Below are 72,089 nucleotides of genomic sequence, written 5' to 3'. Positions count from 1 at the left end.
GTTCTAAATTGTCGGGTACCGGTGTATGCCGCTGATGAATTGCCGTCTTTTCATGTTTCACTGTGAGCACTGTTCCCATCGATTTGGGCAATCACTGAAATGCCACAACCACCATGGCTGTGGCATTACAGTGAGTGGCAGACAATCCCTGCATGATTGGTGCTCTAAATAGCGCCAGACATGCAGGACACGCTTTTGGTGCACGAACAGTTATCGAACATAACCTCGAACAGCCGAATTTTTTGCAAATCGTTCGGGTTCGTCGAACAACTCGAACACCGCCCAAAACAGCTCGAATTTGAGATTGGCGAACAGTTCTAGTCGAACACCGCTCATCTCTATTCCTTCCTTCTCCCTCTTGCAGGCCTGGGCCTCTGTTACTAGGCCCACCTCCGGAGCAGAGCTCATGCAGAGCCCCTGCTCCCTGCCACTTCTGCTCAGACTTCTCTGCACTGAACTAAGATGGTGCCCACCTTTTATACTCCCTTCTCAATGCACGCAGGAACTGCTTCCTTCCTGCTCCTGCACTACAGGGTTCCCCTTCCTCAGTGTTCCCTCCCCCCACTCCAGCCAGGGACAGGGACTGTCGTGCCCATCTCAGGGGCATATTGGTCGCCCTGCCCCACGGCAATGTGGTGTAATGCATGCAGGTGTCGGGTCCTGATCCACACTACATCCTTACCTGAGAGTGAGATATCACACCTCTGGGTGAGGTGCAATACCTCTGTAGCAACCGAGCCCTCAGGGTGCTACAGTTCCATTTATCTTCAGCCTAGGTGACGTATTGCGATACAGGGCCGTGATTTTGGCTATAAAAGGGTCCCCTAGACCCCTACCCCAAGCTTTTTAAGAGAATCATATATGGCGTGCCAGGAGACTCTATGGAATGCTTTCTCAGCATCCAACGAGAGTATCTAATTACAAATTTTTAACTGCATCTAGCCCAGGAAATACTTTGTGCCTAGTAGCAGTGTCTGCTAGTCAGCGGATTATCCCGGCTGTTAAGCAAGCTACACCACCTGTAGTTTGGACACTTAATTTTTTCAAAGGAAATGCTTCGGGACCACGGGATACTCAGTGAAGAGCATCAGGAGGCACCCCAAGGCATAGGGGCTGGGACTGGCAGTAGGATGCCTTGCGGTGGACAGCCGAGCTCGATCCTTATAAAAGCTTTTTAACTGCAGCAGCTTTAGTGGACGCTACTGGAGCTGGAATTACGCGGCTGCTGGCATGAGACTTGCCCTCCAATAGATCCTTGTAAATGGATTTAAAGTGTATTCATTCAAATTAGAGAGACAATTTAAATTAAAAAGCTTAGAGCTGCCTCCACCACAGGGGGGCTCGCTCGACCCACCAGCGGACAGGCACCAGTATTGGGAGAGGGGGGCTGGCCGTCAGGGTTCACCGCGGCTCTGGCACAAACCCGGCGACGCGGAGGTGGCACAGGCAGGAGCGGACTGAACGTGTCGGCTTCTCACTTTTTGGATTTTAGAAGGGCATGACATGCCTTTATCTGTGTCTCCCCCTCCTTTTACTCCTCCACCTCTTTTCTTTTCGCATGACTATATGTACTTGTCACTTTTCCATGTGTTAGTTGTGTCTTCTGAGCAGTTTGTCAGCTTTTGGACACCTTTGAAGGTGTTTTCTATGTGTTTCTATGTGTTTTTGTTTGCCTGCCATTGGTTTTAACGGTGTTCGAAGGTGTTCGACGAACAGTTCGACGAACAGTTTGGCGAACACACGGGTGTTCGACGAACCGAACCGAACTCGAACACTACGGGGGTGGCTCAACACTTCTTGGGACTCCCGGAGCCGGACCCTTTTTGGTGGATGCTGGTGGTTGTAGTCTCCGTGGTGGCGACCCGGTTCCGTGGCTCAGGGCGGTCAAACCAGTGGTGGAACTATTTATGTGGTTTTGATGTTTAAATGTCCGACTACGCCACCCGTGGATTGCGGTCATAGTGAACCACTGCTGCAGGGCAAACCGCTGAGGCTGGTGTTGTGGGTGGAGCAGAGCGTAATATAACTCCCCACGGGAGGAGTATAGCCTCAGGGCAGTGTATGCGGAGGATGGAGGTGATGGTGCAGGGCAGCAGCAGTAACGACACGGAGTCAGTGATGCAGTCCAGGGCCTTTACTCACAGTTCTTATTATCCAGACCACTTCTGCAGGTAATGGCTGCCCACGTCGTACTGTGCTCACCAGGTGAGGGACTCAGACAACTCCCAGATAACTTTGGAGCGCTTCACAGGACCCCCTTTGTGTGTCCTTTGTCTGGCCTTTCTTACCAACGCTTCTGTCCGGCTGCCTCGTGCCTCCTCTTGGTAAACTTGGCGCCAGTTTCCCTGACCCTATGTGGTGCCTTCCTAGCGGGTGTAGCGATGGGCTGCACCACATAAAATGTCACAGCCTCCGGTTTCTAGCTGAGGGTCGTTTCCCGCCTCCACTAGTTTCAGGGACCGGTCTCCACCTTTGGCCTGACCCCTCCACGCAGGTGGATTCGGGCGTGCGGTGGCAACTCGCCCGTCCGCACCCCTGGGATCCCTTCATTCCTCGTTCCTGGAGCCTTCTCCGATCCTCTTCCTTCTCCCTTTTCCAGGCCTGGGCCTCTGTTACTAGGCCCACCTCCGGAGCAGAGCTCATGCAGAGCCCCTGCTCCCTGTCACTTCTGCTCAGACTTTTCTGCACTGAACTAAGATGGTGCCCACCTTTTATACTCCCTTCTCAATGCACCCAGTAACTGCTTCTTCCCTGCTCCTGCACTACAGGGTTCCTTTTCCTCGGTGTTCCCTCCCCCCACTCCAGCTAGGGACAGGGACTGTTGTGCCCATCTCAGGGGCATATTGGTCGCCCTGCCCCACGGCAATGTGGTGTAATGCATGCAGGTGTCGGGGTCCTGATCCACACTCCATCCTTACCTGAGAGTGAGATATCACACCTCTGGGTGAGGTGCAATACCTCTGCAGCAACCGAGCCCTCGGTGTGCTACAGTTCCATTTATCTTCAGCCTAGGTGACGTATTGCGATACAGGGCCGTGATTTTGGCTATAAAAGGGTCCCCTAGACCCCTACCCCAAGCTTTTTAAGAGAATAATATATGGCGTGCCAGGAGACTCTATGGAATGCTTTCTCAGCATCCAACGAGAGTATCTAATTACAAATTTTTAACTGCATCTAGCCCAGGAAATACTTTGTGCCTAGTAGTAGTGTCTGCTAGTCAGCGGATTATCCCGGCTGTTAAGCAAGCTACAACACCTGTAGTTTGGACACTTAATTTTTTCAAAGTAAATGCTTCAGGACCCCGGGATACTCAGTGAAGAGCATCAGGAGGCACCCCAAGGCATAGGGGCTGGGACTGGCGGTAGGACGCCTTGCGGTGGACCACCGAGCTCGATCATTATAAAACCTTTTTAACTGCAGCAGCTTTAGTGGACGCTACTGGAGCTGGAATTACGCGGCTGCTGGCATGAGACTTGCCCTCCAATAGATCCTTGTAAAAGGATTTAAAGTGTATTCATTCAAATTAGAGAGACAATTTAAATTAAAAAGCTTAGAACTGCCTCCACCACAGGGGGGCTCGCTCGACCCACCAGCGGACAGGCACCAGTATTGGAAGAGGGGGTCTGGCCGTCAGGGTCCTCCGCGGCTCTGGCACAAACCCGGCGACACGGAGGTGGCACGGGCAGGAATGGACTGGCCGTGTCGGCTTCACACTTCTTTGCTTTTAGAAGGGCATGGCATGCCTATATCTGTGTCTCCCCCTCCTTTTACTCCTCCACCTCTTTTCTTTTCGCATGACTATATGTACTTGGCACTTTTCCATGTGTTAGTTGTGTCTTCTGAGCAGTTTGTCAGGTTTTGGACACCTTTGAAGGTGTTTTCTATGTGTTTCTATGCGTTTTTGTTAGCCTGCCATTGGTTTTAACTGTGTTCGAAGGTGTTCGACCAACAGTTCGACGAACAGTCCGGCGGACACACGGGTGTTCGACGAACCGAACCGAACTCGAACACTATGGGGGTGGCTCAACACTAAATAGGATAACTCATCCTCGGGTGAACTTTGTTCATTTTCTCTGTCTTCTCTCCCTCTCTTTGGCACCAATAACAGACACAAAAATATTCTTAATATTCCTTTTTTGCAATGTTGGAGTGGGATCTCTTGAGGAATTGCATACCACCTCTCCTTTTTTCTCCTGTTTTCTGACTCTGCTAATAGAATATATTTTTGACACTCACTTTTGGGTACATCATCCATTATTATACTACCTGGCAATATACCAGGATTGTGAGATTCGTCTGATATCCGCAGCTATTGGATTTTTCTCTTTACTCCTGGTACATATATGTTGCAACATATGATGGATGTTAAAGGATGAATACATCCTTGCTCCTGTCCTATATAATTGCTATACTCTGTCGACTTTGGCTGTATGCAGTGAGGGCTCTCTGTCCCTCACCCCATGCGGCCAATGTGTGACAGCGTTGGCTATTTATACCCAAAAAGTGCATGATACTGTCTCAATATGCTCTATGTCACGTGAGTGGTCCTTCATGTACATTCTTGGAATTTGTGTCCATACATTTTGTACTTTTTCTCATCTACTATGTGCTATGAACAGACGTCCTTGTGACCGCCCACTGGGAGTCATGGTTACATAGTTTGCGTCCCTCTCTATGCTATGAGTAGTATTAGCAGATGTTGCGCCTCCCACGTTATTTCCGGCCATGTGACTTCCGGTTCAGGCCGGCCGGGCCGAGACACGCTTCCACCGGTAAGCATGATCACTCATTACAAGGATATATAATGGACTAAACGTTCACGGAAACTATTCCTCTGACAAAGCCGTGTGGGCCACGGCAATACGCGTGGGGCTTTTCTGTGTCCCCCGCTGACGTTATTCAGGCCCCTTCCCCTCCTATGTGAGTTGGTGTTTTAGGTAACAATCTATTGCCCTGTTAGGGCGTCTGCTGCACACACCCCTTTGGGTGATTTATCATTATCTTTAGATCTTCCAGTCTAATACTGAGCATTGTGCTGTACCTATTGGTTCGGGTTATTTTCCATTTGCTGACCACATTAGCTTCATGGTCTCATATTACCTTTTATTATGAACGTTATTTGATTGGGGTCAGCATTTATTGGGACATACGTCTCTGTTTACTCATATTGATGTTGCCTCCTATCTTTGTGCATGTTGTGTTTTACAAGTTATTTACTTGTTAATATATATTCCATTCTCCACGCACACAATTGGGGATTTCCAGATGATGTATTATCTTATTATCTGACTGTTATTCTCTATTATATTTGAACAAATTTTGGGGTGTCAACAAATTGCTTGCCTATTGACATTGTTATTCGGGGGGACAGTGTACATGCCATTTTTTGGCTTTTTTAAAATGATTTTATCATGTGTTGTCTAATAAACTTTTTTTCTATTTTCTCTATTGGAGGTGTGCTCGTCGCTACGTAGTATCTTTTTTCTATATATTATCATAGCCAAGATAATTGTCTATAAAATGATGGTAGTCTCACGTTCAAAGCAATAGTAGAAGGTGAGATATGGAGCCTGAAAGTCAAAAGTTCAAAACATTGTTACCCTTTTGCTCATCGGTGTATATCGCTGTTATACAGAGCGCTGTACATAAGGGAAAAAATTGCGCTGCTCACATAACGCACCACTAAATCTCTTGTTTTGCACATACAGATGTGCACTAGAGCACCTTGTGTGTTATTCACATGACTTTTCACATAAAAATCAAATAGTGGGTTTTGTGATATGTCACGTGATACATTTGGAGATGGGGGTCCCACGCCTTCTAAACTGCCCATGGCTCTGGCTACCCTTAATCTTCCCCTGTATGTATGTATACTCTCTCTATATATAATATACATATACATTATACTATGTATGTATCTATTTTTCCCTGTGTTTTCATATGATCAGTACCACTGTGATAACCTCTTCCAGCTATGATTTGTCTACAAAGTATGCATGAAAATCTTTTACAAGGTCTGCAAAAGTGGTACAATTGCATGGTTAAAGGTTCACTGGTAGTAATATTGGTCTAGGACTTTGTATAAAGGTTTTTTATTCATTTATTTTGTCTGCTGTGTTGCTCACTATAACCATTTGGATTATGGTCAGCCTCCATAATTTTAAACTACAGGTTTTGGGCCCACTCGGATGTGTCTACCCCCATCTTCTCCAATGCCAAATCCCAACCTACTCCTCGTTGGTTCTTTGCAATATATCAGCATGATGAAACCAAATATTCCTGTGCCTTACTATTATTTCAGCTCTAAATAGTATGATGAAATCTATGTAATAATTGTGTTTTATTCCCTTTAGGTGTGTGTACATATTTCTGCTTACTTCCCCTTTTGCTCTCAGTTTGCATGGCTCATTTTATAAAGTCTTAGTATTAAATCTTCCTTGAACATTGTTGGTCACCTGGGAGGTGTTTGTGAATCTCTGCACTGTATTCTGCTTGAGATATATGTCTAACCAAGTAAGTAACCATAAGAATAAATACAATGAACTGTTCACCAGGGAACAAAGCTGTGAAGCTTTCTTTTTTATAATGCTATAGGGGACAAAAACCCTTTGGCATCTTTACAATTATTAGATTATATGTCAAATAGAGGAAATCTAAAACATTCGTAAATGTCTCTTATGAATTTGTGCATATCCATTGCAAAGCACATAATTGCTCTGCAAAAATAGCGAAGTGGCTCTAGCTTCTGGTTTATAGTAGGGGGTTCAGGTAAGGAACCCACCCTCTATGAACCTTTTCTTACACCATAATAACATTTGGCAACCATGGCTGTGACGCGCCCCCAGGGCAGTGGGGCACACGGTGCCCGGGCCTATGGATGCTGGGGGGGGGATATGTTACAGTGGCTGGCCCGGTCCGTGGCCCAGGGTGGTGAACAAAAAGGGGATAGTTTATATGGGATTTGTAGTTTGATCGTGACGCCACCTGTGGTTTCTGGTAATTTGTACCAGCACTGCTGCAGACCTCTGAGGCAGTTGATAGGCAGCTAGGATGGAACAGCTCCCCACAAGTGGAGCGGGCCTGAGGGCAGTGTACAGTTTGACGGTGGGTGGTGTTTGTAGTGCAGTCGGGATGGCGCAGCAGGATTAATTGACAGAGACAGGGGATTCACTTCAATATCTTTACTGGTGCGGATGTCAGGTACGGTCCTAGATACTCGGTAGGAAGGGTGCACTTCAGGACTTCTCCCCAGTGAGCGGGTATAAGGCCTCCTGGTCCATGTCTCCCTCTCTCTAAGCTCCTGGCCAGCCTGCAACTGGGCCTAGCTTCTGTGTCATGTTGCTCTCTTCACCTGTCGCTTGGTAGTAGGACCTTCCGCTGGCAACCACTATCCCTGGGCGCCGGGGCCTTCATGGTTCCTGGTCCTGTAATGGGTTTAGCTTCAGGTCGCCCAGGGACTTGTAGTCCTCCTGGTATGCCAGTGATCCCTACTGGGCATAAAGGGACCCTGTAGGCACGGACCCGGTGTCCGGTTTGCATACTCGAGGGTGAGACTATGCTGCTCCTCTGCCCCCCTCAACTCCTCTCTCCTCTCCTGTTTTCCTTCGGCCACACTCGGGGCCCTCAATACAGCAGCAGATGTGCTGCGTCTTCGCTGCTCTCAGTGTCAGCACGCTCTCCTCAGACTAACTCCTGACTGACTGTTTGGCTGCACCCTCCATAAATATATCCCTAATGGGCTCCCTCTGGTGGTATGAGGTGGAAGGGTGGAGGTGTTTGTTTGTAGCGAGGGCCTCTTGTGGAGAAGTCCGTCCATGCACCCTTTTGAGTCCTGTGGTACCTGTGAACAGCAGGGTGCCACAGCTTCATTTTATTAGCCACTGGACTAGGTCTTGCGTATCGATTCAGGCCAACTGTATTCCAGACACAAACATAGTAGACCTTAATTCCATGGTTGTAAGAAGTTATGGTAAGTCACAGTCCGGCTCAGTTGTGGCAAATAAATCCAACCTGGTCTGATTAATCACAATAGTCCCAATGAGTAGTGTTGAGCATTCCGATACTGAAATATCGGGTATCGACCGATATTCGCGGTATCAGAGTTCCGATACCGAGTTCCGATACTTTTAGAATATCGAATACCGGAATCGAAAGTTCCCATAATGCCTGCGCTCTGCAGTGTCTCTGAAGGATGACAAGCTGGATGGCAGTGCTCAGCTTACTGTACTTGTCACTTAGTGTTAAAGGATTTATTATAAAAAAATAATAGTGTTTTCATGCACCGTCTCTTAAAAAAAGCAGGCCGGCAATTCAGCATCGGTACCCGACAATTTAGAATAGAAAGAATAGAGCATCACACATAGATTAGATACATAGAAACATGTCAGTCACATACATAAGAAGTACAGTGATAGTGTTGATTACTGTACTTGTCATTTAGTGTTAAAATAAAGGATTTATTAAAAAAAAAATTGGTGTAGGGTTCTCCTTAATTTTAGTCTCTAGCGGAGGTTAAGCAGACGGCTGGGGCAGATGTTTGAAGCCTGGGAAGGGGTTAATACCCACGGAGCTTCCCATGCTACTAATATCAGCCCCCAGCTGAATACCTAGCCTTTACTAGCTATTAAAATAGGTATTCAGCTGGGGGCTGATATTAGTAGCCTGGGAAGCTCTGTGGGTATTACCACCTTCCCAGGCTTCAAACATCTGCCCCAGCAGTCAGCTTAACCTCCGCTAGAGACTAAAATTACGGGGAACCCCACGCCAATTTTTTTTTTAATAAATCCTTTATTTTAACACTAAATGACAAGCACAGTAAGCAACAATGTCACTGTACTTCTTATATATGTGACTGACATGTTTCTATCTATCTAATCTATGTGTGATGCTCTATTCTTTCTCTGTTCTAAATTGTCGGGTACCGGTGTATGCCGCTGCTGAATTGCCGGCTTTTCATGTAATTCATTCTACATTATTCTTAGCTGTTTTCCTTCATGTAGAATTAACCTACAAAGAAAGAAAGGGTTTATTTTCATTCCGATATTTGTGTCCCATTGACTTGCATTGGTTTCCGGTATTGGAATCGGCGATATCCGATATTTTTGGGGTATCGGTCCGATCCAATCCGATCCGATATTTCCCGATATCGGAAGGTATCGCTCAACACTACCAATGAGGAAATACAATGCTAGACAGTTTGCTAACAATTAAACAGCAAAACAACCCACAAAAAAATAAATGCTTGTCCCAGGATATGAAGAGATTCCAGCCATATAGATTAGTAATATATTTTTATTAAATAAATCCATAAAATAGCATACTGAGTAAAATGACAAGGGAAATAAACCTCCAAACAGAGACACAATATCCTACAAAATCCAATATAAAGATCCATAAGAATAAAGGAGCCAATTGAATTAATTACTTAAGTGCAAGTGCTTTAAATTAAACATAATTATCTCACCCAGATGGCTAGTTGTGTAATGGTCTCATATGCAACATTGCTTTCAGGTAGCATAGCCTCTATATAACAGTATATAGAGGGTATATTACCTAAAATAATGTGCCACCAGAAAGGTCCCAGGCTCTGTGTCTCACCACACCAATGTTTCTTCCAGGGGCAAGTCTAAAGCAAAGGGACCAGGAAGTAGATATATAACCCATCTACCAATGCGAGAATGCCACCTCATATTATTGTATACAGTAATTAGCTATGTGTTGGTATTGTCAGCACATGACAAGTTCGTTCCGTCCTTTATTGCCAATGGGACTTCCTGTTAAGTGCGAGCTGGACCACATGCTGGCACTCTTTCAGTAACAACAAGAAGTCAGAGGGACAAAATAGTAGGGCATGGGCACTGCGGCTACATATACTATAATCCGATGGAAAGAACCAGTGGGAATAATGCTCTATATCTCCATTCTGGCTATGCATCAAGCAGCAAGTACATATGAAATTCATATGCACAATTATATATATTTTAATAAATAAAAAATAAATCATGCAGCAAATACATCAAGACTAGTGATGAGCGAGCACTAAAATGCCCGGTTGCTATGTAAGTCTATTTCTGCATAGGGACTAAAAATTGCCCAAATAGATGGGAACAGTGCTCAAATGACATGGGAACAGCATGGGGAAGATCCCTAGAAGCATTTCTGACTCCCAGATCACTGCTGTGAACAACGTTGTCAGAGGTATTACGCCACTTTTACGGACTCACAATAAAACATACAAAACAAAACCAAAATGGATTTTCCTGGGAAATATGTTAAGGAACATCCTTTCCAGGGTAATGACTTGTATATAAGGCAAAATAAATAACCAAAAACAAAAATGCTCTCCACACCTTGGGCCATGATCACACGTAGCGTTTTTGATGCGTTTTTGCACTTTAGCATTGCTTTCAATGGTAAAAAAACATTTACCAGTTAATGTCATTTTAACATTTTACTACCTTATCTGGCCATGTGGTGTGTGACACATCATCAGACACATCCTGTTTCATTTATGATGGAGGAACTCTGAAAGTCGCAAAGACTATTTTTATAGGGCCATCAGACAGCCCTTACTATTCTTAAAGGGCCAGCAGTCGGCTGTGCTTTTTTGTTTCCATTAACGAGTGGGTCTCCTATACTGTTATTGCGCATGCAGTGACTGCAACGGCTGCCCAAAATTTGGAGTAACATCAATGCCCCTTGCAAGAGACGTAAAGGTTGGAGGGCCTCCTGAAAACAATGTTCCTATTATTAAGAAGTGTGTCTCCCATGCTGTTTGCCTATGCAATGAAGCATTGTCTGTCAAAAATTTGGAGGAACTGCAATGCCCCTTGCAAGAGACATAGAGGTCGCAGGGCCTTCTGCAAAAAATGCTCCCATAATTAGGAACTGTGTCTCCCATACTGTTTGCCTATGCAGTGAAGCAACAGGAACTCCAATGCCCCTTGCCAGAGACGTAGATATGTTGATATGGTACATATGGTGGTGATATGGTGGTGGAGGATGAGGATGCAGAGAAGGAGGAGGATAAGAGCAAATAGACAAAATCCGGAAGCGTATACCCATGTCTGTGTGTGAAGACAGAGGTGCATGGGAATAGAATTAGACCTCCCAAAAAAAAGACACTGTATTTGAGTTTATGTTCCTCTGCTATCATTCGGTGGTGTTGAGAAGTCTGGCCCAATCCAGTTCTTGTTCATTTTTATAACAGTCAGCCTGTCAGCATTTTCAGTTGACAGGCGGATGCGCCTATCAGTTATAATTCCAGCAGCGGCACTAAAAACCCGCTCTGACAAAACGCTAGCGGCAGGGCAGGCCAGGACCTCCAAGGCGTAGAGAGCCAGTTCATGCCACGTGTCCAGCTTGGATACCCAATAATTATAAGGCACAGAGGAATCATGGAGGACGTTGGTACGGTCAACAAGGTACTTCCTCACCATCTTCTGAAATGTTTCCTTCCTTGGGAGAATAACCTGCGCCTCAGGGCCTGTACGATGGGAGGGTCTGAGAAAACTGTCCCAGAACCTTGACAGTGTTCCCCTGCCTCTGCTGGATTGCATTTGTGTCTCTCTTGCCTGTACTCCTTGGTTGTCCAATGAATGTGTGACCTCTGCCGCCAGCGTTTTCAGATGGGAATTTTTTAAATAATTCCACAACAAGGGCCTTCCTGTACTGCCCCATTTTATTAGGCCTGTCCTGCAAGGGAATAAGAGACAGAAAGTTCTCCTTGTAGCGTGGGTCTAGAAGTGTCACCAACCAGTAATGACTGTCACCCAAAATTTGGACAATGCAAGGGTCAAGGGAAAGGCAGCCTAACATAAACTCAGCCATGTGTGCCAGACTGCAAAGAGGCAAGACTTCCATGTCCTCACCAAGAGGACGACTGACCATGCTCTCCTCCTCATTCTCTTCCTCACCTCCCTGTCCTCAGGCCATCCATGCTGAACAGACGGTATGACAGTTGTGCAGGTAGTATCGCCTATAGCGCAGGAAACTAGCTCCTGTTCTTCCTCCTCCTCCTCCTCTTCCTCATTGTCACCCAATCCACATTGGGATGAGATGAGGCTGGGCTGTGTGTAATCACCCTTTATGGTTCCTTGCTCCATTTCATCGTACTCCGCCTGCAATGCATCCTCTTTAATTGTGAGCAGAGAGCATTTCAGAAGACAGAGAAGCGAGATAGTGATGCTAATTATTAGTCATCGCCGCTCACCATCTTGGTGGAGTCCTCAAAGTTTTGGAGGATGGTACAAATGTCTGACATCCATGTCCTCTCCTTAGGTTTTATGTGTGGAGTCTGACCTGAATAGCAACAGCCTTGTTCATGCTGATAGTCAACAACTGCACTCTTCTGCTCAAAAATCCTTCCCAACATCTGCAATGTAGAGTTCCAATGCATGGGGACATCGCAGATCAAGTTTAGCTCTGGGGGTCAGCTTAATAGGACAGTTATATGCACAATGAGGAGGCAAATCCTGACATCTCCTCTCAGAAATAACGTCCTCAAAACCAGACAGAAAAGCAGATAATATTTCCATAGCAAGAGATATATCTAAACAGTTTTTATGGTAGTAATCTCCCAATTGAATAATCTCCCCGGCTTGCCAATCCACCAACGGATTGTGTTTCACCAGCCAGGGAAAACCCAAAACAATTCTGTTGGCAAGACTCTCCAGGACATAGCAAGGGATTATTTCACAATGAACCAACACCACCCTCAGTTTTACATTATGTACAATCTGAGTAAATGCTTTCTTTGCAAGAGGCACCCAGTCGATGGCGAAGATGGGAATAGGCTTAGCAAAAGCACAACAAGCAATACCATGAGTTTTCACAAAGTCAGCATCAACCATGCTGACTCCGGCTCCACTGTCAACAAACACAGAAATTTTCTCGGTTTTGCTTTCTAGCACCACCTCTACTGTCAGGACAAACCGGGAACTTCAGGTTGGTGACAAATGCACTCCTTGCTTATCCAACTCCAGAATACCAAGAGTTAATCGAGTCTCCTTTTGTTTAGGCATTGAAGGACATATCCCAATAAAATGTCTCTTTTTCCCACAAAAAAAATATGCCTTTTTCCTTGCGAACCTCCGGGGAAATGTATGATACAGAGGCAACCCCTAACTGCAACAGTTCCTCTACCTCCCCCAGTACTGGTTCACCGCCAGACTGCTCCCCAGCAGAGGTACATAACCCTGACAAGAAGGCCCTGGAGAAGGTGGTCTCACCTTTCTATCCTGAAGGCTTCTATCAAGATGTATGGCCAACGACATGGCAGCTTCCAAGGACTGAGTGGTTTCATATACTGCCAAAGCATCTTTCAACCTTTCAGTAAGACCCCCACACTGACATGCAGCACGTCTTTCAAGACCGCACCATGTCAATTTCTCTTGCAGTATTTCCGCAAGAGAAATCTGATCAGTGTAATGTATTGAATGAGGTGAATCCACATGGTTCAATGAACACATGCAGATTCACCTGCATTCAATAGAACGCAGCGCTTTAGCCACAGCATAAAGTATACTGCATCCAAAGCACTGTTTGTCCGGATTGTGTGCATATACCCTAACCCTTGGATTACCGTCGGACCAGGGGTGAGTATTTTCATTGCATCCAAAATGCTGCATTCTAATGCTGCACTTGTTTTGTCAGTACATGCAGATCCACTGCATGGAATGACATTTCAATCAGTCAAAATCTTCAGCAGAGAGTTGCATCTCCGCTACAGAAATTGACATGCTGCGAGTGAGTTTACACAGCGTCAAAAACAAGCACAGTGGTCATGGGATTTCTTATAGATGAAATAAAATGAAGAATTAATTAAAAGAAATGGCATGGGATCACGCGTCATTTTCGTAACCAGCAAAGTGAAAGCCGACCGCTGGGGGCTGATATTAGTAGCCAGGGAGGGGGCCATTAGCAAAAAATGTTCCCTGGCTATTAATAACTGCTCACAGCTGTTTTCTCAGCCTTTACTGGCTATATTACAATGGGACCCCAGAAAAAAATTGACATAGGGTCCCCCTATAAAATCTAACAAGCAAAGGCTAAACAGACAGCGGTGAACTGATATTAATAGCCAGGGAAGGGGCCATGGATCCTGGACCCCTCTGAGGCTAATAACCTCACCCTCAGCGGACCCAGAAAAGGCGCATCCATAAGATGCACCAAATCTAACGCTTAGCCTCCGCTCTTCCCACTGCCATGTAGTGGTGGCAAGTGTGGTAATAGGGCTGGGGTTAGCCTTGTATTAGCGACTGACATGAAGCCCAGGCTAGTAATGGAGAGGCGTCTATAAGATGCGCTCATTACTAACCACATAGTAAAGGTTTATGACGCTTTTTCAATAAAGACACGGCCCGAAAAAAGTTTTTTATTTAAATAAAATTCCACACAGTTTAATAATTTATTTATTATTCTGCTAGTCCCCGAATCCCTCGTCTCCTGTAAAAAAAAACAAAATAAAAAACAACCATATCTCTCACCTGTCCACCGTCATGATGTAATCCGAGTGTCCCACACCAATCTGGGCCACTTCTACAGCAGTTACATCTATCACTGATGTCACTGCTGGTGAAGACAGCACTATACACTGACAGAAGTGTAATCACTCTTGTCAGTGTATAGTGCTGTGCTGCAGGGGTGGGTTTACTTGAGTTCAAACAGCTGATGATTAGCTGAGAGCTCCGGTGATCTCATATACTGCATCAGTGCTGGTGGGAAAATTCATGAGAAAATTCCCACACAGCACTAATGCCGTAAGTGAGATTACTGGAGCTCTCACCTTACCATCAGCTGTTTGAACTTCGCTGCCATCATCTTCTCGCAATACACTGCGAGAGGCATAGTTCCTGTCAGTGTATCGCTGGCTGCCGGATAGCACAGTTACATCTCTGGATGTGGCCGTGCTATCACTGAGATCGTCTTGGGACACTCAGTATATAACTATGGCAGACAGGTAAGGATGAGGTTGGTTTATTTTACCTTTATTACAGGTAACCATGGGCTTCGGGGATTAGCTGTAAGGTGAGTATATGTTTTTTTTTAATTTTTTACAGGGGACAAGAACGTCAGGGTCAAGGTGCAGGTAAGTGATAGGTAAGTATGATGTGCTTATTATTTTTATTTAAATATTTGTTTTAACTTTTTTTTTACTTTCACTTTTACTGCGCAAGCACGTGGATGAGAGATTACTTCTCCCATCAATGGCGGTTGTGTACAGTGACAGGAGGCGTTGGATGATGGGTCTAGTAGTCCCATCAGCAGGCGCCTGTGACCTGTGGTAAGCTTTTTATCGCGGGTTACTGTTACAGCTGTGGGGATTATGCTGCCAGCATGATCCCGCAATCTTACTGCCGGTCACAGCCCCTGTTTCCCGCGCTGTCATGCAGATGACAGCATGGAAATCAGGGACCCGAACAAGAATCCGAATGTGCCATATAAATGCTTATTTGAAAATGGCGATCGTTCTCCAGTACTACAGTGCCTTGAAAAAGTATTCATACTTGGTGAAATTTTCCACGTTTTTTGACACTACAGACACAAAGTTAAATGTATTTTATTGGGATTTTATGTAATATACTGACAAAGTAGCAATTATTTGTGAAGAGTAAAGGAAATGATATATGATTTTCTAATTACACTGGACAACAATTTTTTTTTTCAAAGTTTTACTTTCTTCCAAATTTGAGGTGATCATCATAAACCCATTTGAGCTAAGCAGAAATATAATTTCTTAAAGTCTGTATCACTTAGAAATTATGAAACATGAGATTAAGTTTTACTGACTATGAAGCTTTAAAATGTTACCTGCAGCATTAGTTCAACTGAACTAAAAGCTGAACCAAAAGTGTTTTTATGCTGATTTCTGTTTGTACTTGTAATAGTGGGGAAGGGCGTAGCCTTCCCTTGGTACTGAGGTAGTTAAAGGAAGTGTTCCTAAGTCAGACCTCCTCCAACTGTGGTAGACCAAGCTAAGGGGGTTGGCTTTGGTGGTCCAGTTAATAGAGTAAAGGGGGAACTTAGTGCCCTTATCAAGCCTAGAGGGATATAGAGCTTGTTCCTTGTATAGTTCCTTCTGGGCTGTAGTACCTGAAAACAGCCACAAGATGCCACTGCTCTGGTTGCAGACGTCAGGTTGAGTCTCCCAGCAGAGTCATAGACAGTGATGGGTTAAAGTTCTGTGATGACAGCTCACTGAGGGTGGGCATATTAGGAAAGTCTCTGTTTTAATTTCCAGAATTAGGAAGTGATTCAGTAGTACGAGTTGAGACCTCAAGTTGTTCAGACAGCCTGATTATAGTGGCTGCTAGGGTAGACGGGAGCTCCGTACCCTCAGACAGTGGGATCCCAGCGTGCAAGTCTCCCCACACAAGAGCACGAGTCCTGTCCGCCCGCCGGAGAAATTCATCAAAGCGTAGTGAGGACACGGGGCACTTCTAGTCTGCAGGAAGCAGAGGAAGCTAAATAGGACTCCAGGCTAAGACGTGGGGGAGAGATATCGGATCCAGGTCACTGTCAATATAGAGGAGTCTCTTGGGCCAGGGATTATAGCCACAGAGATGCTCCGCTTAAAGAGGGAACCAGGGCTGAAGCAGTTAACAGCACCTGTGAGAGAGATGATTGCCTGTCGGGCCTTATCCATTATACCTGACTGTAAATATTGTATATATTCCTCTTCCCCAAGTAAAGCCCAAGTTCTGGTTAAGAACCTCGTGTCCCCTGAAATTATTGCTGCCCTGGTCCCAGAAGAAAATTGCCTGGAGACATCCGCGATCGGATGGCTTGAAGTAAGTGAAGAGCACTACATACACAGCCACACTTCAGAGGGAGGACACGTATTGTCTGTAGGGTGTCATAGCGAGAGGGGGCTACAGCTCGCCCATGACTACCTCACTGGGGCACCTTACATTTGGCGTAGTCAGCAGGATGCGAGCTCCTCGCATGAAGAAAGCGGGGAAGAGCCGACGCAGAACACTGAGGAGAAAGTGTTGGAAGGCATGCGGCCCAAGATGGCGGCCCGAAGCATGGATTCCAAGATGGTGATGACGGCGGTAAAGTCTGGGAGAAGAACCGCCTATCGTGGGAGTGGACGGCGCTGGAGAGCGCGAAAAGATGTCCAGCCCCTACGAATTCCGGCCCGAAGAGGGAGGGGCCCAGCGGTGAAGATGTGTCCCAGGATGGGACGTCCAGAGAGGAAGAGGGTGCGGCGTAAGGTGAAGCCCGGCCCCATGAGTATCAGCGCGCACAGAGAGGGGGCGCGGCTGAAGGCGGAGTGGCCGAAAGTGACGAGTGACGCGGCGGTCGCGTCAGAGGTCCGGCCGAGGAAGAGGCGGAGCTGGACGCACAGGACGCGCGTCACCGGTAAGCGACCGGCGCTATTTTCTGTCTGGCACGTAAGGAGAAGGAGGTACGGCAGCGGACGTCCTGAGAGGATGGCAGCCCCAGAGCCTGACAACGTGTGCGAGACAAGCGGTGAGGAGGAACCCCTGGAGATCACCACCCCAGGGGCCGCAACTGGAAGTCGTTCGCCGGCGGGCGCTGCCCGCGAACCGTTGCCCTTACCCCCAGTGGCTGTCCAGTGGGCCACTAGGCCTGATCCGGAGCTGGGCCTGCTAGTCCACGAGCTTCGCATGTGGTGCTGGAGCCGGATGCCGGAGGAAACGTCCCCCTCAGCTGAGGGAGGAGAACATCCAGGTGGGGCCGGAGCAATAGCTGCAGCGAAGCTTACAGAAGGTGAGCGGTCCATGCCCCAGCGGCCGGTCACGCCTGCGGTACCTGCCCCATGTTGAGTTAAAATGGAGGACTGTTCCCCTACCTCCCAGGCCAGGAAGGCCTTAAGCAGCACCCAAAAGTTGCGCGCCAGGGAGAGCTGCTCTTTTTGTTTTTACTTTTGTTTTCTTTTTGTTGCGCTTGTTGCGCCTTTTTCTGCTGGAATTTAAAATGCTGAGGCACACCTTGAGGATGGATATCCTCCAAATCTAAAAGACTTGCGGCCTGGCGGGAAGAACCGGTGACCCCCGCTAGGGCCAAGAAGAAAGAGACTCACAGGGTATTACCTGTGACTGTGTGCCTCAGAATGTAGCCCCAGGAGGGGATTGGGGGCTATTGAGGTGTTGACCTGACTTAAAACTGTGGACACTTCATTTCCAGGGTCCTTACCCAGAAGGACCAGTGCCTCTGAAAAAGTTGATAATGGACTGTCCTGAATTGCTGTTCCAGGGCCCTTAACCGAGAAGGGCCGGTCTTCCATCCAAGAAGATGACCTCAGGACAAGTCGTTTACTAAAAATGTTTTAGTAAAATTTAGTAATGTAACATAATTTTATAGCTGTTGATTGATGTTTATTGCTTAGTGTGGTCAGGGACGACCAACATTAAAGTGTCGGGGAATGTAATAGTGGGGAAGGGCGTAGCCTTCCTTTGGTACTGAGGTAGTTAAAGGAAGTGTTCCTAAGTCAGACCTCCTCCAACTGTGGTAGACCAAGCTAAGTGGGTTGGCTTTGGTGGTCCAGTTAATAGAGTAAAGGGGGAACTTAGTGCCCTTATCAAGCCTAGAGGAATATAGAGCTTGTTCCTGGTATAGTTCCATCTGGGCTGTAGTACCTGAAAACAGCCACAAGATGCCACTGCTCTGGTTGCAGACGTCAGGTTGAGTCTCCCAGCAGAGTCATAGACAGTGATGGGTTAAAGTTCTGTGATGACAGCTCACTGAGGGTGGGCATATTAGGAAAGTCTCTGTTTTAATTTCCAGAATCAGGAAGTGATTCAGTAGTACGAGTTGAGACCTCAAGTTGTTCAGACAGCCTGATTATAGTGGCTGCTAGGGTAGACGGGAGCTCCGTACCCTCAGACAGTGGGATCCCAGCGTGCAAGTCTCCCCACACAAGAGCACGAGTCCTGTCCGCCCGCCGGAGAAATTCATCAAAGCGTAGTGAGGACACGGGGCACTTCTAGTCTGCAGGAAGCAGAGGAAGCTAAATAGGACTCCAGGCTAAGACGTGGGGGAGAGATATCGGATCTAGGTCACTGTCAATACAGAGGAGTCTCTTGGGCCAGGGATTATAGCCACAGAGATGCTCCGCTTAAAGAGGGAACCAGGGCTGAAGCAGTTAACAGCGCCTGTGAGAGAGATGATTGCCTGTCGGGCCTTATCCATTATATCTGACTGTAAATATTGTATATATTCCTCTTCCCCAAGTAAAGCCCAAGTTCTGGTTAAGAACCTCGTGTCCTCTGAAATTATTGCTGCCCTGGTCCCAGAAGAAAATTGCCTGGAGACAGCTGCGATCGGATGGCTTGAAGTAAGTGAAGAGCACTACATACACAGCCACACTTCAGAGGGAGGACACGTATTGTCTGTAGGGTGTCATAGCGAGAGGGGGCTACAGCTCGCCCACGACTACCTCGCTGGGGCACCTTACATACTCAGCATACAGTACATAACGTATTAGTGTCCAGCAATAGTCAGCTAGTATTGATGGATTTCAGTAGCTTTGATAACACTTTTCCATCAGGGCAATATCTTGGTGAAGCCATTTGCCATGTTCGTCATAGACTGCACCAGGATTTTCAGGAAAGATTTCCAAATGTGAATGCACAAAAAAGAATTTTCAATGGCTTCATAGCTTTTTAAGCTTCAAGAAGGTTATCAATTAATTCGATAGTGTTTTGGTGCTTGATAGTTGTCAAGGAAATTTTCAGAAACATGCTTGAATGATTTCCAAGCAATTTTCTCAGGCCCCACCAACAGCTCTTCGAAGTGCTTGTCATTCATGTTGTGGTGGATTTGTGGACCAACAAAAATACCTTCCTTAATCTTGGCATTGATTATTCATGGGAACATTTGTCTCAAATATCAAAAACTTTCTGCTTTCTTCTTCATTGCTTCCAGAACTCATCAGTCTGAGTTTTATGTGAAGTGGAGGCAGAAATATCATTGTTGGGTCCACAAGTGCTTTATGTGCAACATTTTTCTGCCTACGAGTCAACTGGTTATGGATAAGCCACTTCCTTCTACTGTAATGTGATTGCTTAGGACAGCTGTCCAATTCGCAAATGAAACAGCAGTACTTGGTACATCCGAGCTGCAATCCGAGCAAGAGTGCCACATACGAGTTCCATGTTCTCGCATGTTTCTTTCAAGTGTGCAGCATAGCCAACAGGTATTGAAGGATGAACATTACCATTGTGAAATAAGACAGCATTGAGGCTTAACACTGATGAGTCAATAAAGAGATGCCATTATTTTGGTTCATGCTCACAGCCTGAATCTGCGAACAACCCATCAAAGTTGATACAGAAGCACAGGGTGTCAACCTGTTAAAAAACTGTGTTAAGCCATCTTGGCAGCTTTGAAAGACAGTAACTTTTGTGACAGCAAATGCCAACCTTGAAGTTTTGAAGCCAGTAACTCTGCATTTGCTTTTGACAAACTTAAGTTACGGACAAAGTGATTCAGTTCTGGCTGTGTTATAAAATGAGGCTCACCAGACATACATGGCTCAAAGTCTAAATCAGCGTCATTCCCCCATCTCTGACCCATGGATTGCAACATCTTCATCGGCTGCCTCTTCTAGGCTCCATGTCTCTGGTAGCTTTGGTCAGGGTCGGACTGGGGTGCCTAGGGCCCACCAGGGGAACTGACTCTAGGGGCCCACACTACAGCCCACCATAAACGGTTTTATTACTTGTTATGCTTTTCTATAATGTTCTATAATTACATGATTGGCCACGCTGTGGAGCACCAAGCGGCAGGACTTTGTTCGAACAGTCATTCCGTACTGCCTGAGTCCCTTTAATGGTAACTTGTCACCTTGAAAAACGCTATTTATCTGCAGATATAGGGGTAATCTGCAAGTAAATAGGGTTTAAAGCCTGGTTAGACGGCTTATTGGAAAAGAGTTGGCTACACAGAGAAAATTACATTTTATTCTCCGTCGCCACTTGCTTCCTGTTATTGGGTCGGTGCAAGGAGGGAGACATTACAGTCACCCCGAATTACAAAGTGAGGGTGCTGCAATAACGTCCAGCACCTTGATTGTGACACTTCCATGGAGCCCAACCTCAGGCTGAGCTTCATTGAACGACTAACATGGCAGCAGCACCTGGCAACTAGTGCTGAGCAAGCGTGGTCGGATAAGGTGTGATCCCAGCATGCTCGGGTGTTGTCTGAGTATCTTATAGTGCTCTGCTAATATGCTCGAGTCCCCGGGGTAGCATGTTTTGCGGCGGTAGACAGACACAAACATGCAGGAATTGCCTGTTTGTTAGGTAATCCCTGCATGTGTTGCTTCTGTCTACCGCCGCAAAACATGCTACCCCGGGGACTCGAGCATATTGGCAGAGCACTACAAGATACTCAGATAACACCCGAGCATGCTGGGATCACACCTTATCCGACCACGCTTGCTCAGCACTAGTTGCCAGGTGCTGCTGCCATGTTAGTCGTTCAATGAAGCTCAGCCTGAGGTTGGTCTCCATGGAAGTGTCACAATCAAGGTGCCGGACGTTATTGCAGCACGCTCACTTTGTAGTTCGTGGTGACTGTAATGTCTCTTATCCGACCACGCTCACTCAACACTACTGGCAACCCATCAGCAACCTGCAACTGTGTCACAGGGGGCTGAAGGGATCAGGTGACTGCATGCACCGGCCATTGTGCTATCTAAATGCCGCTGTCAGTGATTGACAAGGGCACTTAAATACTCAAAACAGCAGCAATCAAGGCAAGCTCTGATCACTGCTGTTACATGCAGACGCTGGCTATGTAACACAGCCGACATCTGCCCGGTATGGAGCAGGCTCAGCTCCTGAACCCGCTTCATACAAGCGCATCCCAATAGTGACAGTTATGACAAGGTTAGCAAATTTCACTTGTCTGTTCCTAAATGTGGAAAGACAAATGGAATTCCCTAACACATGTGAAAGATACCTAATAGATTTAGTAAAGGTGCCTCAAGCATATGAATGTTATTACACACCACAATGTACAGTTACATACACGCATCTTACAAAAATACATATTATTCCAGATACGCAGACGAGCACAAACACGCAGACGCGCACAAACACATCAGTACACGAATACATCATCTGAACCACCATCAACTGTAATGTCAGGTCAGCCCCATATATCTTTGTATCGCATAAACCTACAACTCCCTGTATGTAATTAACAATAGAGATACTGGGAGTTATCAGTCATCATCAGACTGCGGACCATACAGGAACCACAGTACTGATGAGACACAGGCAGGATCACAAATGAACATTTACATCCAGGTATCTTACCTGAGACGTCTTCTCTGATTAGAGTCGTTCGCTTTCTTTTCGTCTCCATCTTGTCCAGACCCCTTGAGGACTTTTCTCATCCACAGCTCGTCTCTGCAGACTTCCATCTTCTCCGGTATTCTGCAGCCCATCCCGACACGATGACCTTAAAGATAGCAGTGTCATTATAATGCTCCTGAATAAAAATATCTACACTGAGCCCCTGAATAAACCTAACTCTTACAATGCTCTCTGCACAAAACATGACATACACTCTACCACTCTTATGGTACCTGCTCTCCACACTGTCCTCTCCTTACCATACTGGGCCCCCTCTTCACACTGTCCTCTCACACTGTGTCCCCCCTATACTGCCCAGTCTCTATACTGTGCCCCTTCATCACACTCCCCCCTCCTCAGCATACTGTTCCCTCCTTGCTGTGCCCTCACACTGTTCCCCCCATACTGCCGCATCTCTATACCTTCCCCCACACTACCTAGTCTCTGTGCTGTGTCACCTCACACTTTTCTCCCTCCATACTGTCTCCTCACACTATTCCCCTACTCTCCATACTGTTTCCTCATGCATCCCCATTCTGTTCCCGCACCCATTCCCACCCCTCCCCTAGTTCACCATACTGTTTCTTCTCACATCTCCCCATTATGTCTCCTAAAATTTCTCTCCCATCTCTCCCCAAATATAATAAATCTTTGGAAGAGCACACAGACATGCAGAAGCACGCTTACACACACGAATACAAGCGCACACAGACACATACTAAGGGCTCTTTCACACGTCAGTACGTGCGGTGACAGTTTCCACACGTACCAGTGACATTGGTACACGCAGACCCATTCAAATGAATGTGCACATGTGAGTGTGTGTCCACTTTCCACAGATAGACCATGTGGTGTCCGTGGGCAAAACACGCTGACATGTCTGTTTTTAACCTGCTGCACCTCCCGCAAAACGTCCCGCACACTGATGACAGTTAACGCTGTTCCCAAGCACCGGGTGCTGAGCGCTGCCCTCATCATAGATCCCTGCTGGTGCTGCGATCAGCAGCAGCATGGTCAATGATGAGCATAGTAGTCTACTCCCGCCGTGTCCAACTGTAAAAATAGGAATAAAATAAAAAAATCCTTATACTCACCTCTTCTTAGTGTCACCCGCTGTAATCCGTGCGAGCGCTCACGCCGAGGAGAATAACTCCTGCAGCGAGTGGACCCCGAAGCTGCGCTCAACAAGCGGTGCCCTGTCAAATCACTGAGCGCAGCTCTGGGGCCCGCCGGCTGCAGGAGTCATTCCCCTCGGCGTGAGCACTCGCACGGATTACAGCGGGTGACACTTAGGAGAGGTGAGTATAAGGATTTTTTTATTTTATTCCTATTTTTACAGTTGGACACGGCGGGAGTAGACTACTACTCTCATCATTGACCCTGCTGCTGCTGATCGCAGCACCGGCAGGGATCTATGACGAGGGCAGCGCTCAGCACCCGGCTCTTGGGAACAGCGCTAACTGTACACTGATTCCCAAGCGCCGGTATGTGTCACACGGATGACACACAGGTGGACACGGATATCTCCAGTCCCGTAAATATCAGGACATGTGAAAGAGCCCTAATATACACACGCAGATACAGATACTCACAGAAATGGGGACACAAACACATACAGGCAAGCACACACAGAAATGCACACGCAGTCATGCACAGACACACTCAGACAATCACACACAAAAATGCAGACACGCAGGGAAGCACGCACACACGTGTGAAGACACATATACACACGTAGACATGCAGGCACTCAAATACATACACACAAACACATGCAGGCATATACACACTACACACACGCATGCATGCAGGCATATACACACACGCACACGCATGCAGGCATAAACACACCACACACACACACACACACATATGCAGGTATATATATACACACACATGCAGGCATATACACACACACGCATGCAGGTATATACACACACACACAGGCATATATGTACCCACAGGCATATACACACACACACACATACAGGCATATGCACACACACATACAGGCATATCTATACACACAGGTATATACACACACACAGGCATATGCAGGCAGCATATAAACACAGGCATATACACACACAGGCATATATACACACACATGCATATACACACACAGGCATATGCAGGCAGCATATACACACAGGCATATACACACACACACACATACACAGGCATACACACACACAGGCATATATACACACACACAGGCATATATATATACACACACACACACAGGCATATATACACACACACACACATGCAGGCAGCATATACACACACACAGGCATATATACACACACACACACACACACACATGCAGGCAGCATATACACACAAATTCATCAAATTCATACAAACACCCAAACATATTACACTACCTGTACAGTACAGACGCGCTCCTAAGGCGAGAGACTGCAGTGCAGGGCGCGATGTGACGTCACTTTTAGCAGACGTGCAGCCCTATCTGCTGAGTGTGACGCTGCAGTGCGGCTCCTGCTCTGCTTTTCGGCTCTCCTGCTCCCAGGCCCCTCCCGCTACTGTCCTGGGCATCGCGGCGGTGAGAGTGCGTGCGCGCGCCCTTAAAGGGCACGCGACCACTTTTTTTTTTTTAAATTCTCCTCTGTCTTCTCTGCAGGGGGCCCGGGGCCCACCGGGAAATTTCCCGGCTCCCCGCCAGGCCAGTCCGAGCCAGGCTTTGGTACTGGAAAGTGTCATAGCTGAAGGCAGATTGGAATATTCAATGGAGACATTGGTGAAGCAGAAGTAACAGTAGGTCACATGATCTTCCTGTTTCGGCCATATCATTGGGACAGGAAATGGCATTGACTTGCGAGAACCAACCTTTAAGAAGAACAGCACAACATCTTGTGCAACAGATGTGAGGAACCCAGGATTGGTCTTGATCACCAATCGTGCATCTAAAGTACAGCTCATAGGCTTTCATGATGAGAACTGTCATGGTGCATCTTAGAGGCTTGGATGTGTACTCTCCACAAAGGTAACAGAAGGTATCACGACTGTTCCAACACTGATGAGACATTTTAGCTTTATTAGATAACGCTGTAGTAGTTTATAGCTGCTTAGATTAGAAATAACTCGCCGAATCTTTTCAAACAGATTTTTCAGCTTCTGCAGGCAGTGTCCAGACATGTCTAGGTGTGCCTTGTCTGTAACACTTACACTGAAGTTTTGCAACTACAATGAAATGCAAATAATTCATGCCATTGCTTGCCTATAAATTACATAACAGCACATATATTGTAGACAATACATTAACAGCCTGAAAATATTAAATAAAATTGCTCAAGATGAGGTGCAGAGTGTACTTTAATGAGAAAAAATGAACTTTTTAGAATTTACCAAATGGCTGCAATGAAACAAAGAGTGAAAAATTTAAAAGGGTCTGAATACTTTCCATACCCACTATTGGTCTGGACTTTGACTAAGCCATTAAAACATATGAATATGCTTTGATCTAAGCCATTTCATTGTAGATCTGGCAGTATGTTTAGGATCATTGTCCTGCTTGAAGATGCACCTACGCCCCAGTCTCAAGTCTTTTGCAGCCTGAAACAGGTTTTCCTCAAGAATTGGCCTGTATTTAGCTACATCCATCTTCCCATTAACTCTGACCACTTTCCCTGTCCCCGCTGAACAAAATTATGCCCACAGCATGATGCTGTCACCACCATGTTTGATGGTGGGGATCTTGTTTTCATGGTGATGTGCAGTGTTAGTTTTCTGCCACAAATAGCATTTTGCATTTAGCCCAATAAGTTCTATATTTTTCTGATCTGACCAGAGCACCTTCTTCCACATGCTAGGTGTATCCCCTACATGGCTTTTTGCAAATAGCAAATGGGACTTCTCATGGCTTATTTTCAAAAATGTTTTTCTTCTTGCCACTCTTCCATAAAGGCCAGATTTGTGTATCATACGACTAATAGTTGTCCTGTGGACAGATTCTGCAGCCTGAATTCTTGATCTCTACAGCTCTTCTAGAGTCACCATGGGACTCTTGGCTGATTCTCTAATTAGTTTCTCTCCTTATTTGGGATGTCAGTTTAGGTGGACAACCATGTCTTGGTAGATTTGTAGCTGTGGCTACTCCTTCCATTTTTGGATAATGGAATGAACAGTGTTCTGTGAAATGCTCAGATTTTGGGCTACTTTTTTATTTTTTATAACTAAAATTGCTTTACTTTTCTCCTCAACTTTATCTCTGACTTGTCTGGTATGTTCCTTGGTTTTCATTAAACTTTTTGATCCCTAATGTTTTCAAACAAACCTCTGAGGCCTTCACAGAACAGCTGTAGTTATGCTGAGAATAAATTAAACACATGTAGACTTAATTTATTAATGATGTGACTGGAAACAATTGGTTCCCTCAGGATTTTATTTAGGGATATAAGACTACAGGAAGCTGAATACAAACGCACTTAACAATTTTCATATTTATATTTTTTAAATATTTAGAAAACCATGTATCATTTCTTTTACATTTTATAAATACTTGCTACTTTGGATTGGTATATCACATAAAATCCCATTAAAATACATTTAAGTTTGTGGGTGTAACGTGAAAAAATGTGGAAAAGTTCACGGGGTACTGTACACCATTACAGATACTGTAGCCCTTTTAAAGGCAAATCCAGCAATTCATGGCCTGTCCATACATTTGTTATTGAGAAATCAGCTCTTGAATTGATATGGAAAAAAGGCTGAAGAGCTATTTGTAGATCTGTAGCCTCTGTCTCTCCAGCTCCACCTTCTCCTGCTTGACTGGTGGCTATCTTGACAGAAGTAGCACAGCATAGAGGCGGTCAGCCAAACAGGAGCTGGGTGAGGAATAAAGCTAAAATTACAAGCTTCAGGCTATGTGCCCACGATGCAGAAATGCTGCATATTTTTTCCGCTTTTCCCTGGAAGGAAAAATGCATGCGGATTTCACATGCGTTTTTCCCGCCAGGTAGAAGCATTTCTGCATGCGGGTTATCAAGCGCTTTTCCAAGAGATTTTAGCATCACTTGGAAAAGTGCTTGACAACTTTTTCACACTATATAAATCCATGCAACCGGCATGGATTTATAGTAATGTGACCAAGTTAGTTTAAAAAAAGAATAAGAATGGTAAAAAATAAAGTTTATACTCACCTTTCGATGTCCTCTCCGGTGTTTTGTCTGTTCCGTCCGGTGTGTTTGGCGGCTTGCGGTGGTGTGAAGGACCTGCGGTGATGTCATTGAGCTCAGTGACGTCATGGCAGGTCCTTCACAACAGCGCGAGCAGTGCAAGACACCAGACGGCATGGACAAAACACCGGGAGGACATAGGAAGGTGAGTATAAACTTTATTTTTTATTTTAAATTCTTTTTTTTTACAGTTTCTATGGTACCCAGGTCTGGATGAGAGTCTCCTCTCCTCCAGACTTGGGTACCATCCGCACATAGAAACGCATAATATCCGTGTGTACAAATGCGATTACGCTGCGTGTCCGCAAAATTAATGGACATGCTGTGGATTTTTGAGCGCAGCATGGGCATTGACATTGCGGCTTGTCATTGGGGACCATGGGGGGCGGATTAACAAGCGTTTCCCAATTGTTTTTGCTGTGGAAATTCTGCTGCATAAACGCTTGTAAAACGCTACATGGGCACACACCCTCAAACTTACAATATTCTTCTTCGTCATCTGCATACTGTATATATCCAAACACTGATTTCTCAGTAAGGGAGGAACAGACTGGTGATATAAAGGTTTTGTTGGACTTGTCTTTGAAAGATTTATGTAGCACCCTGAGGATTCGGCTGCTACAGGGGTATTACACCTCAACCCAGAGGTGTGGTATTCCACTCCCGGGTAAGGATGGAGTGTGGAGCTGAGCTCAGAAAGCTGCATGCACTACACACATCCCATTTCCGAGGAACAGACCAACGGTACTCCCACTTAGAAATGTGCAGGTACGACCGAGTCTGTTCCTGGCTGGAGTGGGAGGGGGGTGGTACATCCCAGTAGTGTAGGGGCAGATAGGGGGAGCAGCCTGGGTAAAGATAGGAGCTCATTGGGTGCTGGTCACCTGAGCTCACACATAGAGGGAGTATTTAAGGTGGGCACCATCTAAGATCAGGGTCAGTCAGTCAGTCAGTCAGTCAGCCAGTCTTTGCAGAGAAGTCAGAGGAAGAGAGCAGAAGAGCAGAGCAGCCCCAGGCCCAAGAGTGAGAGAGGAGAAAGAAAGACCCAGAGGGGGAGAAAGAAGGAACTCTGAGAACCCAAACTAAATCAAAGGGTGAAGAGTTGGCAACAGGGTACCGGATCCCAAGCTGGCAGAGGCTACAGCACACCTTAGCCAGAGACCGGAGGTCGTGGGCAGGATCTGCCACGATCACCCACTAAATCCACCCGGAAGGCATACCACGAATAGGGTCAGGAAAGCCAGAGAAGGTTTTGCCAACAAGAGGCCCGAGGGAGCCGGACATAGGTGGATCCCTGGTGGGGAAGGCCAGAGACGAGGACAGGTCAGAACGGGAGCTCAGAACCACGCTCCAGAACTACTTGGGGGTTGGCCGAGTCCAGGACCTGGTGGACGCAGCACGGCTCGGGTGGTCACTCAAGGCCGGAGTGACCGGAACATCTGCAGTAAGTAAAGAACCCTGAACTGCACAACCCGACTCTGTCTCTGATTACCATCATCCCTGCACTTCCACAACCACCATCCTCTGCACCTGACCCCCTGAGGCTATACCCCTCCCGTTGGGGGTTATACTACATAAGCTGCACAAACACCATCAGCCTCAGTGGACCCTGCTGCAGCGGCGGCCGAAGTGACCGCAATTCAACGGGTGGCGTAGTCGACATAAAGAACATCCAGTAACATCATAGGACTGCCACACACTGAGCTTGACACCCTGGGCACGGACCGGGTCACAGCCACTCGGAGACTACAACCCCCATCTGATCCGGCTCCGGGTATTCCCCTAAAGAATATGGCCCAGGGGGCGCGTCATATAGATGGACTTATAAATTAGTTTGGGGAGTGAAATTCTGTTGGCAAATTTCTTTTAATTATAGTAACTTTTTAGTATAGTATGTCAGCTTATCAAATTAACTTTTGTATAGTTTTTATGTTAATTATAGTACTTTTGATTTTTTTACAATAGGTAGAGTTAGAGTATACAAAACTTTTTTTTTTAATTTCTATGTATTTGTATTACTATTTTGACAAAATAGTGTTCAAATTTTGTATCTGTGGTTTTAATAAACTGTATATATTTTTTTGTCATGTACTATGCTTGTGTGAGTTTTTAATTTTTTGGGGTATTTTTTTCAAATGATGTGCCCCTAAAAGGTTTCAGACAAGTTAAAGATAACATGATTTTGTAATATAAAGTAAAGACATGACTGTAGTAATTAGTAGTAATTACATTTTGGTGCAAAGAGGGCAGGGGTGTGCACTGGATCTTCTCCTTCTTGTCTGTGACTCCTAGGCCCTGTGACTCCTAGGCCTTTAAATTACTTGTTTCCTCTGTATGAAATCTCAGCAATGACTTGTCATTGAAAGACTGTAGGTGTGGCACCCCAGGGGTCTGGTTTCCACAGTAACGGCAATGTTATGTCTGAGAGCAGGTGGGAGGTCTCTTGGTCAGGGATCCTGTGCATGCCACACCTCCTGCCCAGTCCTGGGAGGGGAAGGACTTCCCCTATAAAAACCTAGGGCTGAGGCAGGGTTAGTGAGTAGAGAAGAAGTAGAGACAGAGAAGAGAAGCAGATATAGGAAAGAACATCAGGAGCTCTGTGGGAGCAGTGCTACAAGGAGTCAGGGGCTGGCAGCTGCAGAGCTCGCCCTGACTGAGAAGTTATCACCGGACCCGGAGTCCGAGGCTGTGGGGACTAACTCCTATCCAGAAGCAGAAACCGACCGGCAGGGGATTGCAGGTCCTCTGGCCCAGAAACCCGAAGGCACGGTCACACGCGTGGGACCAGCACCGCCGTCGTGGAGCAGAAGCTACTAGAAGGCCCCGAGTCACCGGCCATACGGGTGAGCACCACACGGTACACTCAGGGACGTGGGCTACTTATACCCGCTTCTAGCAAGGTAGCCAGAAGAGTATCGTTAGTTTGGGAGGCCTACAACTCCGCCTGGCCAGGGGAGATCCCATCTGCTCATGGACTGACCAGGCCCCAATCGCTAGCCAGTACTCCGGGAGGGTCTATCGTTGTCACCAGTAAAGACCCTGAACTACACCGTACCGTCTCTGAGTGGTTCCTGCTACCCCCATCATCCACGTCGGCTGCCCTGAGGCCATACCCCTCCCGTTGGGGGTTATACTATCACGCTGCACAATCCTACCACCGGCCTCAGCGGTCTGCCCTGCAGCAGCAGCTCCTTAGCTGTACTCAACGGGTGGCGTAGTCGTCCAACATCTACCGCTAATACAGCGCCACTTAGTCTGACTCCCTGGGCACGGACCGGATCACCGCCACGAGACTACAACCCTCAAGAGATCCGGCTCCGGGTAAGCTCCCGCATGCGCAACGCAGCGCGACACAGGCCCAGGGGCGCGTCAACTTTTGGCGTAGTCGGCAGGATTTCGTGCCCGCAACCACCGGGTACTGCGTGCCTGAAAAAGACTGTTCAAACTTACCTGTGGTGAAGATTCCCGCCATCCGGCGCCATCTTCCGCTTCCTTCCCGCCATCGGTGGAGTTTTCCCGCCATTGGACGCCATCTTGAGGACGCCGCGCGGGAAGGAGAGGGGCGTGGACTCCGAAAGCGCGCGAGAACTGAAGCCCTGCCTCACGTCCGGACGTTGCGTAAGGTCCTGGAAGGAGACCAGCAGACGCCGACGTCACAGGAGCGCGACGGAAGGTCCTCAACCCTGACGATCCACTGCGGAGCCGCGGCCTACGGAAGAGGATCATCGCAAGGTAGGCCACGGTCCACTAGGGGGGAGAAGGATGTCGGATACGGAGGAGAGCTTCACCGCTTCAATCCCCGCCAGCGCCACCGCTGTTGCGGTCATGCCTTTCACCATGCCCTATATCCCGGGGGCAGCCTGGCTACCCCAGTACTCAGGGGAGTCACATACCCTGCATGACTTTAGAGAAAAGCTGGATAGCCTCTTCCAGGTGTACCCCCTCACAGAGGAGCAAAAAGTGAGCATCCTGGTGGCCCAATTAACCGGAGCAGCCCAAAGGGAGGTAAAGTGCTGGCCACCTGGGGGGAGGACTGTCGCAGGGATACTAACCCGGCTGAGGGACACCTTTGATACCCGCACCTCAGCCGAGATCAAGCTTAGATTCTACGGGTGCAAACAGCGGGCACATGAGAGTATAAGGGACTATGCCCTGAACCTACAAGAGGCCCTGAGAGCCATTAAGCAGACCGACCCTGACGGCGTGGGAGACGAGGACAGGCTGTTGACTGAACAATTTATAGAGGGTTTATATTGCAATGCCCACCGAACCCAGTTGCGGGCAATGGCCTTACAGGACCCTCATCTGGGATTTGCACAGTTCAAGGACAGAGCCATCCGGGTGCTTCGAGAACCGGCACCAGGTGGCGTTGTGACCCCCAGATGCCCCACTACCACTTACCACCAGGAGGCGGCGCCCTTGTCGGCAGGGCCTGTGGGAGCTGATGCGCAGGCTTTGAACAATGACCCGGCTCCAGACCTGCACCATCAGGTCCAAGAGCTAGCTAAAAGCGTTGCTGCGCTAACCCGAACTGTGCAGTCTTTACAGGTTTCCACTCCAGGGAAGATCCAGCTGGCATCCGGACCGGAGGACATCCTGTGGCGTCGACCAAGGAGGACCCCACTGGCCAGAGGAAGACCCAGCGACTGATACAACGAGGACGGACGACCCATCTGCCGCCGCTGCAATCAACCCGGACATATGGCAAGGTACTGTCCTTTAAACTGGCACAACCTGGGGTAGAGGGCCAACCCCCAGGAAAAAGATCACCAGGCCCATCGAACTGGCGCGACAAATATGTGGGAGGACGTCCAGTCTTACCCGTGGTACTGAATGGCATTCCTATGAGTGCCCTACTGGACACAAGGTCACAGGTCACCACCATCCCATACGTGCTCTTCAAGCAGTACTGGAATGACTCGGATATCACCCGCTACCCTGACGACGACTTGAGTATCATCGCCAGCAATGGTCAGCCCGTGCCACAGATTGGATTTAAAGAGGTGACCATTAAAATCGGTAGAGTCGAACTGGCAGCACAGGGACTGATCATTGTAGACATTGACAAACACGAGAGTCACCCAAAGATAACTCTAGGAACTAATGTAATTGAAAATTGTCTTGCAGAGGTGATTTTCCTTTTACAGCAGGTTGCCAAGAACGCCAGCTCCGGCCAGCAGCGAGTGCTCCAGAAAGAGATCCGGGCACTGATGCGACGGCAACAGCTAGAACTCTCCGGTGGTGAGATTGGTAGCGTGCGAATGTGTGACCCTTTCCCTATTGCCATGCCCCCGAAAAGTGAAATGATGATTTGGTGCCGGGCAGCTATTGGTCTGAGAGGTAGAGATTACCAGGCAATGGTAGAACCAGTTTACTCAGACAGTAGGCCCACCATTTTGACAGCACGGGGGGTGGTCAATGTACGCCATGGGAGGGTGCCCGTTCGCATAATAAATATCGGGAAGAGGGAAGTGTACCTGCCCCGGTATGCCACGCTAGCCAAATTGTATACCATCAATCAAGATTCCATACAGTCCGTAGAACCCTTGCCTCCATCTTCCCCGGAGGAAGGTAACGGCTCTCAGAAAACAATGGAGGACTGGTGTCAGCAACTACATTTGGGTACTGACTCCACTCCCTCACACCAGAAACAGGGAGTCTATCGGGTGGTGCAAGAGTACGAGAGAGTGTTTAGTAAACACCCGTTAGACTTCGGGCGAGTCAAGGGGGTAGAACACCACATCCCCACGGGAGACCATCCTCCCATAAAAGAGAGGTATCGACCCGTACCCCCTGCACACTACCAACACGCCAAGGGGATGCTTAGAGACATGAAGGAGGCTGGGGTGATCAGGGATAGCTGTAGCCCCTGGGCAGCTCCACTAGTCTTAGTCAAAAAGAAAGACAACACCATGAGGATGTGTGTAGATTACCGGAAAATCAACCGTATCACACACAAGGATGCGTACCCCTTACCAAGGATAGAGGAGTCTTTGGCTGCTTTAAGATCTGCTAACTTCTTCTCTACCTTGGATCTCACTAGTGGGTACTGGCAGGTTCCTGTAGCAGAGGCGGACCGGGAGAAGACCGCATTCACCACCCCGATGGGACTTAGCGAGTTTACCTGCATGCCGTTCGGACTCTGCAATGCACCAGGAACCTTCCAACGATTAATGGAGTGTTGTCTGGGCCACAGAAACTTTGAGACGGTCCTGTTGTACCTGGACGATGTCATCGTATATTCCCAGACGTATGAGGACCACCTGAAACACCTGGCGGAAGTGTTCGAAGCTCTGGCAAGCTACGGCCTAAAGGTGAAACCCTCCAAGTGTCACCTCCTGAAACCAAAGGTGCAATACCTGGGACACGTGGTGAGCGCTGATGGAGTGGCTCCCGACCCTGATAAGATCACCGCAATTAAGGAATGGCCAAGTCCCTCCAGTGTAAAGGAAGTGCGGCAGTTCCTCGGGTTGGTAGGCTATTACCGCAGATTCATCCCCGGTTTCACCAAAAAGGCAGCTCCTATGCAGGACCTCCTGATAGGCCAGTCCCGGAAGGCCAAGAACCAGAAGCCACCCTTCAGATGGGAGAAGTTAGAAGAAGAGTCCTTCCGCCAGCTGAAGATGGCCCTCACGGGGGATGAAATCCTGGCGTACCCTGATTACAGCCAGCCCTTTATCCTCTACACCGACGCAAGTAACATCGGGCTAGGAGCCGTGCTGTCCCAGATCCAGCAGGGGAAAGAACGAGTAATCGCTTACGCCAGCCGAAAACTGCGACCCACCGAAAGAAACCCTGAGAATTATAGCTCATTTAAGCTAGAGTTCCTGGCAGTGGTGTGGGCAGTCACCGAACGCTTTAAGCACTACCTCGCTTCTTCCCGGTTCACCGTGTACACGGATAACAACCCGTTGACACACCTGGACACTGCAAGACTCGGTGCCCTAGAGCAAAGATGGATGGCCCGTCTGTCCAACTACGAGTTCACAATCAAATACCGGGCAGGACGCTCCAATACCAACGCGGACGCCCTGTCCAGGATGCCAAACCTACCGGACGTAGGAGAAGATCCAGAGGGACTGGAAGAAGTCGAACTCCCCGCGTTCCACCGTCATGGGACTATCCAGTATTCCCATCGGGTAAGGAGTAAGCAAGCTGCTACGTTTAACCCCTTGCCTCACTACAACTGGGAGGAAACGCAAGACAGTGACCCTGCCGTCCGGCTGGTGAAGGAGATGCTGACTCGGCCAGAGGCTCGCCTTGACCCAGACGCTCCGGAGGAAGCCAAGCAACTGTGGGCTGAGAAGAGTCGACTGTTCCTTTACAAGGGGAAGTTGTGCCGCAGAATGGTTAACTCCCGGACGCATGAACTAATCTGGCAAGTAGTGGTGCCACGGAGAGACGCAGCCATGGTGATGGAAGCATACCACGACGGGGCTGGACACTTCGGATGGAAGAAGCTGGAGTTCCTGCTGCGTGGGCGGTTCCACTGGGTAGGCATGAGGGGAACCATCGAGAGGTGGTGCAGAGACTGTGGCCCGTGCAACCTAAGAAGGAAGGACCGTGCCAGCCAGAAGACTCCCCTGCAGTCCATCGTCACCCAGCAGTCGTTGGAACTGGTAGCCTTGGATCATGTAAAACTGACCCCAAGCAGAAGTGGCTACGTCTACGCGTTAACCATTGTGGATCATTACTCCCGGTTCTTGGTTGTCGTCCCCGTTAAGGACTTAACGGCTCAAACAGCAGCTAGAGCCTTCCAGCAGCACTTCTGCCGTCCACACGGGTACGCGGACCAAGTGCTGACGGACCAGGGACCTGCCTTTGAAGCGGAGGTCTTCCGGGAATTCTGCAATCTGTATGGCTGCCGGAAGATAAGGACGACACCCTATCATCCGCAAACTAATGGACTTTGTGAGAAAATGAACCAGGTGGTAATGGATCTCCTGAAAACGTTGCCCCTGGAAGAACGCAGTCTGTGGCCTGAGAAGCTGCTCGATCTAGTGGACCTATACAACCACATCCCGGTAGGTTCCACCAACTGTACCCCGGCTTACCTAATGAGGGCGAGACCTGGTAAGTTACCTGTTGACCTGGAAATGGGAGTCCTGACACCCGAGGACACTTCACCAGAAGCAGACTGGGACACAGAGAGGCAGCAGCAGTACCGGAAAGTACAGGAGAGCTTGGAGCGAAGTCTCTGTCAGGCTAGGGAAAGACAAGAGAAAACTTACAACCAGTATGCTCCCGCTGTTCCCCTGGTACCCGGAGAGCAGGTCTTGAAGAGGAAAAGACGGCTCCACAAGTTGGACGACCAGTGGGAGAAGGACCCGTACACCGTACTGCCCTCAAGCCACAAGAACCCGAAAGTCTGTACCATCAGTAAAGACAGAGGGGAGACCATAGCCATTGTATCCCGGGATCACCTGAAGAAGTGTCCTGAACAGCTACGGAACCCTGAAGAGGAACAAGAAGACCATCGACCCGTAGAGGAAAGGGAAGATATGGTTAGTACTGTGCTCGGAGACTTCCCTCGGTCCTGGACTCAAGTCAATAGTGCAGTTGTGGTACCCGTCCTCACGTTCCTCCAACCAGCATCCCAAGTGCCTACGGAGCAACAGGTAGAGCTGGAAGAGCAGCCGGTCCAGGAGGCAGAAGACTCCACACAAGCAGAACAGGAGGATCAACCCTCTGCTTATAGTGAGCCTGCCGTACCCCTAGTGAGTCAAAGAGCCGGTAGACAGCTGCCCAGTTTACCCTTGACAGCTCCTACACCCTGTAGTTCAGGGCTAGACAGTCAGCTCCGTAGGTCCACTAGGGCCACTAGAGGCCAGTTACCCGCACGTTGGAGGATTTGAAGTGTATAAATTGTTTTATTTGTGGTTACCTGTTTTTCTTGTTGCTTGTGTATAATTATGTGTTTCTAGTTATTTATAGGAGTCCTTGGTGGATTTACCGGGAATCCTTTGTGTATAGTTGGAGCGTAACCCAGGACGGACTAAAGACTGTTAAGGACTCGGGGCAGGACAGACCCCTACCTGGTTACGTCTCCCTGTTTTGGTGAAATGGACACCTTGCTTTTCTTCAAAGACTGCACCCGGTTGCGGACACGCCGTAACCATCTTTATGTGTTTTTCTTATTGTATTATTATTGTTTATACCTTGTTATGTTTTTCTAAAAATATGTTTAGTCCCGGAGTACTAAATTTCACTAGGGGGGAATGTGGCACCCCAGGGGTCTGGTTTCCACAGTAACGGCAATGTTATGTCTGAGAGCAGGTGGGAGGTCTCTTGGTCAGGGATCCTGTGCATGCCACACCTCCTGCCCAGTCCTGGGAGGGGAAGGACTTCCCCTATAAAAACCTAGGGCTGAGGCAGGGTTAGTGAGTAGAGAAGAAGTAGAGACAGAGAAGAGAAGCAGATATAGGAAAGAACATCAGGAGCTCTGTGGGAGCAGTGCTACAAGGAGTCAGGGGCTGGCAGCTGCAGAGCTCGCCCTGACTGAGAAGTTATCACCGGACCCGGAGTCCGAGACTGTGGGGACTAACTCCTATCCAGCAGCAGAAACCGACCGGCAGGGGATTTCAGGTCCTCTGGCCCAGAAACCCGAAGGCACGGTCACACGCGTGGGACCAGCACCGCCGTCGTGGAGCGGAAGCTACTAGAAGGCCCCGAGTCACCGGCCATACGGGTGAGCACCACACGGTACACTCAGGGACGTGGGCTACTTATACCCGCTTCTAGCAAGGTAGCCAGAAGAGTATCGTTAGTTTGGGAGGCCTACAACTCCGCCTGGCCAGGGGAGATCCCATCTGCTCAAGGACTGACCAGGCCCCAATCGCTAGCCAGTACTCCGGGAGGGTCTATCGTTGTCACCAGTAAAGACCCTGAACTACACCGTACCGTCTCTGAGTGGTTCCTGCTACCCCCATCATCCACGTCGGCTGCCCTGAGGCCATACCCCTCCCGTTGGGGGTTATACTATCACGCTGCACAATCCTACCACCGGCCTCAGCGGTCTGCCCTGCAGCAGCAGCTCCTTAGCTGTACTCAACGGGTGGCGTAGTCGTCCAACATCTACCGCTAATACAGCGCCACTTAGTCTGACTCCCTGGGCACGGACCGGATCACCGCCACGAGACTACAACCCCCAAGAGATCCGGCTCCGGGTAAGCTCCCGCATGCGCAACGCAGCGCGACACAGGCCCAGGGGCGCGTCATAGGCAGGCGGAGGGGTTGAGGAATCACAGACAAGGAGGAGAAGACCCAGTGTGCAGTCCGACCCCCGTGCACTGAAATCTAATTAGCAGAAAGCTTCAAATGGTGATTAAAGAAGAACAACAAAGCAATATCCAAAGATATCAACGTAATCAGTATTACAGCACCATTACAGACATTACAAACTTTACATTACAAAGTTTTGCCGAAAGGTTAATGATCACTTTTGATCAGTTATATTGAGCTATTTGTATAATCGATAATTCAACGTGAGGTTTTTGCATAATATTGGCATTCCTACAGATCAAATAATGATAGAAGTGTCCATAAAAGTGGCTTTAGAAATAGAATATCTAATTGCATTTATGCCATTTTTTACCTATTCAAGGGGTCTGAGAGAAAGTACATATGGATGATAGTAGATAACAAAAGAAGTAAATCATACAACTACAAAAGGATTAACTCATTCATTTACTTGACAATTGATGTGTAATTAAGATTTCAATAGCTAGAATGTCTGTCTTGCAATGTTAATTTAAAACTGAAATAATTAATGGGACTGTATAATTGGCAGATGCAAAATCAGCGTAAACAAATCCCACTGTTGCTTTTTCATTATTTAATCTAGCTAAATTAAATGAAACTGTCAAGCCTGGGGGTAAACCACTATGGATTTGTTAATGTATTAGCAAGTCATATTGCAAGAGGTTCCTTACAAAAATCTTAGTGAATTGGCTTTGATGTAAATTCTTGATTTAATTGATTGACATAATACACTTCAAATTGAAAAAAATGCATTTTTCTAACCAATTAGTGAATCCTTGGAAGATACTTGCAGGAGACTAAACTTCAATAAGGTCTGTTGTTGAACATACTAAAAGTAAGGCAATTATCTGTAAGATGCCCCATCGTGTATTGTCAAATCTTGTGCAAAATCTTTAATGAGCCAATCGGGATGGGTTTGAGAATGCTTGAAGTATATAATAAGGATTTGTAGTATTGTCAAGATGATCGTTCTTTCTGTTTTTCATTTTTTGCGAGCAAATCATTAAACATGTACGTGACAGTACGTGAATTATTGCTGCAAGGTACTTTTTATATATTTTTTCAAATTTTGATTATTTTGAACAAATTTTATCACTTACAGAAGCTCTTTGACAAAATTTAGCATCACCTAAATCTGTTTAAATGTCTATGTACTGAAGTAAAAATGCATTACTATACTAACCTGTTATTCATCTGTCCAGGAATCACAGGCTCCACTTCCTTACCCTGGGTCTGCTGCCCTCGTTTGTGCTCCAAGTTGGGTCTTGCAAGTTGCTCAGTGTGGCTCAATGACGTCGTCTGCCCAGGCCTATTTAAGACCCATTAAGACACACAGCTTGTGTTTTAAGATTAAGACTATGTGTTCAGTTTGTTTGGTATACTCCACGTTCAGCTCCTCTTGAGCTCGCCCTGTTGGACCTTTGTGGCCCTGCATCACTTCTTTCAAAACCACCTTACTGATCAATCTTCTGCTATCCACCTCCTGGATTTACCCCTCGTTAGCAGTGGAGTACTGTGCTGTTGTTGGTCTCTGTTTGTATTGAGCCTTCTCATTCCTGCACTGCGCTTGTGATTCCTCTGCCTCCCTTGATTGCTGCTTCGGACTTGCCTGAGGCCTCTCTATACTTGTCCTCCTATAGTCTCCAGCATGCCAAGTCCTAGCTCCACTTGTGCCTTCCTGCCTGCTGCACCAATGCCTGGGTTCGATGTGCCTACCCAGACCTACGGCTTAGTGGATCCAGCTCACAAGGTGAGCATAACATTACCAATAGACCTCTCTCCTAGTGTCCAGCGCAGCTTCTTTTCTCTACTGACTTACATTGTAACTAGAATTCCTACTTACCGGATCACACTGTGGTTTATGTCTGAGCCGGAAGTCACTTTTACATTGTAAACTGGGAAAGATGTTGACCGTTAAGGATTTTATTGAATGTACACTACATCACATTCACATGTAAACAAATTTAGAGGCTAGAAGAAGTTGTAGGAGTGCTTCTATAAATGTGATTTTGTGAATAAATATGATACAAAAACTGACAAGCAGAGTAAAACAGTGTACATGTTAGAAGGGCACAAAAGTGATCATAAACCTTGTTCTGCGTAACAATGAGTATTTATTTGTAACACAACTTTTTATTTATATGCACACAACTTTTTTTTTCAGTCTGTGTGCTATTTGCACACGGACAGAAAACAGATCCTATGATAGTCAATGACACAATTCATATGAGGTTTTATTCTACACAAGCCATATTGTATGTCTGTATGGAAAAAGCAAAGTATATGCAAATAGAAACCAATCCATGGATAACAGTAGAAAGAACAGACAGGGAGCCTTAATAAAGGGCATACAGGCAACATGACAAGCCAGAGGGTGGGAGAAGAAGGGTTAAAGGTTTGAAAGGGACATAGTTAAACACATAGTATGGTGATGGACCTGCCAGAGATTTGTTTTGTCAGGTGGAAAGGAGGTGGGGGGGTGGGTTGGATTATAGTGGGAAATCAAAGTTGAGGGGATAGCAGTTCTTGGATCCAGCACAAACGAACACCCCCCCATCTACCCCTATTTGTAAAATAAATAAATACATATGGATATATATATAATAGTGGATGGAGGGTTATGGTTTCTGATGTCTCTAACTTCATCACAGTGGCGGGGGACAGGTCTGGATCAGAGGCTCATTAAGTGTCATGTCCTTTTGTATGAAGCACACTATTGGGGGGATAATAACTGAGGTTACATCCCAAAACAAATGGCAGGCGTAGGTCCTGTATGGTTAGGTTATTAACTATGTGGTGTTAATACCTTACTTTCTAGGCTTGTGTGGTGCGCCCAGGGAAATTTCTCTAGGACATGGGGTTTGCCTCTGGCCTAGACTTATTAGCCTTCATGTGAAGATTTAAATGTTTACTTTGTTTATAAGTTGTGGGGGTCCCATAGTTGAGGGCGCTTCGAGTTTGGTCATACCATTTTCTAGGCTACTGGGAACATAATATTACTTATCGAGATGGGGAAAATGGAGCGGTCCAAATGTGGGTTAGTTTCATCGTCATTGTGTGGCAGGGGGAAGTTGATCTCCTGAATACATTTTTTCAGGGACTTAATGTGAACTCATGCAACATTAGGCTGATTGGATTTGAAAATTAGGAAGGAGGATGGAAGGATCATCACGACTGATATCTATAGGAAAAAGACGGCTGTCAATGCCTTTCTGAATGCTATATCTTTCCATCCTCCATAGGCCATTAAATCTATACCCACAAAACAATTTTTGAGGGCTCGACCGATGCATTGTTAGAAAATCAAGCTGATGAATTAAAAAGACTTTTTAAAGCTCGTCATTACCATAGTGATGTTATCCAGCAGAGCTACGACAGAGCGAAGGCCACCTCAAGGGATCAACTTTTGAAATCTAAAGATTAGAAAATGGATCAACAGGTGAGACTCATTACTCCCTATCATGTCCATGGACCGAAATGTATGATATCTTTAATAGACAATGGCCTATTCTACTTTCTGACTCGATTTTGAACCGGGTCATATCTCCCAAACCCTCAATAACACCAAAAAGGTCAAAAACATTGAGCAATGTTTTGGTAAGAAGCCATTACATCCCCCCGCCATCTCAAAATTTGTTGGCAAGACCTTCTGTCCCAAGATGGGGTTGTTACTCCTGTGGATCCTGCGGAGCATGTCGACAAATAGATAGGACTGTAGACTTTTTTGATTCGTCCAAATCTAAAGTATATAAAATTCTTCAATTCATCAACTGTCGATCCACTGGGGTCATTTACTGGGCTATTTGTCCATGTAAATGGATATAAAGTTTAAACCAGAAGTTTACATACACTATATGAAAAGACGCATATGCATGTTTTTCTCAATATCTGACATGAAATCAGAATAAACCTTTCCCGTTTTAAGTCATTTAGGATTACCATTATTTTTAATATTTGCCAAGTGCCAGAATAATGAGAGAGAATATTTTAAGGCATTTTTATTACTTACTGCAAAGTCAAAAGTTTACATACACTAAGATTATTATGCCTTTGAACAATTCTGGACTGTCCATATGATGATGTCATGTGTTTGGAAGCTTCTGATATTTTTTTTCAACATCTTACTTAAATAGAGACACACCTTTGGATGTATTTTAATGTGCACCTGAAGCACATTGCTTCTTTGTGTAGCATCATGGGAAAGTCTAAAGAAATCAGCCAAAATATCAGGAAGAGAATTGTGGACTTGCACAAGTCTGGCTCATCCTTGGGTACAATTTAAAGATACCTGAAGGTGCCTTGTTCATCTGTACAAACAATTATACGCAGGTACAATATGGGAATGTCCAGCCATCATATCGGTTAGGAAAGAGACGGGTTCTGTGTCCCAGAGATGAAAGTGCTTTGGTCCGACATGTGCATATCAACCCAAGGACAAAAGCAAAAGACATTGTGAAAATAATGTCGGAAGCTGGTAAGATTGTGTCAATATCCACAGTGAAAGAGAGTACTGTATCAACATGGGTTGAAAGGCCTCTTTGCCAGGAAGAAGCCATTACTCCAAAAGAAACATTAAGAAGCCAGATTAATGTTTGCAAATGCACACAGGAACAAAGACCTTCATTTTTGGAGACATGTCCTGTGGTCTGATGAAACTAAAATGGAACTTTTTAGGCATAAAGACCATCAATACATTTGGAGGAAAAAGGGAGAAGTTTGGACGCCTAAGAACACCATCCCAACTGTGAAATACAGGGGTGGCAGCATCATGTTGTGGGGTTGTTTTGCTGCAGGAGGGACTGGTGCAATTCACAAAATAGATGGGATCACCAGAAAAGAAGATTATGTTGCAATATTGAAGTAACATCTCAAGACATCAGCAACGAAGTAAAAGCTTGGGCAGAAATGGGTCTTCTAAATGGACAATGACCTGAAGCATACTGCCAAAATGGTAACAAAGTGGCTTAAGTATAACAAAGTCAATGTTTTGGAGTGGCCATTAGTGTTGAGCGAGCACTAAAATGCTCGGGTGCTCGAAGCTCGGGCCGAGCTCGCCGTGATACTCGGGTGCTCGACCCGAGCAACGAGCCCAATGTCAGTCTATGGGAGCCCCGAGCATTTTTGCGGCGGCACCCCCGGCAGTCTGTAGAAAGCCTAAAAAGTGCCCAAAACAATAGTGACAGTGCTCAAAAGACATGGGGTCAGCATGGGCATCGCCCCAGGAAGCATTTCTGACCCCCAGGTCACTGCTGTCAACAACGTGGTCAGAGGTATTAAGTCACTTTTATGGGCTCACAATAAAACGTTCAAAAACGAAACTGAAACGGTTTTCCTGTGAAATATGTTAAGGAACATCCTTTCCAGGGTAAAGACTTGTGTATAAGGTAAAATAAATAACCAAAAACAAAAATACTCCTCCACACCTTGGGCTATGTTCACAAGTAGCATTTTTTAAGCATTTTTACACATTTGTATTGCTTTCAACTGTGATAAATGCATTCACCGGGAAATGTTATTTTAACATTTTACAACCTTATCTGGCCATGTGCTGTGTGACACATGCATACAGTGATGAAAAGACATGGGAACAGCATGGGGAAGACCCCTGGAAGCATCTATGACACCCAGGTCACTGCCTAAAAGTGTGCCCATCAGAAGTGATCCTTGCCGCACCAGAAGATGCAGACTTGCCACTATCCCCATACAAATCCTTGTCCCAGGGGCAGTGTTCAATTGTACCTCCCGCATTCCTTGCAATGCAAGCGTAAGTGTGCAACCTGCCACCCACCCACCCCCAGGCTGCAATACCATACTGCTAGCTTGCTTGCACTTGAAATTGGGCCTTTTAGGCACGTGGAGGCAGACGCTGGCCACCATGTCATGGCTGCGTTGGCGGCCTGGTATCCATACTCAGTTCCCAGCCGCCCGGCGGCTGGGTGTCCACGCTCGGTCCCCAGCCTCCAGGGGGCGGCCGGATGTCCATACTCGGTCCCAGCCGCCCCGCGGCCTGGGCGTCCACACATGGTCCCCAGCCACCTGGGGGCGGCCGGGTGTCTATAAACTGTCCCCAGCCGCCCCTATTTTTCTTGTCAACTTCCCCCATACTTTTCTTAGCCTGGCCTGCTTTAGGGCAGCATTGGGCGAGCCCACCAGAGAACCAGACTCCTCCGGTGGGCCCTGGCTTCTCTATCAGGGGAGTTGAGAGTGCCAAGGTGAAGAGCATTATAATGATGATAGAAGTTAGCATCTGATTGGTTTTCATGGAATGCAAGCATAAGTGTGCAACCTGCCACCCACCCACCCCCAGGCTGCAATACCATACTGCTAGCTTGCACTTGAAATGGGGCCTTTTAGTTTGGAGGAGGCCGAAGCTGGCCACTACCTCATGGCTGCTTCGGCAGCGAGGTATCCATACTCAGTCCCCAGCTGCCCGGCGGCCGGGTGTCCACGCTTGGTCCCCAGCCACCTGAAGGCGGTCGGGTGTCCATAAATGGTCTCCAGCCGCCCCTATTTCTCCTGGGAACTTCCCCCACACTTTTCTTAGCCAGGCCTGCTTTAGGGCAGCATTGGACGAGCCCACCAGAGAAGCAGACTCCTCCGGTGGGCCCTGGCTTCTCCATCAGGGGAGTTGAGAGTGCGAAGGTTAGGAGGATGATGATGATGATAGAAGTTAGCATCTGCTTTATTTTCTTGGAATGCAAGCGCGTGTATGTAGTAGCGGCTAGGCCTGAGGTGGTCAGCGTTTTGGTGCATATCCTACCTCCTCCGAGGATTGCTGGATGTTTTCCAGCTACTATCCCAGTTCTATGACTCCCGTTAAAACAAAACTTCAGGTGATGAATGATGGATGAGGTGGTGGCAAAGGAGAAAGAGCAGGAGGAACAGGGACCATTCACATCAATATCAGGCCAGTGAACCACACATGTCTTGTAGGATATGTTTCTGTACCAAAAGGAGTGGTTCATCTACACAGTTATAGGGCATGCAGTGAGTGCAATGCCTACCAAAAATTTCGAGGCACTCCAATGCCCCTTGGAAGTGACGTGGAGGTCAGAGGGCCTTAACTAAACAGTTTTTTCCATTTATAGCAACTGGGTCTCCTGTGCACTGTTGGCCTAAGCAGTGAATGGAAGGCTTTCCAAAAAGTATGAGGAAATGCTATGCCCCTTGAAACAGACGTGGATTACAGCATACTAAAAACTTTCCATCCATTATTGGGGAGTGGGTCTCCCTTAGTGTTGGTCTATGCATTGAAAAGCAAAAGCTGACTAAAATTAGGAAGAAATGCAATGCCCGTTGGAAGAATGGTGGAGGTCGCAGTGGAATAAAAAGACAAGATAAATGCCCCTTGGAAAAGTGGTGGAGGTCGCAGTAGCTTAACAAGATGGTTTTAATGCCCCTTGGAAGAGACATGGAGGTCGCAGTAGCTTAACAAGACGGTTTTAATGTCCCTTGGAAGAGACGTGGAGGTCGCAATAGCTTAAGAAGACAGTTTTAATGCCCCTTGGAAGAATGGTGGAGGTCGCAGTAGCTTAACAAGATGGTTTTAATGCCCCTTGGTAGAACGGTGGAGGTCGCAGTGGAATAAAAGGACGACATCAATGCCCCTTGGAAAAGTGGTGGAGGTCGCAGTAACTTAACAAGACGGTTTTAATGCCCCTTGCAAGAGACGTGGAGGTCAAAGTAGCTTAACAAGACGGTTTTAATGCCCCTTGGAAGAGATGTGGAGGTCGCAGTAGCTTAACAAGACGGTTTTAATGCCCCTTGGGGGAATGGTGGAGGTCGCAGTAGCTTAACAAGATGGTTTTAATGCCCCTTGGAATAATGGTGGAGGTCGCAGTGGAATAAAAGGACAATATCAATGCCCTTTGGAAAAGTGGTGGAGGTCGCAGTAGCTTAACAAGACGGTTTTAATGCCCCTTGGAAAAGACGAGGAGGTCGCAGTAGCTTAACAAGACGTTTTAATGCCCCTTGGAAAAGACGTGGAGGTCGCAGTAGCTTAAAAAGACGGTTTTAATGCCCCTTGGAAGAATGGTGGAGGTCGCATTAGTCTAACAATACGGTTTTAATGCCCCTTGGAAGAATGGTGGAGGTCGCAGCAACTTAACAAGACGGTTTTAATGTCCCTTGGAAGAGACGTGGAGGTCACAGTAGCTAAACAAGACGGTTTTAATGCCCCTGGGAAGAGACATGGAGGTTGCAGTAGCTTAACAAGACGGTTTTAATTAGTGTTGAGCCACCCCCGTAGTGTTCGAGTTCGGTTCGGTTCGTCGAACATCCGTGTGTTCGCCGAACTGTTCGTCGAACTGTTCATCGAACACCTTCGAACACCGTTAAAACCAATGGCAGGCAAACAAAAACACATAGAAACACATAGAAAACACTTTCAAAGGTGTCCAAAAGCTGACAAACTGCTCAGAAGACACAACTAACACATGGAAAAGTGACAAGTACATATAGTCATGCGAAAAGAAAAGAGGTGGAGGAGTAAAAGGAGGGGGAGACACAGATATAGGCATGTCATGCCCTTCTAAAATTCAAAAAGTGAGAAGCCGACACGTTCAGTCCGCTCCTGCCCGTGCCACCTCCGTGTCGCCGGGTTTGTGCCAGAGCCGCGGTGAACCCTGACGGCCAGCCCCCCTCTCCCAATACTGGTGCCTGTCCGCTGGTGGGTCGAGCGAGCACCCCTGTGGTGGAGGCAGCTCTAAGCTTTTTAATTTAAATTGTCTCTCTAATTTGAATGAATACACTTTAAATCCATTTACAAGGATCTATTGGAGGGCAAGTCTCATGCCAGCAGCCGCGTAATTCCAGCTCCAGTAGCGTCCACTAAAGCTGCTGCAGTTTAAAAGCTTTTATAAGGATCGAGCTCGGCTGTCCACCGCAAGGCATCCTACTGCCAGTCCCAGCCCCTATGCCTTGGGGTGCCTCCTGATGCTCTTCACTGAGTATCCTGTGGTCCCGAAGCATTTCCTTTGAAAAAATTAAGTGTCCAAACTACAGGTGGTGTAGCTTGCTTAACAGCCGGGATAATCCGCTGACTAGCAGACACTGCTACTAGGCACAAAGTATTTCCTGGGCTAGATGCAGTTAAAAATTTGTAATTAGATACTCTCGTTGGATGCTGAGAAAGCATTCCATAGAGTCTCCTGGCACGCCATATATGATTCTCTTAAAAAGCTTGGGGTAGGGGTCTAGGGGACCCTTTTATAGCCAAAATCACGGCCCTGTATCGCAATACGTCACCTAGGCTGAAGATAAATGGAACTGTAGCACCCTGAGGGCTCGGTTGCTACAGAGGTATTGCACCTCACCCAGAGGTGTGATATCTCACTCTCAGGTAAGGATGTAGTGTGGATCAGGACCCGACACCTGCATGCATTACACCACATTGCCGTGGGGCAGGGCGACCAATATGCCCCTGAGATGGGCACGACAGTCCCTGTCCCTGGCTGGAGTGGGGAGAGGGAACACTGAGGAAGGGGAACCCTGTAGTGCAGGAGCAGGGAGGAAGCAGTTCCTGGGTGCATTGAGAAGGGAGTATAAAAGGTGGGCACCATCTTAGTTCAGTGCAGAGAAGTCTGAGCAGAAGTGGCAGGGAGCAGGGGCTCTGCATGAGCTCTGCTCCGGAGGCGGGCCTAGTAACAGAGGCCCAGGCCTGAAAGAGGGAGAAGGAAGGAAGAGGAGCGGAGAAGGCTCCAGGAACGAGGAATGAAGGGATCCCAGGGGTGCGGACGGGCGAGTCACCACCGCACGCCCGAATCCACCTGCGTGGAGGGGTCAGGCCAAAGGGGGAGACCGGTCCCCGAAACTAGTGGAGGCAGGAAACGACCCTCAGCTAGAAACCGGAGGCTGTGACATTTTATGTGGCGCAGCCCCTCGCTACACCCGCTAGGAAGGCACCACATAGGGTCAGGGAAACTGGCGCCAAGTTTACCAAGAGGAGGCCCGAGGCAGCCGGACAGAAGGGTTGGTAAGAAAGGCCAGACAAAGGACACACAAAGGGGGTCCTGTGAAGCGCTCCAAATTAATCTGGGAGTTGTCTGAGCCCCTCACCTGGTGAGCACAGTACGACATGGGCAGCCGTTACCTGCAGACGTGGTCTGGATAATAAGAACTGTGAGTAAAGGCCCTGGACTGCATCACTGACTCCGTGTCGTTACTGCTGCTGCCCTGCACCATCACCCCCATCCTCCGCATACACTGCCCTGAGGCTATACTCCTCTCGTGTGGAGTTATGCTACGCTCTGCTGCACCCACAACACCAGCCTCAGCGGTCTGCCCTGCAGCGGCGGTTCACTCTGACCGCAATCCACGGGTGGCGTAGTCGGACATTTAAACATCAAAACCACATAAATAGTTCCGCCACTGGTTTGACCACCCTGAGCCACGGAACCGGGTCGCCGCCACGAAGACTACAACCACCAGCATCCACCAAAAAGGGTCCGGCTCCGGGTGTCCCAAGGCCCAGGGGGTGCATCAGAACATTTTCATCACCTTTCACAATCACCAATGGGACAAGGCAGGGATGTCCTCTGTCCCCTCTCTTATACATCCTAGTGACGGAGCACCTGCTCTCATCAATTCGCCATAACCCCAATATTAGGTGGATTGAGGTGGGAGGCAAGTGCTCTCTATTTGCTGATGGTGTCCTAGTATATATCACTCAATCACATATATCCATCCATGCTGCTATGGCTGAAATAGATCACTTTGTTACATGGTCAAATTTTAAAATCAATGCAGCGAAGTCTGAGGCCCTCGATGTCTCCCTCCCCAAATCCATATAGGATTCCATCCAGTCCAACTTTCCCTTTGCCTGGCCCTCACAGGGTATCAAATACTTAGGAATTCCTATTCATAGAGACCTCTCCCATCTATGTTATCTTAATTTTGGGCCCTTTATTGAACAACTCCATACAGACCACGGTTGGCAAGTTAGAACTGTAAGATTCACTACGTGAACCACTGGTGTTTTGTGGAAAAGCACATGTACACTGTGTTCCAAATTATTATGCAAAAAGTGTTTAGGAGTGATAAGGGAAGAATTTGTTTGTTTGTCAGTTAAACTCATTGATGGTGATGTGTGTCAGGGCTCTTTATATCACTGTAAGCAATTGCAGACACCTGTGCTAATTACGAGGGTCAGTCAATAAGTAATGCCTCCTATTTTTTTTCTCCTTAAATAAGGTAGTTATGTTAAATATTCGAATTTGTCACAATTCCTCAAACTTTCTTCTCCAATCCACAGCAATTGCAACTTCCTGCACCAACAGGTGGCTGGACTGTATCCGTTTGCAAAATGGCTGACATCGATGTTCGTATTAGACAACGTTCTGTGATTGAATTCTTACATGCAGAAGGTGAAACGCCCATTCGAATTCATGAGAGACTGAAAAATGTGTACGGTGATGCAATAGTGGATGTCAGTACTGTTAGACGATGGGTTCGTCGCTGTAACACAGCTGAAGGGCTATCACCGTTGGCTGACAAAATGCGGAGTCGCAGGCCAGTAACCGCAGTGACTCTAAGCAACATTCAGCGAGTCGATGACATCATTCGTGGTGACTGCCAGGTGACTGCAGATGAATTGTGTGGCATTATCTGCCTCAGTAAAGGCAGTGTGCTGAAAATTATTAGACAACTGGGATACAGAAAAGTTTGTGGGTCCCAAGAATGCTTTTTACCATGCTGGAATACATGCCCTTGTTAAACGGTGGACCAAGACTGTGGAAATGGATGGAGATTATATTGAAAAGTGACAAATTAATCGTTAATGTTGTGGTTTTCAACCTATGTAATTGCATTTGAATTTCTTGCCAATTAAAAGGAGAAAAAAAATAGGAGGCATTACTTATTGACTGACCCTCGTAGTTTGGCAGGTGTGTCCAATGAAAGGCAAGACTACTTAAGAAGGCTGTCTCACATTATTAAGCAGCCTACATTTTCTGCCAAAATGGGAAAGAAAAAGGATGTGTCGGCTGCTGAGAAGCAACAAATTGTGGAGTGTTTAGGTCAAGGCATGACTACAATCAACATTGTGCGATGATCAGGATGAAGTGTCTTGGCAATCAAGAAGTATGTAGCTGATTCACAGTACACACGTGTGCGTGCTGATAAGGGCAAATTGAGGACTCTTTCCTACAGGCAATTACGTCAGGTTAAAAGAGCAGCGGCAAAAAAGCCTTGTCATAGCAGCAGACAAGTTTTTGAAGCTGCTGGTGCCTCCAACGTCCCCCGAACAACAAGATGCAGGGTCCTTCAGAGGTTTGCAGCTGTGCATACGCCATCCTGTCGACCTCCTCTATCCACTTCACACAAGCAGAAACGGCTCCAGTGGGCTAAACATTACATGAAGACTGATTTCAAAACTGTTTTGTTCACGGATGAGTGCCGTGCAGCGCTCGATGGTCCAGATGGATGGAGTGGAGGATGGCTGGTTGATGGACACCCCACGCAAACACGGCTACAGCGCCAACAAGGAGGAGGTGGAGTAATGTTTTGGGCTGGAATCATGGGGAGAGAGATTGTCGGCCCCTTTAGGATCCCTGAAGGCGCTAAAGATGAACTCCATAATGTATGTGGATTTTCTCAAACAGCACTTCCTGCCATGGTTCAAGAAGAAGAACCGTGTATTTCACAGCAAGATCATTTTTTTGCATGATAATGCACCATCTCATGCTGCACATAAAACATCTGCATCTCTGGCTGATATGGGCATAAAAGGGGACAAACTTATGGTGTGACCCCCATGCTCCCCTGACCTCTACCCCATTCAGAACCTCTGGAGCATCATCAAAAGGAGTGTCTATGATGGCGGGAGGCAGTTCACATCTAAGCAACAGCTCTGGGAGGGTATTCTGTCCTCAAGCAAAAAACAATTGAAGCAGAAACCATCCAAAACCTGACAAATTCAATGGACGAGAGAGTTCAGAAGCTCCTTTCGAACAAGGGGTCCTATGTGAAAATGTAACATCACCTAGAATAAAGTTTTGAGTTGAAAACTGTTTGATTTCAGTTTCTAATAACCTGCTAATGCTTATAATTTCAAAAATGACAATTTTTTTGGTCTTTATTAAAATGAAAAGGTTGATCGAAAAGTTTGGGGGATCTAAGAGTGTGGCAACCCAGTAGTCATGATTACTTCGAATTCTGACAATATGAGGGTCATGTTGCAGGTAGTGCAGCAAGAAGGCACTTATGTGTCTTGCGCATCTCGGAGCCCCAAAATTATTTTCCGGGCTAAATGCAGCTAAAAATTATTATTAATTTTAAATCTGGTGGAGCTTAGTATAGATGGCCTAATAGGATCAGTGCTGCACACTGCTACAAAGCCCAAATTATTTTCCAGCCAAGATACAGATAAACATGATTAGTAATTTGAAAGCTTAAAACAGTTGGTAGGGTGATTTTAACCAATCATCAAGCTTTTACTCTCCCCAGGATGACACAGGGGTAGAAAAGTCATTTTGGATCCATGATTTGTTCATCTTTATGAACGTGAGTCTGTCTACATTATCAGTGGAGAGCCGCGTGCGCTTATCTGTCAGCACACCACCAGCAGCGCTGAACACACGTTCAGACAGAACGCTGGCTGCGGGGCATGACAAGATCTCCAAGGCGTAAGTGGCTAGCTCCGGCCATTTATCCAGATTGGAAGCCCAAAAAGAGCAAGGGTCCAGTGACACAGTCATGGCTTCAATGTTTACTTGGAGATACTCCTGTACCATCGTCTCTAGGCGTTGACTATGTGTCAGACTTCTTGTCTCCTGTGGCCTTGCAAAGGATGGGCTAAAAAAGTGGTGAAATGATTCCGCAAAATTGATGTTACCAGCAGATACTGTGGTTCTGTTACGGTTTGAGTGCTGAACACTTGACGGTCCCACGGTTGGCAAGTTGGAACTGTGAGATTCAATACGTGCACCACTGGTGTTTTGTGGAAAAGCACATGTAAGATTCTGCAACAGTCTCTGCTGATACTCCTGCATGCGTGCATCCCTTTCTATGGCAGGAATAATTTCGGCAAATTTACTTTTGTACCGGGGATCTAACAGTGTGGCAACCCAGTAGTCAGGATTATTTCTAATTCTCACAATTCGAGGGTCATGTTGCAAGTAGTGCAGCAAGAAGGCACTCATGTGTGTTGCGCATCCAGGAGCACCAAGTCCCTGTTGTGTTGGTGGCGAGGTAACAATCATGCTTCCTTCCTCTGTCCTCTCCCCCCAACCTCGCACAACAGAAATGTGATCAAGGTCTCCCTCATCTGATGAGTCTTCCATCAGTTCGTCCTCCACTTCTTCCTGGGCTCCTGCACCTTCCTCACTAGTTTGGCTGCTACCATGCACCCTGGTAAAACCATCTCCCCCACCCTCACATGCCTGCCGCCTTGGTGCTGCCGACCGTCTGGACCTTGCAGATGTTAGCCCTTCCGCATACAACTCCTCCTCCTCTACTTCCTCCACCTCCTCTTGTGCCACCACCTGACTCCGAATTCTGTTTAACATGTGCTCCAGCATGTAAATCACCGGAATAGTCATGCTGATAATGGCATCGTCAGCACTAAACATCTTCGTCGCCATTTCAAAACTGTGCAGAAGGGTGCATAGGTCCCTGATCTGAGACCACTCCTCCAGCGTGATTTGCCCCACCTCTGGATCTCGTTGGCCCAGGCTATACGTCAGAACGTATTGCACCAGGGCTTGTCGGTGCTGCCACAGTCGCTGCAACATGTGCAGAGTTGAATTCCACCGGGTAGGCACATCGCCCTCTGCAGAAGGCCATCTAGTCTGGGATAGTGGGCTAACAATTGCTGGACAACCAGGTTCAACACGTGAGCCATACAAGGCACGTGTGTGACATTGCCCCAGCGAAGGGCCGCACCGAGGATTGCAGCATTGTCGCACACGGCCTTCCCTGGTTTCAGGTCCAGTGGAGACAACCATTCATGAAATTGGTTCTCCAGAGCTGACCACAACTCCTCAGCTGTGTGACTCACATTTCCCAGACATTTCAAAGTAAAAACCGCCTGATGACGTTGAGCCCTACTGCCAGCATAGTAAGTAGGTGTGCAGGATCCCTTCTGCGCAGTTAGAAAGCTTGTGGCATGACCAGACAGGCTTTGGGTGCAGGTGGAAGACCGAGAGGAGGTTGAGGAGGCAGAAGCAGTGGAGGAACTTTGACATAAAGAGGATTGACGCACAACTCGTGGGGACGGCAAGACTTGGACAGCAGCCCCTTGTCCTGCTGTCACCATATTTACCCAGTGCCCAGTCAGCGACATGTAACGCCCCTGTCCATGCCTACTCGTCCAAGTGTCTGTGGTGAAATGCACCCTGTCACACACAGAGTTTCTCAAAGAAGCGGTGATGTTGTGTGCGACATGCTGGTGGAGCGCAGGCACACCTTTCTTTGAGAAGTAGTGCCGACTGGGCATCTGGTACTGGGGCACTGCGACGGACATAAGGTCTCGAAAATCCTCTGTGTCCACCAGGCGGAAAGGCAGCATTTCTGTAGCCAAGAGCTTGCAGATGGTGAAATTCAACCTCTTAGCTTTCTCATGGCTAGGAGGAAATGGTCTTTTACTTGTCCACTTCTGAGGGACCGAGGGCTGGCTATTGTGCTTAGACGGGGTTGATAAGGGTGTCCCCGGCAAACTGCCGGTCTGTGAGGAAGATGCAGGCGGACATGTTAGGTTGCCTTGATCCAAAGGTGGTGCTATCGATGTCGGACAGCGCTCAACACCAGCTGGTGTTACCACCTCCAAAGAAAATGATGACCTGCCAATCACGCTGGCTGTTGCGGGTAAAGAGGTGGCAGGTCTGCGCCCCAAAACAGGTGTGACTGCTGTCCCCCCAGTCACAGAGGATGAAGAGGCCGCGGATGCACAAGATATGGCAGACGGTGGTTGGCCCGGCCGGCTAGGCCGCATTGTAGCACACTGAGCTTCCCACTGCAACTTATGCTTCATGTCCATGTGCCGGTTCATGCATGAAGTACTCAAACTATGTATTTTTTGGCCTCTACTTAGCTTTTGCTGACAAATGTTACAGATAACACGAGTTGGGTCATCTTTATCAATCTGAAAAAATGCCCAGGCTATGCAAGGCTTAGCACCCATGCGACCTGAAGAGCCACCACGACTTGTGGTGAGAGGCAGAGTTGTGTTTGAGGATGCAGTTGTTGACGTGCTTCCAGTACTACGTCTCTGTCCAGGAAGGCTCAACCTGACCTCGTCGTCACTAGCATCTTCCTCCACCTCCTCTGCTGACCTCATCTCTTGGCTGACTGTGGGTTGACAGTAAGTGGGATCTCCAACCTCATCATCATCACCCTGTGCGTTATCACACCCGTCGTCCTCAGAGCCAACCTGTTCCTGCCCTGACAAAAAACTAAAGTTGTCGCTCCAATCAGGTATTTGAGTCTTATCATCGTCTTCCTCATTGTCTCCATCAACAGGAGTTACAGTTTAGGAATGAGGGTCTACATTATGGTCAGAACCTTCTGCGTCTGGTCCTGGATCCGACTCATAAAGATTCTGGGCATCAGTGCAGATCATTTCCTCGTCTGGATTCACAGAAGCGCTGGAGTCGACCTCTGATTCCCAGGCTATAGTATGAGTAAACAGCTCTGCAGACTCAACCATCTGTTCTACCTCATACTCAGACGGGCAGCTGGAGATTTGGGAGATGTGAGGAAGCAAGTGCGATTGAGGTGACACCTTTGAGGACTGGAGTATTTGTGATGTTGAAGTTGATGTGGCGGAGAGCCCACTTAAAGGAGCACTTGATATCCGTTGAAGCACCTGCTGTTTTTGTGCCTCATCTGGAATTTGTAGCGATTGGCGTGGCCGTAAGAAAGGGATCTTATCACGTTGTCCGCTAAAAGAAGTAGACATTTTAGTTTGGCTGGAAGATGGTCTTTCTTCTGCAGATGTTACTGTTGCTTTAACACCTACCCCACGGACACAACCTTTTTTCCCCTTCCCAACACGCCTATTCCCCTTTCCACCAGCAGCAGGCCTTTTTCCACTCATTTTGGTGGTTAACTAATTCACAACTCTGGAGTTGTTTGCACAAAAAAACAATGGATGGGAACCGAGCAGAGCTGAGTGGCCAAACTGTGGTATTAGGCCAAAACTATTGACTGGGTTAGATGCAGAAAAAAATTATATTCGATTTGCAACCTGATGGAGGTCAGTATAGATGGACTAATAGAACAAGTCCCACACACAGCTAGAAGCCCAAATATTTTTTCAGAGGTAGATGCAGAAAAAAATTATATTCAGTTTGCAACCTGATGGAGGTCAGTATAGATGGACTAATAGAACAAGTCCCACACACAGCTAGAAGCCCAAATATTTTTTCAGAGGTAGATGCAGACAAAAATTATTTTTAATTTGCAACCTGATGGAGGTCAGTATAGATGGACTAATAGAGACAGTCCCACACACTGCTAGAAGGCCAAATATTTTTTCAGAGCTAGATGCAGATAAAAATTATTTTTAATTTGCAACCTGATGGAGGTCAGTATAGATGGACTAATAGAGAAAGTCCCACACACTGCTAGAAGGCCAAATATTTTTTCAGAGCTAGATGCAGAAATTTTTTTTATTCAGTTTGCAACCTGATGGAGGTCAGTATAGATGGACTAATAGAACAAGTCCCACACACAGCTAGAAGCCCAAATATTTTTTCAGAGGTAGATGCAGATAAAAATTATTTTTAATTTGCAACCTGATGGAGGTCAGTATAGATGGACTAATAGAGAAAGTTCCACACACTGCTAGAAGGCCAAATATTTTTTCAGAGCTAGATGCAGATAAAAAATATTTTTAATTTGCAACCTGATGGAGGTCAGTATAGATGAACTAATAGAGAAAGTCCCACACACTGCTAGAAGGCCAAATATTTTTTCAGAGCTAGATGCAGAAAAAAATTATATTCAGTTTGCAACCTGATGGAGGTCTGTATAGATGGATTAATAGAACAAGTCCTACACACAGCTAGAAGCCCAATATTTTTTCAGAGGTAGATGCAGAAAGAAAATATATTCAGTTTGCAACCTGATGGAGGTCAGTATAGTTGGACTAATAGAGAAAGTCCCACACACTGCTAGAAGGCCAAATATTTTTTCAGAGCTAGATGCAGAAAAAAATTATATTCAGTTTGCAACCTGATGGAGGTCAGTATAGATGGACTAATAGAACAAGTCCCACACACAGCTAGAAGCCCAAATATTTTTTCAGAGGTAGATGCAGATAAAAATTATTTTTAATTTGCAACCTGATGGAGGTCAGTATAGATGGACTAATAGAGAAAGTCCCACACACTGCTAGAAGGCCAAATATTTTTTCAGAGCTAGATGCAGATAAAAATTATTTTTAATTTGCAACCTGATGGAGGTCAGTATAGATGGACTAATAGAGAAAGTCCCACACACTGCTAGAAGGCCAAATATTTTTTCAGAGCTAGATGCAGAAAAAAATTATATTCAGTTTGCAACCTGATGGAGGTCAGTATAGATGGACTAATAGAACAAGTCCCACACACAGCTAGAAGCCCAAATATTTTTTCAGAGGTAGATGCAGAAAAAAATTATATTCAGTTTGCAACCTGATGGAGGTCTGTATAGATGGATTAATAGAACAAGTCCCACACACAGTTAGAAGCCCAATATTTTTTCAGAGGTAGATGCAGAAAAAAAATTATTTTTAATTTGCAACCTGATGGAGGTCAGTATAGATGGACTAATAGAGAAAGTCCCACACACTGATAGAAGGCCAAATATTTTTTCAGAGCTAGATGCAGAAAAAAATTATATTCAGTTTGCAACCTGATGGAGGTCAGTATAGATGGACTAATAGAACAAGTCGCACACACAGCTAGAAGCCCAAATATTTCTTCAGAGGTAGATGCAGAAAAAAATATATTCAGTTTGCAACCTGATGGAGGTCAGTATAGATGGACTAATAGAGAAAGTCCCACACACTGCTAGAAGCCCAAATATTTTTTCAGAGCTAGATGCAGATAAAAATTATTTTTAATTTGCAACCTGATGGAGGTCAGTATAGATGGACTAATAGAGAAAGTCCCACACACTGCTAGAAGGCCAAATATTTTTTCAGAGCTAGATGCAGATAAAAATTATTTTTAATTTGCAACCTGATGGAGGTCAGTATAGATGGACTAATAGAGAAAGTCCCACACACTGCTAGAAGGCCAAATATTTTTTCAGAGCTAGATGCAGAAAAAAATTATATTCAGTTTGCAACCTGATGGAGGTCAGTATAGATGGACTAATAGAGAAAGTCCCACACACTGCTAGAAGGCCAAATATTTTTTCAGAGCTAGATGCAGATAAAAATTATTTTTCATTTGCAACCTGATGGAGGTCAGTATAAATGGACTAATAGAGAAAGTCCCACACACTGCTAGAAGGCCAAATATTTTTTCAGAGCTAGATGCAGAAAAAAATTATATTCAGTTTGCAACCTGATGGAGGTCAGTATAGATGTACTAATAGAACAAGTCCCACACACTGCTAGAAGCCCAAATATTTTTTCAGAGCTAGATGCAGAAAAAAATTATATTCAATTTGCAACCTGATAGAGGTCAGTATAGATGGACTAATAGAATGATGCTATGCCCAAAAGATTTTACTTCACTAGGTGCAGTAAAATAATTGGTATTCTATACACAGGTGGTATATCTTGCAACACAGACAGGCTACTCCACTGACTAACACACTCTGCAATAGGCCAAAAAAGATTAGCTTTGCTAGATTCAGCCAAATGCTGTGAAAAAAACTTGCACAGCACTGGCACAGACCTGCCTGGCAAAAACTGATAGGAACTGATGTAACCTAGTCCTGAAAAGGACTGCAATTACAATTAGTCTTTACTCCCACAATCTATCTATTTAAGAGCACAGACCTGCCTGATAAAAGTCGTAGGAAATGCTGTAACCTAGTCATTAAAAGGACTGCAATCACAACTATTCCCTACTCCCAAGCTATCTGTAGATTTGTGCGAAAATTGGCTTGAAATTAACAAGGTATAGCGCACACAGCAACAGCGGTGCCGTCTAAAACGCAGCTGCAGCAGTGAGAAAATGGTGGCGACGGGGAAAATGGCTTGGTCTTATAGGGCAAGGACATGTGACATATACTGCCAATGACACATGCCCTTGCTTGTGTGAAAAACTGCAGCTCGCTCCGTGTGTGCGCTGCTGATAGGCTGACAGACTTCACCTCCCCACTGCAAATGCGGGAAAGAGAAAAAAATGGAGATCTTCATTATTCCTGCAGAGATCCATCCCCTGCCCCTCCCCCCACCCCGCTGTACACTCAAACTGCGTATTAACATTAATTTTCATCATTACTGAGAAAAAATCCAGTTATGATTTTGGTGCACGAACAGTTATCGAACATAACCTCGAACAGCCGAATTTTTCTCAAATCGTTCGTGTTCTCCGAACGGCTCGAACACCGCCCAAAACAGCTCGAATTTGAGATTGGCGAACAGTTCGAGTAGAACAACGCTCATCTCTAGTTTTAATGCCCCTTGGAAGAATGGTGGAGGTCGCAGTGAAATAAAAAGACAATATCAATGCCCCTTGGAAAAGTGGTGGAGGTCGCAGTAGCTAAACAATACAGTTTTAATGCCCCTTGGAAGAGACGTGGAGGTCGCAGTAGCTTAACAAGACGGTTTTAATGCCCCTTGGAAGAGACATGGAGGTCGCAGTAGCTTAACAAGACAGTTTTAATGTCCCTTGGAAGAGACGTGGAGGTCGCAATAGCTTAAGAAGACGGTTTTAATGCCCCTTGGAAGAATGGTGGAGATCGCAGTAGCTTAACAAGATGGTTTTAATGCCCCTTGGTAGAACGGTGGAGGTCGCAGTGGAATAAAAGGACGACATCAATGCCCCTTGGAAAAGTGGTGGAGGTCGCAGTAACTTAACAAGACGGTTTTAATGCCCCTTGCAAGAGACGTGGAGGTCACAGTAGCTTAACAAGATGGTTTTAATGCCCCTTGGAAGAGATGTGGAGGTCGCAGTAGCTTAACAAGACGGTTTTAATGCCCCTTGGGGGAATGGTGGAGGTCGCAGTAGCTTAACAAGATGGTTCTAATGCCCCTTGGAATAATGGTGGAGGTCGCAGTGGAATAAAAGGACGATATCAATGCCCTTTGGAAAAGTGGTAGGAGGTCGCAGTAGCTTAACAAGATGGTTTTAATGCCCCTTGGAAAAGACGAGGAGGTCGCAGTAGCTTAACAAGACGTTTTAATGCCCCTTGGAAAAGACGTGGAGGTCACAGTAGCTTAAAAAGACGGTTTTAATGCCCCTTGGAAGAATGGTGGAGGTCGCAGTAGTCTAACAATACGGTTTTAATGCCCCTTGGAAGAATGGTGGAGGTCACAGCAACTTAACAAGACGGTTTTAATGTCCCTTGGAAGAGACGTGGAGGTCACAGTAGCTAAACAAGACGGTTTTAATGTCCCTGGGAAGAGACGTGGAGGTTGCAGTAGCTTAACAAGACGGTTTTAATGCCCCTTGGAAGAATGGTGGAGGTCGCAGTGAAATAAAAAGACAATATCAATGCCCCTTGGAAAAGTGGTTGAGGTCGCAGTAGCTTAACAAGACGGTTTTAATGCCCCTTGGAAGAGACATGTAGGTCGCAGTAGCTTAACAAGATGGTTTTAATGCCCCTTGGAAGAATGGTGGAGGTCGCAGTAGCTTAACAAGATGGTTTTAATGCCCCTTGGGAGAGACATGGAGGTCGCAGTAGCTTAACAAGATGGTTTTAATTCCCCTTGGAAGAATGGTGGAGGTCGCAGTAGCTTAACAAGACGGTTTTAATGCCCCTTGGAAGAATGGTGGAGGTCGCAGTGGAATAAAAAGACAATATAAATGCCCTTTGGAAAAGAGGTGGAGGTCGCAGCAGCTTAACAATATGGTTTTAATGCCCCTTGGAAGAGACGTGGAGGTCGCAGTAGCTTAACAAGATGGTTTTAATGCCCCTTGGAAGAGACGTGGAGTTCACAGTAGCTTAACAAGACGGTTTTAATGCCCGTTGGAAGAATGGTGGAGGTCGCATTCGAACAACAAGATTGTTTTAATGCCCCTTGGAAGAATTGTGGAGGTCGCAGTGGAATAAAAAGACAATATCAATTCCCTTTGGAATAGTGGTGGAGGTCGCAGTAGCTTAACAAAACCGTTTTAATACCCCTTGGAAGAGAAGTGGAGGTCGCAGTACCTTAATAAGATGGTTTCAATGCCCCTTGGAAGAGACGTGGAGGTCACAGTAGCTTAACAAGATCATTTTAATGCGCCTTGGAAGAATGGTGGAGGTCGCAGTGGAACAAAAAGACAATTTCAATGCCCCTTGGAAGAGTGGTGGAGGTCACAGTAGCTTAACAAGACGGTTTTACTGCCCCTTGGAAGAGACGTGGAGTTCGCAGTAGCTTAACAAGACAGTTTTAATGCCCCTTGGAAGAATGGAGGAGGTCGGAGTGGAACAAAAAGACAATATCAATGCCCCTTGGAAAAGTGGTGGAGGTCGCAGTAGCTTAACAAGATGGTTTTAATGCCCCTTGGAAGAGACGTGGAGGTCGCAGTAGCTTAACAAGATGGTTTTAATGCCCCTTGGAAGAGACGTGGAGGTCGCAGTAGCTTAACAAAATGGTTTTAATGCCCCTTGGAAGAATGTTGGAGGTGGCAGTGGAATAAAAAGACAATATCAGTGCCTCTTGGAAAAGTGGTGGCGTTCGCAGTAGCTTAACAAGACGGTTTTCATGCCCCTTACAAGAGCCATGCAGTACAGCATATTAAAAACATTATTCCCATTATTGGGGAGTGGGTCTCCCATAGTCTTTGCCTATGCCTTCCAAGCAAAAGCTGCCAAAAATTAGGACGGAGGAACTTGCAATGCTGGCAAACAAGAGCCATGCAGTACAGCACATTAAAAACATTATTCCCATTATTGGGGAGTCTGTCTCCCATAGTCTTTGCCTATGCCTTCCAAGCAAAAGCTGCCAAAAATTAGGACGGAGGAACTTGCAATGCTGGCAAACAAGAGCCATGCAGTACAGCATATTAAAAACATTATTCCCATTATTGAGGAGTGGGTCTCTCATAGTCTTTGCCTATGCCTTCCAAGCAAAAGATGCCAAAAATTAGGACGGAGGAACTTGCAATGCTGGCAACCAAGAGCCATGCAGTACGGCATATTAAAAACATAATTCCCATTATTGGGGAGTCTGTCTCCCATAGTCTTTGCCTATGCCTTCCAAGCAAAAGCTGCCAAAAATTAGGACAGAGGAACTTCCAATGCAGGCAAACAAGAGCCATGCAGTACCGCATATTAAAAACATTATTCCCATTATTGGGGAGTGGGTCTCCCATAGTCTTTGCCTATGCCATCCAAGCAAAAGCTGCCAAAAATTAGGACGGAGGAACTTGCCATGCTGGCAAACAAGAGCCATGCAGTAAAGCATATTAAACACAATATTCCCATTATTATGGAGTGGGTCTCCCATAGTTTTTGCCTATGCCTTCCAAGCAAAAGCTGCCAAGAATTAGGATGGAGGAACTTGCAATGCTGGCAATACAGACCATGGTCACCCTGGTGTTATAGTGGTGGTGGAGGCTGAGGATAAGGAGAAGAGCAAAATACAGCCGAAATGAGGAAGCATATACCCATGTGTGGGTGTGAAGCGGTGCATGGGAATACACCTCCCGAAATAACACAGTGGATTTGACTTTATGTTACTCTGCTGTCATTTGGTTGTGATGAGAAGTCTGGCCAAATCCACCCCTTGTTCATTTTAATAAGGGTCAGCTTGTCAGCATTGTCAGTTGACAGGCAGGCCAGGACCTCCAAGACATACAGAGCGAGTTCATTCCAAGTGTCCAGCTTGGATACCCAATAATTAAAAGGCACAGAGGAATCATGGAGGATGCTGGTATGGTCGGCAAGGTACTGTTATGATCTGCTACAAGCACTAAGGAAAGAAAGGAGATCTGTCCCTACAATAGAACTAAGCTAGATCCCTACGATGTAATGGGGAACCTGATCCTGCGATCAGACCCTCTAAAGTCCTCGGCTAGTCTGTACGAAGACCTATAGATGCAAGGGAGGGATCCCTACAAGAACTAGGGACTGGGATAAAGTTGGACACCTCGTAGCAGAAATTGTAGCAGTAAAAGACAAACACACAACATAGAACATAAAGGTCCGAAGACCTAGCTAAACTGACTGAGAAAGGTAACTAAGCACCAGGCTAACTTAAGAGTAGAAATTACAATGAAGTCCAGCAAGGCCAGGAGGGCGGAGCAGGATTAAATAGGCAAAAAAGGTCATGTGACCAGCAAGATAGAAAAAACCTAACAGGAGAGTTCTAACAGTACCCCCTCTTCTATGAGGATCCTCCGGATCCCCTAGGCCCAGGCTTATCAGGAAACCTCTTGTGAAACGCTCTGACAAGTCTGGAAGCAGAAACATCATCTGCCCTCTCCCATGAGTTATCCTCGGGTCCGAAACCCTTCCAAGCGATGAGATACTGCAAACTCCCTCTATACCGTCTAGAATTTAGGATGCGGGAAATTTCGTATTCCCCGTCCTCCACCACCAGAGGAACAGTGGCGGAGGCGTCTCCATCTGACACATAAGCTCTTTTCAACAGAGAAACATGAAACACCGGATTAATCTTCCAGGAGGTATGAACCTCCAACCTAACAGCAGATTGGTTAACTACCTGAAGCACCTTAAAGGGCCCTACAAACTTGGGACCCAATTTTTTAGAAGGAATCCCAAACCAAAAATGGCTTATTCACATCAGGCTGCATAAGGATGGGAGCAGAGCTGAACAACTCCTTTAGAAACACAAAAGCTTCAATGGCCTCAGTAGTCCACTGAACCGCATTAGCACCTTTCCAGGTGAGATTGGTCAGTGGTTTGACAATAATAGAAAATTTTTTAATGAATTTTCAGTAATATTTGGCGAAACCCAAAAACCTCTGTATCGATTTCAAACCAATAGGCCTAGGCCATTCCTGAACCGCCTGAACCTTCACAGGGTCCATGTCATTAATAAGATTCTGAAAAAATGCTGGAGCATTGGTAAGACCAAAAGGCATAACCAGATTCTCAAAATGACTCACAGGAGTGTTAAAAGCAGTCTTCCATTCATCACCCTCCTTCATGCGCAACAAATTGTATGCCCCCCGGAGATCAATTTTAGAGAACCACTTGGCCCCCACTAACTGGTTAAACAAATCAGGAATCAATGGCAGTGGGTAAGGATAGCGTACAGTAATTTTATTAATCTCACGAAAATCCAGTCAAGGACGTAAACCGCCGTCCTTTTTTTTAACAAAAAAAAATCCAACAGCCACAGGAGACATGGAAGGCCTAATGTGACCGGCGCCCAAGCTTGTCTGTATGTATTCCTCCAAAGCCTTTCTCTCAGGAATAGTAAGATTAAATAAACGACTTTTAGGAAGAGTCGCTCCAGGGACAAATTCAATGGTACAATCGTAGTCTCTATGGGGAGGCAAAATTTGTGACTCCTCCTCAGAAAAAACTGTCCAAAAATCCTGAATAGGTACAGGTAATTCCCCTTTTTCCACCGCAGCAATACGTCCATTACAACACTTGTCATAACACTTAGGGCTCCAGGACTTAATTTCATTGGTAGACCAATTCAGTACAGGATTGTGCAATTTTAACCAGGGTAACCCCAAAATTACTGGAGAAGGCAAATTATTTAATACTACCAAATCCAAATTTTCTTGGTGAATACCATTAATAGTGAGGGGAAATTCACAGACCTTGAGAGTAACACTCTTCAAGGGGGAGCCATCGACAGAAACCACAGCAATAGGGGATGACAAAGGTTTGGGTTTTAATTTAAGTTTTTCCAAGAATCCCCCATCAATCACATTCAGAGTAGAACCACAATCCACAAATATCCGAAATTCAATTAATTTTTCCTGAGCAGCAGTAGTAGCAGAAAGACATACCCCCTTAGTATTTAAACAGGCAATACGGGCGTAACTGATCTTTTTTTTTCTTTGTTCATACGAAGCACACAGTTCTTAATAAAATGGTCAGATTTCCCGCAATAAAAGCACAAACCTTCAGAAGATCTGCGGTCTTTTTCCTGAGAGCGGGGTGCCATCGCCCCAATCTCCATCGGCTCTCCAATGTCATTACAGACCCTCTCAAGACTAGGAGCTGACATGGCAGAGGATTTACTCTCATTAACCCTTGCACGCAGTCTCCTGTCCACCCGTATAGCTAATTGCATTGCCTCCTGCAAGTTTCCAGGTGTGGGATAAGCAATCAGCAAATCCTTAACCCTTTCACCTAGCCCCGCAAGAAACAAACTTTTCAAAGCTGAATCGTTCCACCCCAACTGGGCAAACCACCGACGGAAGTGAGAACAATATTTTTCCACATTACCTGATCCCTGCCTCAAATGTCTCAATTCAGTCTCAGCTGATGAGACACGATCAGGATCATCATACAACAAACCCAAAGCAGAAAAAAAACTATCCACTGATCTAAAGCATGGATCACTAGGTTGGAGTGAAAAGGCCTATCCCTGAGGTTCTTTGCGCAAAAGTGACATTATGAACCCTATGCGCTGTGATTCATCACCAGAGGATCTGGGTCTCAAACGAAAATACAACAAACAAGCATTTTTAAAGAAAAAAACTCTTCTTGATCACCAAAAAATAAATCAGGCAAACGTACCTTTGGCTCCACAAAATGTGCTCCAGAACAGCTACTCACGTGTTGTTGGAGCTCGGCCACCTCCAGAGAGAGTCCCTGCAGGCGTTGAGCCAAATCCTGAACCGACACCATGATGGAAACTGGAAGTCTTTCCTTAGAGATATTTTTGGGCTGGACTTACTGTTATGATCTGCTACAAGCACTAAGGAAAGAAAGGAGATCTGTCCCTACAATAGAACTAAGCTAGATCCCTTCGATGTAACGGGGAACCTGATCCTGCGATCAGACCCGCTAAAGTCCTCGGCTAGTCTGTACAAAGACCTATAGATGCAAGGGAGGGATCCCTACAAGAACTAGGGACTGGGATAAAGTTGGACACCTCCTTGCAGAAATTGTAGCAGTAAAAGACAAACACACATCATAGAACATAAAGGTCCGAAGACCTAGCTAAACTGACTGAGAAAGGTAACTAAGCACCAGGCTAACTTAAGAGTAGAAATTACAATGAAGTCCAGCAAGGCCAGGAGGGCGGAGCAGGATTAAATAGGCAAAAAAGGTCATGTGACCAGCAAGATAGAAAAAACCTAACAGGAGAGTTCTAACAGGTACTCCTTCACCATCTTTTGAAACTTTCCACTCCTTGTGAGAGTACCCCGCGCCTCAGGTCCTGTAAGCTGGGCGGGTGTCAGAAAGCTGTCTCAGAATGTTCACAGTGTTCCCCTGCCTCTGCTGGATTGGAGTTGCGTCTCTCTCGCCTGTACCCCTTGGTTGGTCAACGAACTGTGACCTCTGCCGCTAGCGTGTTCAGATGGGAATTTTTTTAACAGTTCTGCAGCAAAGGCCTTCTGGTACTGCCACATTTTTGTAGACCTCTCCACCTCAGGAATAAGAGAGTGAAAGTTCTCCTTGTAGCGGGGGTCTAAAAGTGTCACCAACCAGTACTGACTGTCACCCAACATTTTGACAACGCGAGGGTCACAGTTACGGCAGCGTAACATAAAGTCAGCCATGCGTGCCAGACTGGTAACGGGCAAGACTTCCGTGTCCTCACCAAGATGACGACTGACCATGCTCTCCTCCTCCTCCTCCCCCTGTCCTCAGGCCACCCACGCTGAACTGACTGTATGACAGTTGTACAGGTACTACCATCTACAGCGCATGATACCAGCTCCTGTTCTTCCTCCTCCTCCTCCTCCTCTCCCTCATTGTCCCCCAATGCACATTGGGATGAGATGAGGCTGGGCTGTGTGTAATCGCCCATTACGGCTTCTTGATCCATCTCATCATACTCTGGCTGCAATGCCTCCTCTTTAATTCTCTGCAGAGAGCATTGCAAAAGGCAGACAAGTGGGATGCTGACGCTAATGATGGCGTCATCGCCACTCACCATCTTGGTGGACTCCTCAAAGTTTGTCAGGATGGTACATATGTCAGACATCCAGGTCCACTCCTGAGGTCTTATGTGTGGGGTCTGACCTGAATATCGACGGCCTTGTTGCAGCTGGTACTCCACAACTGCTCTCTTCTGCTCACAAATCCTTTGCAACATGTGGAGGGTAGAGTTCCAATGTGTGGGGACATCACACACCAGTCGGTGTGACGGAAGCTGCAAACGCTGCTGCAACATTGCAAGGGCAGCGGAAGCTGTAGCTGACTTCTGAAAATGAGCTGACAGGTGGCGTACTTTGACGAACAGATCTGGAAACTTGGGGTATGATTTAAGAAACCGCTGAACCATGAGGTTAAACACATGAGCCAGGCATGGTACGTTTGTGATCTCGCCTCGCCTCAGAGCCGCCACCAGGAAACGGCCATTGTCACACACGACCATGCCTGGATGTAGGTTCAGCGGTCTCAGCCACAGATCTGCCTGCTCTTTCACAGCTTCACAGCTGTCCACAACTCACAAGCAGTGTGAGGTTTATCACCTAAGCTTATGAGTTTCAGCACAGCCTGTTGCCGCTTGGCTGAGGCAGTACTGCAGTGATTCCAGCTTGTAATTGATGTGGTGATATCTGAGATGGAGGCTGAACATGAGAAGGAGGAGGAGGATGATGCGCAGGAGCTGTACACTGTGGGGGCAACTCTGACTGACATAGGGAGTGTGGGGAGGATGTGTTCGGTCAAAAGGTCCGACTGGGTCCCGGCTTCCAACTATGTTTACCCAGTGTGCCGTCAGGGAGATGTACCGTCCCTGGCCACAAGCACTTGTCCTCGTGTCCGTTGTCAGGTGGACTCTCCCAGTAACTGCGTTGTTGAGGGCATGGCAGATGTTTTGGGACACATGCTTGTGTAGTGCGGGGATGGCACACCGGGCAAAATAGTGTCGGCTGGGGACCGAGTATCGAGGGACGGCCACCGCCATATGGTTGCGGAAGGATTCCGTTTCCACCAGCCTAAAAGGCAGCATTTCCAATGCAAGCAGTCGTGAAATGTGCGAATTTAGGACTGTGGCCTGTGGGGCGTTGGCTGCGAACTTGCGCTTTCGTTCAAAGCTCTGGGATATGGACAATTGAACACTGCAGTGGGATGTGGACATGGACGTTCATGCTGTTTCTTGAGAAACGGCCATAACAAGTGAAGACTGAAAGGAGGGGGCATTTGTGCATGCAGTATGGACAAGAGTTTGCCTTGCACACACAACAGCGGGTTCTATTACACGCACAACAGCAGAAGAAGCAGTGGTGACACCCGCTGACACTGGTCATGGACTCTGGGGTCCGCCCCACAAAGTCGTGTGCTTGGCTGACATGTGCCTGATCATGCTGGTGGTGGTCAGGCTGGTAGTTTTGTCACCTCTGCTGATACTGGCATGGCAGGTGGTACAAATGGTCTTTCTGGGGTTATCAGCAGAGTCTTTAAAAAATTCCAGACTCTGGAAGACCTACAGGTTGTACTGGCAACGTCCCTCGTGTTGGTGTTACGGGGAACTGTTGCCCGCCTTCTGTGTGCGGCCACCACACTGCGTCTTCCTTCCTGTTGGGATACTCTGCCTCCCTACCCCTGTGTACTGCTGGCCTCGCTCTGCGTGTCTTCCTGTCACGTTGGGTCAGTTACTAGATCAACCACCACCACCTCCTCCTCTTCCACTTGCGCACCACGATCCTCCACACTTCATGGCAATTGTGTCTCGTCATCGTCCACCTCTTGTGACAAATTGCCAGCGTCGACTTCCTGTGTCCGTGGCTGTTCAAATATTTGGGCATCGTTACATGGGATCTCCTCTTCCACCACTTCAAGTGGAGCAGGCGAGGGGCACAAATATGGAAATGGACCAGTGAACAGCTCTTCAGAGTGTCCAAGTGTGGGATCAGTTGCTGTCTGACGACACTCGGCATGGTGGGAGGAAGGAGCATCAGGGTGAGGAGGAGTATGCGGTCGAGACTCACGGCTACTAAAACTTGACCGTGTGGAAGACAGACCGGAGGTGGTGGTGCCCAGGTAACTGGAAGTATTATCTGCTATCCAATTAATAACCTGTTTACACTGATCAGTTCTCAATACTGGTGTTGTAGTGTGCTTCTGACGCGCCCCCTGGGACATATTCCTTTTTGAGGGGAATACCCGGCACCGGATCAGATGGGGGGTTGTAGTCTCCGAGCGGCTGTGACCCGGTCCCGTGCCCAGGGCGTCAAGCTCAGTGTTATGTGTGGCAGTTCTACAGATGTTACTAAAGTTCTTTTGTGTCGACTACGCCACCCGTTGTGATGCGGTCACTGTGGCCGCCGCTGCAGCAGGGTCCGCTGAGGCTGATGGTGGATGCGCAGCTTGGTGGGATAACCCCCAACGGGAGGGGTATAGCCTCAGAGGGGACAGGCGCAGAGGATGGGGGTTGTGGTGGTGCGGTGCAGCCGGCAATGAAGACAGACTCGGGTTGTGCAGTTAAGGGTGTTTACTTACTGCAGATGTTGTACTGGTCACTCCAGCTGCTAGTGACCACCCGAGCCGTGCTGCGTCCACCAGGTCCTGGATCCAGCCAACCCCCAAACAAGTCCGGAGCGTGGCCCTGAGCTCTCCCTCTGTCCTTTCTTCAGCCGTCCCCACCAGTGATTCACCTAGGTCCAGCTCCCTCGGGCCTTCTTTTGGGACACCCTTGGCCCTGGGTTCCCTGACCCTTCATGTGGTTTGCCTTCAGGGTGAATGTGGTGGGTGACCGTGGCAAACGCTGCCCACGATCTCCGGTCTCTGGCTGGGGATTGTTTTTGCCCCCACCAGCTTGGGTTCCGGTACCCTGATGCTGACTCCTCACCCGGTGTTCTAATTTGGGTTCTTGGGTCCCTTCAGTCTTCCCCCTCTGGGTCTTTCTCTGCTCCACTCTCTCTCTCTCTCCAGGGCTGCTGTTTCCTGCTCTCTGCAGCTGACTTGTCCTCTGCAGCTGACTGACTCTCTGCGTCTGACCCTGATTCTAGTTGGTGCCCTCCTTATATATCCCTCTATGTGTGAGCTCAGGTGACCAGCACCCAATGAGCTCCTATCACTACCCAGACTGCTCCCCCTATCTGCCCCTACACTACATGGGATGTACCACCCCCCTCCCACTCCAGCCAGGAACAGGCTCGGTTGTACCTGCACATTTCCAAGTGGGAGTACTGTCGGCCTGCTCCTCTGGAATGGGATGTATGTAGTGCATGCAGTCTATCTGAGCTCAGTTCCACACTCCTTCCTTACCCGGGAGTGGAATATCACACCTCTGGGTTGAGGTGCAATACCCCTGTAGCAGCCGAATCCTCAGGGTGCTACATTCCCCCCTGGTAAATCACAGCACGTCCTCGGGCTGCAAGACAAAACACCACAAAAACAACAATTTTTTTTTTTTTCATAAACATAACCATATAAAACATTATATAAAACAGTAAATATATATATATAAATAACATTCTCGTCGTCTCTTTCTTTCTTCCTCCTCTGGTCACCGTGCAACTCGTGACCAGGTAAAGTGCGACAGAAAAGCAGTTTCTCATAAAACCAGTAGGGGGCGCCTTAGAAAGCGCAACTATGTACAGGGGAATTTGGCCGTTCTCAGTCCCCGGCCAAGTAAAGGGAAAGGGATGGCTGCTCACAGTCCTCAGCCTGGTTTGGGTAGGGGACACACGGGTTAAACTGTTCACTGGTCCCAACGGGGACTAAACTTTAAAGCAGCCACGGTTACTTGGGTACCCCGACAGGTAACTATATACAGTCCTTTGTACTATCTCAGTCATAGTACCTTCTAGCCTTGAACCCGTTCGGGTCTTCTGGCTCCTCCTCCCTACACCGCAACTCCTCCTCTGTCAGGCGATGCACGTGGAGGGCGTAAGGTCCCTTGGCACACTTGTGCCGGGTGAACGTTACCTCGTCACCGACGTAGAGGTCACGGCCTTTGTGACCCTCTGGCAGGTGGGACTCGACGTCCCGTCGGGTAACGAAGACGTCACCCATGGTGTTCCGGTCCTTTATGAAGCCCCACCCATGCTGCGCATTAAACTTTATTACCGTCCCGATGGTACGGGGACGATTTGCTGCATAGGGGTCCCTTCTGGTCCGACTCTTTTGCTCCGCGCTACGGGTCTGGGCCCATTGCTCTCTGACCCGCCTCTCCTCCCGTTCTCTCTTAAACTCTGCCAGCTGTTGACGGCAACACTCTGTGCGTTCAGCTGCAGCTGCCCGAGTCTCTCCGGTGAACCCCATCAAATCTTCTCCCGTGGGGTCCCACACGAATTGGGCTTCTTCTAGTGGAGGCGAGACCCGAGTCACGGGCTTTGGAGCCGGGATCAGGGGCTCACACAGGGGACCTAACTTCTTTTGTCGCTCCAGTTCCAAGAATTCTTCGGGCCAGATGAAAGGCCGCCCGTCCGGCCACGCTAGCTGGCTGAAGGGGTCCTCTCCCAGATATGGCACCCTTGGTGTTTCGGGTGCGGGCGCGATGGTGGGGGCGCCCAGGTTACCCAGGCCTTGCGGCCAGGCCGGGGGCATCTGGAAGGTAAATGGAACTGTTAACACGGCGGCGCCCTGGGCTACCTGGCCTTGCGACCAGGCCGGAGGCTCCGCGGATGTAGATGGCTCTGCTGGGGATGCGGCGCCCGGAAACGCTAGGCCCTGCGACCAGGCCGGAGGCTCCTCTTCCTTCGCCACGCTCCGGGTCACGACGCGTGACGTCACCGGGGTCGCGACGGCGGCTTCCGGTCGGGGCCTAGTCGGTGGCGGTGTCATGGCGGTCTCGGGTACGGCCGGGGGACCTTCGGGCTCTGCGACGGGGAGCTGGGGCAGATAAGCGGTCTTCCGGTATGGGGTATAGGCGTCCCCCTTACCTGCTGCCATGCGTCTCGCTCCCTCTTCTGCGCCGTCTCCGGCCTTGGGTCCTCCCGCGTCATCCGCAGAGGCAGTCGGTGTCTTCTTCCAAGGGAGCGGGTTCCGTGGACGGGTTCCAGCTTGCTGGGCCATCTCCCGGCCCCACTCCGCCAGGATCTCCCTCTGCACTCGGGCCATCCTTCCCGCGAGGCCCTCCAGGGCACTCCGCGCGCACTCCCGATCTCGGGGAAGCTGCGCCAGGATCTCCGCTAAGCCTAGCGGGGTTGTTGACTCCAGCAGGCTCCTGACCATCGGGTCGGTGCTGCTCTGCTCTCCTCTTTCTTCCTTTTGCAGGCTCCTGGCCAGCGGGCCGGTGCTGCGCTGCTGCCGCTCCATTCCCGGGTCTACTCTTCCTCTCCTCGACTCCGGGTGCTCTCGCTCTGGACACCTTGCCTCCGGGTGCGCTCGTTCTAGACTGCTCCAAGCGACACCCATCTTTTCTCTTTTCTTTCGTCTCCTCCCACTTCGAGGGCGGTCCCGGGGCAACTCGGTGACTGTCAGCTCCAGGGGGAGTTCTTTCACGCTGACAGACACCTCCAGCATCACAGTCTCTGTTGGTGGGGGCGGTTTCCACTTTTGGCGCCATTTCCTGTCCTGGCCCACGATGGGAGGTGGCCTCCTGCCCTCCTTTGGCACGCCCAAAATGGCGTCCGCTGCTCTTCCAAGGCGGGAAATCTGCGGTTTTGGCGGGAAGCGTCGCCCAGTGGCGGGAAGCTCTGCAGATGGCGGGAACAAGCTGGAAATGGCGGACAATCGGCGGGAAACGACTGGTGATGGAGTCCGATGGCGTGGACCCTCCGGAACCGGCGGGAGACTTCTTTCTGAGGTAAACTTGCACTTTTCTTCAGGCACGCAGTACCCGGGTGTTACGGGCACGTAATCCTGCCGACTACGCCAAAGTTGACGCGCCCCCTGGGACATATTCCTTTTTGAGGGGAATACCCGGCACCGGATCAGATGGGGGGTTGTAGTCTCCGAGCGGCTGTGACCCGGTCCCGTGCCCAGGGCGTCAAGCTCAGTGTTATGTGTGGCAGTTCTACAGATGTTACTAAAGTTCTTTTGTGTCGACTACGCCACCCGTTGTGATGCGGTCACTGTGGCCGCCGCTGCAGCAGGGTCCGCTGAGGCTGATGGTGGATGCGCAGCTTGGTGGGATAACCCCCAACGGGAGGGGTATAGCCTCAGAGGGGACAGGCGCAGAGGATGGGGGTTGTGGTGGTGCGGTGCAGCCGGCAATGAA

The sequence above is a fragment of the Phyllobates terribilis genome, unplaced genomic scaffold, assembly GCF_046119375.1.
Source record: "Phyllobates terribilis strain yellow unplaced genomic scaffold, ASM4611937v1 Scaffold_10__3_contigs__length_209671492, whole genome shotgun sequence".
In the NCBI taxonomy this organism is placed as follows: domain Eukaryota; kingdom Metazoa; phylum Chordata; class Amphibia; order Anura; family Dendrobatidae; genus Phyllobates; species Phyllobates terribilis.
Note: the sequence above shows the minus strand (reverse complement) of the source record.